Source organism: Myxocyprinus asiaticus, chromosome 29, assembly GCF_019703515.2.
Source record: "Myxocyprinus asiaticus isolate MX2 ecotype Aquarium Trade chromosome 29, UBuf_Myxa_2, whole genome shotgun sequence".
Taxonomy (NCBI): domain Eukaryota; kingdom Metazoa; phylum Chordata; class Actinopteri; order Cypriniformes; family Catostomidae; genus Myxocyprinus; species Myxocyprinus asiaticus.
The window spans coordinates 27623078-27684025 of NC_059372.1; the positions used below are offsets into that span (position 1 = coordinate 27623078).

General features: G+C 40.1%; 1 protein-coding gene and 1 long non-coding RNA gene across 7 annotated transcripts; one reads left to right on the forward strand and one right to left on the reverse strand.

Annotated features, from left to right (window-relative positions):
• Nucleotides 1-18433: 18433 nt before the first annotated feature.
• Nucleotides 18434-54279, forward strand: LOC127420578 (protein FAM110A-like). 6 transcript variants are annotated; one of them, XM_051662977.1, is made up of 3 exons: nucleotides 18434-18537; nucleotides 21333-21464; nucleotides 49905-54279. In XM_051662977.1, exon 3 carries the CDS (start codon nucleotides 50424-50426, stop codon nucleotides 51777-51779), a length of 1356 nt encoding a protein of 451 aa, XP_051518937.1. In that variant the 5' UTR covers nucleotides 18434-18537; nucleotides 21333-21464; nucleotides 49905-50423; the 3' UTR covers nucleotides 51780-54279. The 6 variants fall into 6 exon arrangements, 5 of the variants coding, with proteins under 5 accessions (XP_051518937.1, XP_051518934.1, XP_051518936.1 ...); XR_007893824.1 differs by lacking the exons at nucleotides 18434-18537; nucleotides 49905-54279 and adding exons at nucleotides 20775-20924; nucleotides 35781-36303; XM_051662974.1 differs by lacking the exon at nucleotides 18434-18537 and adding an exon at nucleotides 20775-20924.
• Nucleotides 54280-56741: 2462 nt separating this feature from the next.
• Nucleotides 56742-59296, reverse strand: LOC127420358 (uncharacterized). The gene is made up of 4 exons (XR_007893806.1): nucleotides 59273-59296; nucleotides 58372-58451; nucleotides 57584-57620; nucleotides 56742-57321 (listed from the first exon to the last, which is right to left on the reverse strand). It is a non-coding gene; the product is annotated as an uncharacterized LOC127420358 (long non-coding RNA).
• Nucleotides 59297-60948: the final 1652 nt, after the last annotated feature.

The following is a 60948-nucleotide window of genomic DNA, read 5'->3' on the forward strand; positions in this document are numbered from 1 at the left end:
TATTTTTTTATTGGAAAATTACTGGTGAAATTACTAATATACTGGTGAAGAAAATTGCTCTTAAATATAAATGCCTGCTACTGTCAGTCCTTATATTTGCTAGACAAAGAAACCTCTCAATGCTAACTCTTTTACTGCTTGTTTGGTTTGCCTTTTCTCCCATATATTTAAATTGCTTAAAAGACCACAGAACTCCCCCTGCTGAAAGACAGACTTGGCAATGAGATAGTTCTATTACTGACCTGAAATTACAAGAGATGTTTCATTACTTTCTGTCTGTGTGTGGTTCATTCAGCCTTGTACAGAAATGCCTTCTCATGCCAAAATCTGCAAGAGCACTACTTTAGTGATAATATATCATTCACGCCCTTAACAGCAACTCTTGTAAGGCCATTAAATATCAGGGCAAACATAACAAGTTCTGCCCTCAAAAAAAACGGCCATGGGCGGAAGTCATACGAACACTGCCAGATCCGACCTAGACCTTCTTCTGCCAGTGTCCTGGTTTGCTGTGCCACCTCTCTCTCTGTCTCTCTCTTTCAGTTCTCCTTCCATTCACAACCTGCTTTGCATACTGGCACCATAAGACATCCTTTTCCATTCACCCCCAGGGCATACTGGGTAAATGGGTCATTCTCCCAATGCCTTTCGTTGGAAGTGTGGTTGCTCTTTTTGTTTTTCATTTCATGTGTGGATACAGCTTTGTGTTTGATCTGGACATTCACATCCTCTGCTAACTTGTGTTCACTAAACTAATGCTTCCAAGCAGAAGCCATGTATGCTGGATCTCAGATAATGTGCTCAGTGCAGGCCCTGTTGGATAATTGGATGGGACACTTACCTGCATTACGCTTCAATTAGAGCTTTACTCTAATTGTTTTTCTCTATGCCGACTAGAACTGCTAAACATTTGTCTATAAATTCTGTCATCATTTACTGACACTCATGTTGTTCCAAACCTCTCCAAACCTAATCTCAAAAAATGAGATGTTTGGCAGATTTAAGCTTGAGTCACCATTCATCAAAAAAGGTGCAATGTAAGTGAATGGGGCCTAAATATCACCATCTCCTTTTATGTTTAAAATTTTTAAAACAAATGTAAAAATAAACAAATAAACAAAACAAATACATATAATATTCATCTCCCTCACTTTTATTGTGCATGTCAATGAGTATGCCTCTTTGCCTGATAATACAATTCAGCAGTATAACTGTGACAGCATTATCAGGCTGAGCTACCTTACTTGCAGTTTTCCATATTATCTGTAGGCAGAAGATGCAATGAGGCAAATAAGGTTAAGCATTTGGCTTAAGGGTATACCATCACTGCTTTGCCCTCCTAAACAAGCACTGTGACATGAACATGGACAACAAGTTCAGCATAATACCAGAGCTTTTACTCATGCACGTTTGTTCAAATTATTTCCACATCCACCCAGTTATACCTGGTATGGACATCTGTCTTTGGTGATCAGATCATAATTAGACAGTGCTAAATACAGGTCTAAACAGGGTCCAACAAAATATTTTATTATTTTATAGATGTTTTGCCAGTGCATAATTTTTTAGAGGTCTCCTAAAAGCTTGAAATGGACATATTTTTCTGTCTGCTGCCTTGATGTCACAGCTCAGTAGTCGTTATTGAAAAAATGCTTAAGACTTTGCACCTCCTTGTGCTGCCATCATTCTTTGTCCTGATGTAATTTTCCTGTGGCTCCAGAGTAATCAGACACATGCCATTTAAGACTCAAGTATGGAAGTATGCAACTCTGAACTCAGCATGACTCCCCATGAGCAAAGATAGGAGCATGGTTGAATACTCGCTAAATTTTGTTATTGCCAGATTTCTTAACGTGACTGCTAAACCACCAACCATCAACAATGAGTCATGGTCCAACATGCTCTAGTCTAGACCACATATTTATTACTCCACATCGACAGTGTCAAAATGTATTGGAAAATTTAACCGATGGAATTCTATGGAATCATGTTTTAAATTTGTTACTAAACCTGTTGATTTGAGAGTTAAATACATTGTTATTCTCTAAATTTTGTGAAGGAAGTGTTTGGTCCTCATTTGTTTTTATTTTGTGAGGAAGTTCTGTGGAATAGAATATCTGGAAAGTGTTGCTCAGTGCTTAAGGATTTTTTGGTTTTTATTTTTGGAAGAGAAGCAGTATAAGGAAATACATTTCCTTTTCATCAGAAGTGTATGAGACAGCTACTGAATACACATGAGTATATGTTTATGAGAGGTTTAACCTATAGAACAGATTTCACGGTGTCAAAGTGCAAATTTGCATGTCTAACCTGAATCTGTAAAGCAAACACTCGTAATGCATACACACATTTACACTGCTCAACAGAAACAACCTATCCAAATATGTTGACAAAAACAAACATGCTTATGTGCGCAACTGAAACAAACACGTGTTAAATGGGCCAAAGGGTAAAGGTGATGACTGTGGTTTCCAGCTGGACAGAGTGTGGAGGAGTAGGAGTAGAACCGAATAAAGGGCTGTTCACAAAGAAAGTGTTATTGCATTTAAAAAAGATTGGCGCAGAAGGAGTAAAAGCAAGCTAGTGCAATGAATGGAACAGAATGCAGATGTCTCTAGATGCATTTTTAAAAGTTCTTCTAAGGGGCCGTTCAGACAGAAAGAGTTCTTGTGCTACTAAAACTAGCAACAAATCCTAGCAACAAATGAAAAAAGAAAAAAAGACCTCCTCGTGGTCACTATAATGTGGTTCTTGCTCTCGGTGGGGCGCATGGTGAATTGTGCGTGGATCCCGCGGAGAACAGCGTGAGCCTCCATGCACGCTAGGTCTCCGCGGTAATGCGCTCAGCAAGCCACGTGATAAGATGCGCGGATTGACTCTCTCAGACACGGAGGCAACTGAGATTCGTTCTCCGCCACCCGGATTGAGGCAAGTCACTACGCCACCACGAGGACTTAGAGTGCATTGGGAACTGAGCATGCAAAACTGGGGAGAAAAGAGGAGAAAATCAAAAAAATAAAAATAAATAAATAAATAAATATTTAAGTCCTTTTTTAATGTAAATTATCTTCTTTGGCCAGTAGGTGGTGATATGCACAAAGAGTGTGAATACCCAAAAACAAAACAAAAAGAATTTGAAAGTGAAGGTGAAAGTGAAAGTGAAGATTTATAGTTAAAAAAGACCTATCATATTGCTTTTGAAGATATGGATTTAATCATTGGAGTCATATGGCTTAATTTTATCCAGCCTTTATGTGCTTTTTGGAAGTTCTAGCCACCATTCACTTGCATTGTGTGGACCTACAGAGCTGAGCTATGTTTCTAAAAATCTTCATTTAATTACAGCAAATGAAAGAAAGTCATACATATCTGGGTTGGTATGAGAGTGCATAAATGATGAAAGAATTCTCGTTTTTGGGTGAACTATTCCTTTAAAAATGGACAAGTCTCATTGGTCAAAGATGTCCATCTAGCGCATGTTCACATAGAAAAACAATTCCAAACCAGCACAGGCGGGTGCAAAAACATGTCCTTTCTTTACAGTCCCTAGTTGATGTCTAAAGTGTTGCTCCATTCCATATCTAACAGGAGGGATGAATTGAACTACCTCGTGACCTCTTCATCCATCACTGCTTCCATTTTCATGTAATGAAATCTGATATCTTTCATTCACTCCACACCACTGTACCTCTCTTCGATCCATTTCATTTGACCTGTTAAAGTCTACATTTTCTTTTTGAGGTAAACAGATTTGGACTCCCTGTCCTGTTAATGATCCAACAATTTAAAATCACCATATTGAACATGTAACAAAGAAAACAAGTAAATGAAAAGTTTAAATGAAGAAGCCTCTGAATAAGCAAATCAGAGCTCAAAACTTCTTCCCTAGTCCAAAAAGTCCAATTTAATGAAACTAAGCAGCAAAATCCACTGTTTCTGAACTTCTGCAATTTTCTTATGTCGATGACCATCCATGTTTACTTGTCAATGATCACAATTCACTATTGGGTGATCACAATTGGCCTACCCAGTCACGCTAAAGTAATACAGTAAGTACTTCAGTAAAAAGTAGGCTAATGAGTCATTAATCTCATGTGAATTTACATGATTTTAATAATATTTTCTAAAAGTACTATTCAATTTATCAAGGGCCAAAGCTTTTAATAAGGAAAAAATTACTGAGTGTACATTTAAGGATTTGTAAGCACTCCTTCTGCTTTCCCAATGTTAGTGCCCATGTTACACAGGTGGTTTACAAAAGTATACCTTACAGACAGGTATACAGGTATACTTTTATACTCTGCTGAGCATTTATTTATAAAGCATTTTAAACAGCAAATTATCTAAAGATTATCCTAAAGATACAAGCCAGCATTTATCACTAGCCAATGTACCAATGTAAAATCAAAACACTTGTCTTCCATCTGCAGTTCTCTGAATCTCATTCCTGTTTGCACAGCTTAAGCTCAAAAACATGATCATGGATTCATTATTTATTATGAAATTCATATTCATAATTCAACTGAGTGCCTCTTTGCATAGGGATGCAATCATTGAGTACGAACATGTGCCTCGTGTCATTTTGTTGATTAACAGCGGGAGAATTAGTGAAGTTTGGATGGATGTTTAGAAAGAGTGGGATGAGGGAAGGAAGTGTATATGGGATGAAAGAGTGCAGTATGCAAGTGTAGATGATAACACCTTCTTGTCAGGGACCCTGGCTTTGTTGATGAGGTCAGCTGCCCTGGAATTTGAGCTTTGACACAGCAACGAGTGAGGAAAAAGCACATGTGTGGGTGCTTTAGGGAATTATCTGGATTTTATATCTCCTTATTGTGTAATAAGTTACAGCGTTATATGAACAACTATGAGTCTAAAGGGTTTATGGCCAATTTCACAGTCAATTTGCCATGGCATTGACATAAGCATTATTCTTAACCTACAGAGTTTTTGGACATGTACACTATATTGCCAAAAGTATTCGCTCACCCATCCAAATAATTGAATTCAGGTGTTCCAATCACTTCCATGGCCACAGGTGTATAAAATGAAGCACCTAGGCATGCAGACTGCTTCTACAAACATTTGTGAAAGAATGGGCCACTCTCAGGAGCTCAGTGAATTCCAGCGTGGTACTGTGATAGGATGCCACCTGTGCAACAAGTCCAGCCGTTAAATTTCCTTGCTACTAAATATTCCACAGTCAACTGTCAGTGGTATTATAACAAAGTGGAAGCGATTGGGAATGACAGCAACTCAGCCACGAAGTGGTAGGCCACGTAAAATGACAGAGCGGGGTCAGCGGATGCTGAGGCGCATAGTGCGCAGAGGTCGCCAACTTTCTGCAGAGTCAATCGGTACAGACCTCCAAAGTTCATGTGGCCTTCAGATTAGCTCAAGAACAGTGCATAGAGAGCTTCATGGAATGGGTTTCCATGGCTGAGCAGCTGCATCCAAGCCATACATCACCAAGTGCAATGCAAAGCGTTGGATGCAGTGGTGTAAAGCACGCCGCCACTAGACTCTAGAGCAGTGGAGACGTGTTCTCTGGAGTGACGAATCACTCTTCTCCATCTGGCAATCTGATGGACGAGTCTGGGTTTGGCGGTTGCCAGGAGAACGGTACTTGTCTGACTGCATTGTGCCAACTGTGAAGTTTGGTGGAGGGGGGATTATGGTGTGGGGTTGTTTTTCAGGAGCTGGGCTTGGCCCCTTAGTTCCAGTGAAAGGAACTCTGAATGCTTCAGCATACCAAGAGATTTTGGACAATTCCATGCTCCCAACTTTGTGGGAACAGTTTGGGGATGGCCCCTTCCTGTTCCAACATGACTGCGCACCAGTGCACAAAGCAAGGTCCGTAAAGACATGGATGAGCGAGTTTGGTGTGGAAGAACTTGACTGGCCTGCACAGAGTCCTGACCTCAACCCGATAGAGCACGTTTGGGATGAATTAGAGCGAAGACTGCAAGCCAGGCCTTCTCGTCCAACATCAGTGTCTGACCTTACAAATGCGCTTCTAGAAGAATGGTCAAAAATTCCCATAAACACTCCTAAACCTTGTGGAAAGCCTTCCCAGAAGAGTTGAAGCTGTTATAGCTGCAAAGGTTGGGCCGACGTCATATTAAACCCGATGGATTAAGAATGGGATGTCACTTAAGTTCATATGCGTCTAAAGGCAGATGAGCGAATACTTTTGGCAATATAGTGTATATATGTGTATATTACAATAATGTCTCTCACATAGTGTGTATGTGCGGAAGTCGTCATCGTTGGCTGAACTTGAATGGCGGTGAATAGGGGACCATAGCAAATGTAATTTTTGCTTACCTGTTTGCTCCAACAGCAAAAGAAAAAAAAAATCAACGATTACGCTTTCACAGCTTTGCGAAAGAAGATAAAAAAACATAGAGTGCTGGATAACAGCAGTAAGAAGAGAGAAACAGGCCAAATTTTCTGTCACTCCCTCAGGAGCTGTGTTAGAAGCCTCATTGCAGCTATGGTAACTGATTTTTTAAAACTAATTCTAGGGTAATATAGACCTTATTCACGCTAGCACCATCTTTGATTTTAATGGGAATGACAATGATGTTGTGAGGGAGATACTTACAGTCTATTCAATGGGCTGTACTGCAGTTTCAAGTGTTTTTGGATCGTTCCAACAAAACATTGATAAAATATCTGTCCAAGAACATTCAGTGTACAAAGAACTCTAGACAACATGAGTTTTGAAAATCAGATGTGACCTAGGAGATTTATACCGTTTATGCCATTGATGTGATGGCAAGTCTATCCCTCACAGTCTCGTTTCCATTCCCATTAAAAATCAAAGATGGCACTAGCGTAAATAAGGTCTAAAATACAAAGTACAATGTTATAAATTTGTTAAGGCAGAAACGTGTCATAACAGGTCTGTGAAAAGGGTCCATTGTTTGGGGACAAACTTGTGCCCAGAAGTGAGCTAAATCTGACAAGACCTCTCTTACAGGGGATGTCCTCAATTACAAAAATCATTCATAAATTAAAAAAAAGTCAAGTCATCTTTGTTTCTAAGGCACATTTAAAAACAAACAGTTGAACCAAGTGCCGTAAATTTCACACCAAGGTGCAATAGTATACACAAATATATAAAAATCATAGTAAAATAACATAAAAGGAAACATCAGTAAGCACCTTATAAAAACCATCACTTACATTTATTCATTTGGCAGATGCTTTTATCCAAAGCGACTTTCAAAAGAGGAATACATTATAAGCTAATCGTTTTAAGGAGACAGTGATACAAAAAGTGCCACATTACAAAGTTTCACTAGCATCAGAATAGGATTCAAGACAGATTAAAGTGCAACAAAAAATTTTTTGTTAAGTGACTGGTTAAGTGCTCATGGAAGAGATGTGTTCTTAGCCATGTTTCTGAAGACAGAAAGTGAGTCAGCTTCACAGATGGAGTTGGGAAGGTCATTCCACCAACGTGGTATGATGAAACCGAAAGTCCGGGAAAGTATTTTGGTGCCTCTGTGTGTTGGTACAATAAGGCGCCGTTCCTTAGCCGACCTCAGGCTTCTGGTGGGAACATAGCTCTGCAGAAATGAGTTTAGGTATGCTGGAGCAGACCCAGTGACTGTTCTGTATGCCAGTATCAGAGCCTTGAATTTGATATGTGCATCAACCGGCAGCCAGTGAAGAGAGACAAGGAGTGGTGCAACATGCACTCTCTTTGGTTCATTAAAGACCAGATGTGCAGCTGCATTCTGGATCATTTGCAGGGGTCTAATTGCGCATGCAGGGAGGGCTGCAATGAGAGCGTTACAGTAGTCCAGTCTAGTTATGACAAGTGACTGAACAAGAAGTTGTGGCATGTTCAGAGAGGAAAGGTCTTATCTTCTTGATATTGTAGAGCGTAAATCTACATGATCTTGCTGTCTTTGTAATGTGGTCTATGAAATTTAGTTGGTTATCGATGGTTACCCCTAGATTTCTGACTGTTTTGGAAGGCATTACTGTAGTTGAACCCAACTGCACGGTGATGTTGCATTCAAGATCAGGGTTGGCTGGAAAGACAAGGAGTTCAGTCTTGGCTGGGTTAAGTTGCAGGTGATGTTCCTTCATCCAGGCCGAGATGTCTGCCAAACAGGCAGAGATTCGAGCAGTCACCGTGGTGTCATTGGGCTGGAAAGACAAGTAGAGCTGTGTGACATTGGCGTAGCAGTGGTAAGAGAAATCATGTGCCTGAATGATGGGTCCCAGTGATGTTGTGTATATAGAAAAGAGAAGTGGCCCAAGCACTGAGTCCTGAGGTACCCCAGTAAGTAGCTGATGTGACTTGGACACCTCTCCAGGCTACCTTGAAGGACCTACCTGAGAGATAGGAATTAGACCAGTCAAGCACAGTTCCTGTGATGCCCAGAGTTGAGAGGGTGGGGAGTAGGATCTGATGGTTGAAATGGTACTTAAAAATGGTATCAAAAGATAACGAGTATAGATACGTTTTAAGGGAAGATTTAAAACTTGATGGAGATGGGGCAGACCTCATGTGAGAAGGGACACTGTTCCAGATTTTGGGGACAACAACAGAAAAAGCTTGATCTCCTTTCGACTTACAACGACAGAGGGGAACCGATAGAAGAAGTTGTTTACAAGACCTCTGTGTTCTAGGAGGTGAGTATGGGGGCAAAAGGTCAGCAATATATTGTGGAGCATGATCAGACAGGGCCCTGTACACATAGATCAGAATTTTAAAGTTAATTCTAAACCTGACAGGAAGCCAATGAAGTGAAACCAGTAAAGGGGTAATGTGATCCTGTTTTTTTTTTTTTTTGTCCCTGTTAAAAATCTAGCTGTAGCAGCGGGGGCATGGTCAAGCGTCCGTCCAGAGAGAGAGGAAGCGGTAAGGGCGCTTGCACCTGAGCTAAATTATGTCTAACACCTGTCTCTAATTACAGTGAGCACGGGGAGAGCGGCATAAAAGAGCCACACCGCCAGCAGACAAGAGAGAGAGCCTGGGTCCCCAAAGTCATTATTGTGAAGCTGATTATTATTGTGAAGCTGAAGAGACTATTATTGTGAATCTAAGAATTTATTATTGTGAAGCTGAAGAGACTATTATTGTGAATCTAAGAATTTATTATTGTGAAGCTGAAGAGAGCAGTGTGGTCATTAAAAGCCTTACCTGTGAGTGGAGCAACCTGCCTCCTGTGTCCTCCTTATCGACTGTCCTTTACACTGGTGCCGAAACCCGGGAAAAAGTCTTGGTTGAAGATGGATGGAAGTCACCCCATAGAGTCCCCCTAGTTGGCTGAGATCCTCCAATCCCTCGCTGGCCTACATCAGAACCACCAGCAAACCCCGCTTGAGTTCCGGCAAGACCAAGATCGCCGGTTTGTGGAGCTCCTACGGGCTTAAGCAGAGGACCGGCATGCGATCCAGAGCCTCCTCAGCCAGGAGACGTCCCCAGCTGTGACCCCGGACACCCACACGCCGTTACCCCCACCTGCGTTACAGAAGATGGGGATGGCGGACGACCCTGAAGCGTTCCTGAATCTGTTCGAACGCACTGCCGAGATCTGGGGCTGGCCGCTCGGCCAGTGGGCAGCCCGACTTATTCTGCTGTTGTCTGAGGAAGCCCAGCTCATGGCCAAACAACTGCCAGCGACGAGCCTCCTGGCTAATGGTGACCTGAAAAAAGCCATCTTGCAACGGGCTGGTTGGAGTCCAGAAGAGAATCATCAACTCTTCTGGAGCCTGAAGCTGGAGAAGTCCGACCGCCCGTTTGCCTTCGCCCAACGGCTCCGCGACGCCTACCGGAGTTGGGTATTAGCGAGGGACCGCGGTGTCGACGGGATCATCGACCAGGTGGTACTGGAACAGTTAATACATCGACTGCCAAAAGGGACGGCGGAGTGGGTCCAGTGCCACCGCCCGGCGTCGCTGGAGGAAGCCGTCCGGCTTGTGGAGGACCACATGGCGGTGATCCCGAGGGCGGAAGAGCCCTCCTACTCTCTGTCAGCTCCCCCTGTGTTTTCCCCTGTCTCATCCCCCTCCCCTCTCTCCTCTCGCTCTACTCTCTCCCCAGGGCCCGCTCCTGCCCCACGCAGGCGAGGAGGACTTCAGCCACCGAGACCAGCTCCCCGGGCATGGGAGGCAACACCTTCCCCTGACCCGATGCCCCGCCACTCTCCCTCTCAGGTGGGGTCACCCGCCGATGCAAGTGCGGGCGTAGCGCCTGGGCCAGCATGCTGGAGGTGCGGAGACCCGGGCCACTTCCGGGATCAGTGCTCTCTGATGGAGCTGGGGACGGTGGTACGGGTCTCCGACCTCCTGCAGGCTGCCCCCAACCGGGCCGGAGTGTACCGGATACCGGTAAGTGTCAAGGGGGGTACTCACCAAGAACTGGTGGACACTGGTTGTAATCAAACCACTATCCACCAACGCTTGGTTCAACCCGAGGCTTTGGGCACAGCTAAAACGGTGAGGGTGAAGTGTGTGCACGAGGATATTCACAAGTATTCTGTGGTGACTCTTATGATTAAATTCCGGGGGAAAAGCATAGAGTGGAGGCCGCTGTTAGTTCCCGCCTCACCCATCCACTGATTTTGGGGATGGATTGGCCTGATTTTAGAAATTTATTGAAGGGAATTTGTGCGGATGGGTCCTGCACTAAATTAGGGAGATGTGAAATGTGCGATACTCTGGCAGGGGAGGCGGAGCCGGGGCCGCCCTCGACAGCTCCACATCATAATGACGAGAGAGGCAAAGAGGCTGTAGCCCCTCCCCTTAGGGAATTCCCTGAGGGAGATTTCCCTTTGGAGCAGTCACAAGACAAAACCCTCAAACACGCCTTCGACCAAATGAGAGTCATCGATGGTCAACGACTCCAGCCGGACATCGCCTTTTCATACCCCTATTTTGCAATTATAAATGAGCGGTTGTATAGAGTGACGCAGGACGCTCAGACAAAAGAAGATACAACCCAGCTTTTGATACCACGGAGCCGTCGGGAAGTGGTATTCCAGGCGGCTCATTATAATCCCATGGCGGGTCACTTAGGGAAAGGAAAACACTGAACCATCTAATAGCCCATTTCTGTTGGCCGGGCATTGGCGGCGATGTCCGCAGGTGGTGTGTGGCATGCCACGAATGTCAGCTGGTTAACCCACCGGCCACCCCAAAAGCGCCATTGCGCCTTCTGCTGTTGATCGAGGTACCCTTTAAAAGAATTGGAATGGACCTCATCGGACCATTAGAGTGGTCAGCACGCGGACATCGCTTTGTATTGGTCCTAGTGGACTATGCAACACTATACCTGGAAGCAGTGCCCCTTCGCAACATCTCAGCATGCAGTGTTGTGAAGGCACTCTTCAAAATAATCTCTCGGGTGGGGATTCCGAAAGAAATCCTCACCGATCAAGGCACAACGTTTATGTCACGGACACTACGCGAGCTGTACGAATTATTAGACATTAAATCAATTCACACGAGCGTGTACCATCCACAAACAGATGGCCTGGTGGAACGATTTAAAAAAAACATAAAAACATGATTTGTAAGTTCGTGCACGATGATGCTAGAAATTGGGATAAATGGCTCGACCCCCTGTTATTCGCAGTACGAGAGGTCCCGCAAGCCTCCACTGGCTTCTCCCCATTTGAGCTGCTGTATGGGCGACGCCCACGCGGTGTGCTTGATGTATTGCGAGAAGCCTGGGAGGAGGGACCTTCAAATAATAAGAATGAAATTCAATACGTTCTTGATCTTAGAGCAAAACTCCACACTTTGGGACAACTAACACAGGAGAATTTGCTCCAAGCTCAAGAACGACAGCGCCGACTGTATGACAGGGGAACTCAGCTAAGGGAATTTGCACCGGGAGATAAGGTGCTTGTATTGCTTCCCACATTGAGCTCTAAATTACTCGCCAAGTGGCAAGTACCCTTTGAGGTCACACGACGAGTGGGGGATCTCGATTATGAGGTTAAATGAACCGATAGAGGGGGCGCACGTCAAATATACCACCTCAACCTCCTGAAATTGTGGAGGGAGGCGGTCCCTGTGATGCTGGCTACGGTAGTTCTGGAGAGGGCGGAGCTCGGACCTGAGGTGAATTCAAAACATAAACAGTTCACCCTGGTCACTTGCACAGACCACCTCTCACCAAGTCAACTCGCGGAGGTTGCCAGGTTGCAACAGGATTTTGCAGATGTGTTCTCCCCTCTATCGGGTTGTACGAACCTCATTCAGCACCACATTGAGATCGAGCCGGGGGTCGTGGTACGTAGCCGCCCCTACTGATTACCCGAGCACAAAAAGAAAATCGTTCGGGAAAAATTGGATGCAATGCTCGATATGGTGTTAATAGAGGAATCCCACAGCGATTGGTCCAGCCCGGTTGTTCTAGTCCCTAAGAGCGACGGGTCTGTACGGTTCTGTGTGGATTATTGAAAAGTCAATGCAGTGTCTAAATTTGACGCGTATCCAATACCTCGCGTTGACGAGTTGCTCGATCAGTTGGGCACTGCGCGATTTTATTTTAAGGGTTATTCGCAGAGCCTCTTGAAACCAATTTCCCGTGAAAAAACCACCTTCTCCACACCATTTGGATTACACCAGTTTGTGACACTTCCGTTCAGTTTGTTTGGAGCCCCGGGTACGTTTCAGCGTCTCATGGACCGAATCCTCAGACCGCATTCAGCTTATGCCGCTGCCTATTTAGATGACATCATCATTTACGGCAATGCTTGGCAGCGGCACATGCAACGTCTGAGGGCGGTTCTGAGATCGCTGCGCCGAGCAGGACTCATAGCACACCCAAAGAAGTGTGCGATTGGGCGGGTGGAGGTACGGTATCTGGGGTTCCACTTGGGCCACGGGCAGGTGCGTCCCCAAATTGATAAGACAGCAGCGATTGCGACCTGTCCGAGGCCCAAGACCAAAAAGGGGGTGAGACAGTTCCTGGGGCTGGCTGGCTATTATAGAAGATTCGTACCTAACTATTCGGACGTCACCAGCCCGCTGACTGATCTCACTAAAAAGGGAGCCGGTAGGCAGGCCGGATGCCTCCCCGGCCTGAGTCGGCGGTGGGGATATGTGGCAGTGGGGGCGTGGTCAAGCGTCCGTCCGGAGAGAGAGGAAGCGGTAAGGGCACTTGCACCTGAGCTAAATTCTAACAGGTCTAACACCTGTCTCTAATTACAGTGAGCACGGGGAGAGCGGCATAAAAGAGCCACACCGCCAGCAGACGAGAAAGAGAGCCTGGGTCCCCAAAGTCATTATTGTGAAGCTGATTGTTATTGTGAAGCTGAAGAGACTATTATTGTGAATCTAAGAATTTATTATTGTGAAGCTGAAGAGACTATTATTGTGAATCTAAGAATTTATTATTGTGAAGCTGAAGAGAGCAGTGTGGTCATTAAAAGCCTTACCTGTGAGTGGAGCAACCTGCCTCCTGTGTCCTCCTTATCGACTGTCCTTTACACTAGCTGTGGCATTTTGGACCATCTGCAAATGAGAGAGCAGACTGAGGCAAACCAACATACAAAGAGTTACAGTAATCCAGCCGTGAAGTAATAAGTGCATAAATAAAAGTTTCAAAGTCTTTACTGGAAAGAAAACATTTTCAATTTAGCAATAGACCTTAAATGGAAGAAACTTCCCTTTGTCGCTCCATTAGGGGTAGAGTAAGATTATATTAGGCTTGGTCTAATTGGCCTTATATGAAAACAATTTTGTTTTGATATGTCCTCAATTGAAAATAAATAAATAAATAAAATAAACAAAAATAATTTTCTCTTTTATTTTCTTCTAAAAATTCTAAATGTTTTCTTTCAGAGGTTGAGTGTAGCTATTTGATTTAGTCTGGTAATTATAATCAGCCTTATATAAAAACAAAAGGTTTTTGGGATGTCCTGATACAGATAGCCAAGTAAATGTTTTTGTGCATTTATGTATGACTTGTAGGTGTGTGTACTTGCCTCACTGGTGTGCCATAAAGAAATCTGGCATATGCAAGTTCAACCATTGACCTGTAACGTCTAGTCGCACTCATCCTCTTGCCCCCTTCTCTCTTGGGACTCTCCATTCAGAGCGTGAAGGACAGCAGCTGCTTGTCTAGATAGAGAAAAGGAAAGAGGATTTGGATTTCGTGGGATGGGTGTGTAGGACAAAATGAAAGGAAAAAGACAGGAAGAAAAAAATGGCATGTTTATTGTAACCTGTATCACAGTCCTGCTATTATACTAGAGTTATATCATGTACACTGTACAGCACACTTGTCTTTAAGTGTTGATTGGCTGAGAAAACAAATTTAGTTAAAACAGCATTGCTTTGTCCTCTGTGAACATAATGTTTTGGTAGAAAATTTGTGTCACTAACAAATGTTTGATGTGTCCATCCGTCCATCAATCCTAAATCTGTCCTTTTAACTGATTGATCCTGACCCTCACACCACCAAAACCTGGGACTCTACATACCCATCAAGTCAAATAAAAGAAATAAAAAAATGAAACAAACAATACTGACAAAATGAGAAAGTGAAATTGAATACACTCTCTGGTAGCCACATTCTGAGAAATATGTAATTCAAGTATGCCCTTAACTTTCTAAACAATATGTCTTTAACAATAGTGGTTTGGATTTGTATACACACACGTGCCAGCTAGTGTAAAAATAGACACAAATATACCCAATACAAATGAGCACAAAGCAGCCTTGACTTTGGAAAAGCCATTGTTTACATTGTCTCTATTTCCTGATAAAGAGTGAGAGAGTAGGTGGTGCATGAGTGCGTGTCTGTTTAATTCATCTGCTGAACCCATGGTCCTGATGAGTGGACTCACTCCATTGGGACAGAGCAGGAGAACATGAGAAGTTAGAAGGAGGTGCATTGGGAGAGAATAGGAATCGGACACAGAAGTTACAGTAAGGGACTGTTCACCCAAAATTAAATTCTATCAACATTTACTCACCCTCATGCTGTTCCAAACCTGTATGACTTTCTTTCCTTTGTGGAACACAAAAGTAGATGTTAAAGGGATAGTTCATCCAAAAATGAATTACGTACCCTTATGTCATCCCAGATGTGAATGACTGTAACCAGCGTCAGCGAGACAAACAGACCCAAATGCAGAGGAACAGTTCAAAGGATTTATTTACAATAAATATGAGCAGTCACTGAGTTGTGGAATCCTCCGTGTAAGACCAGCTGACATGCAGCACACTGGAAAGCATCCACACACCTGACACGCGGCCAACCAACAGATACACGAGACAGGACCAACTAGGCAGAGAGAGTGAGGTCAGTTCCTTAACAATAAACAGCTTACTATAATGAAGCACATTCAGTCAACACTGAACTACATAACTACATTCAGTCAATAGTGAACTACATTTAACATTCAACAAACCAGCTAAGGACATGAGACACGAGGGGATTAAAACAGGCATGAACAAACAAGGGGCAGGTGCTGCTCGCAGCTGAAAATTGGCATGATCAGCGTTCTCATGGAAACAATCAGGGTTCCCATGGAAAAGCTGATTCCATGTCCCAGCGGCACCTGAAACACATGAGGGCAAAAACGTCAACACGCTTGGAACAAAACAAACAGAACATAGAGCATGAGTGTCCAGATCCCGACACAGACCAAAATCAAACCAGACAGGAAGTAAGGATCCAGACCCCATGCCCCAGACATGAAACTCAAGACAGACAGGGAACAATGATGCCACGGTCCTTGTCAGACAAAAAAAAAACAACCTGACAAGGTGACAGGACCGTGACATCACCTTAGAGCGCACGGCAGTAACTCGCACACAGTGGTCACTAACAATCGGACCTGTGCGCTCACACAAAGAATGTACATGAAACATGAGACAGACAGGGGACGATGATGCCATGGTCCCGTCAGACGGAAACCCAACCTTACAAGGTGACAGGACCATGACAATGACTTTCTTTCTTCTGCAGAAGATAACATTTTTTAGAAGATCACAGCTCGATAGGTACAATGCAAGTGAATGTTAAACAAAACTTTGAAGCTCCAAAAATCACATAAAGGCAGTAAGTATTTCATAAAAGTAACTCCAGTGGTTTAATCCATGTCTTTTGAAGTGATTCAATCAGCTTTGGGTGAGAACAGACCAAAAATAAAAATTAAAATTCATTATGAATCTTGACATCAGCAGTCTCCTTAGTGATCATGAGTTCAAGCTTGATTACACTTCCTAGCGCCATCTAGCGCTCTGTGTATGCGTCAAGCAATGACAAGATGTACAGTAAAAAATTAGTTACAGTTTGGTCTGTTCTGATCCTAAACCGATTGGATCGCTTCAAAAGACGGATTTAACCACTGGAGTTTTATGGATTGCTTTTATGCTGCCTTTATGTGCTTTTTTGAGCTTCAATGTTTTGGTCAACATTCACTTGCATTTTATGGACCTACAGAGCTGAAATATTCTTCTAATATTTCTCAGCAGAAGAAAGTCATACACATCTAGGAAAACATGAGGGTGAGTAAATGATGAAGAATTTTAATTTTTGGGTGAACTATCCCTTTAAGCAGAATGTTAGCCTCAGCCACCATTCACTTTCATTGTATAGAATAATAAGTAGATGTAAGAAAATTATGACAACATTTTCATTTTTGGGTCAACTATCCCTTTAAAGGTTGTAGGAAATTATTGGTGTGTATGTATGTGTATACTGTATGTTTGGAGATGGGGTGAGGTACTGATAAGACACAATCCATTGATCTTTCAACTCTTTCTCTTGTAAGCTTTAGGGGAAATCAGTATAGGCTGTGGCCTTATGCTCAGACAAAACATTTTCTGATGAACCTCAAAGCACCACATACTAGGCAGTTTAATTTGTATTCTTTTAAAATCTTTGAAACTGTTATGGTTCAAATATATTGGATCTTTTATCATCTCATTGAATGTTTTACTTATTATCTTTTCAGACTCTCTTTGTCTCTTGTTTCTGTTATCCAGATCTTGTAGTCTTATCTTCCCTGTTTTATCTTGCCGTTCCTTTCAATGTCACCTAGTTTTCTTTTAATCTCTGTTTTAACCAGTGAGATAATGGAAGGTAAGATATAAGAGAACCTTACCCATCTCCAGCAGCATGGATCCTTTCTCATGGGTCCATCATCCAATGAGAGTGAGTCAGGGTGCTATGAATAGCTGACAGGCAGGGAAGGGAAAAATGGTATTTGTTTATATGAGAATGAAAATGTCTGTGTGAGAGAGACTGTCATTGGTGATTGAATAGCAGTATCCTGAACTGGCTTTTTGCCAGTCTCTCGGCCTAAATGCAAGGAAACGATGCAGCACACACCTAAATTTAGATGTGGTTTGGTAAGATGATAGATGGACATTAAAATTATGTGTATACGTGTATGTGTGGTTTCCTATTATTTAAATCTTAAAAGCAGAACAGCCATGGCATTTTTGAATATCTTTAGCATCATATGACTAAATGATTAGAGGGCTGGTATGATGCCCATGAAGTCTCTAATTTAAACACTTAATCATGTTACAATCTGTCGGATCATATGAGATAATATGACCTGCCTAATACTGTCAAATTGGTGCAGACTACCAAAAGTCAGACTTAGCAAGAGGTTCCAAAAACATAAATAACCTGAGAACACAATTTCCAGAACAAGATCTGTGTGTGAGAAAGCTTTACACCTCAACAAGTTTCCAAGGGAGGAGATTAGAAAACAAAAGAGGATGCCTTGGAAGTGTGTCGGAGTTGTGCTTTTCCTCCCCTATAATTGTAGCCAATTTTGGACCTAGATTAAGCAGAGGATGAAGTCCTGGCTCAGTAAACTGGAAGTCATTGAAAGAAGACAATAACTTGGCTCTCGACAAAATAAAGTATTAGGTTCCAGAGTATTATGAGGCACACATTCTCAGAAGTGATGGAAACCAAATTATTCCTGTTAATACCAAGTATTTATTTTTGCCAGTGAAGTACTGCCACTGGTTGGTTACATAATTTTCACATGCTAATTTTGTGATGGCCTATTCCGAATTTGTATTCAACCTAATTCGAACCCATAGACCAGAACTTCAGACAAAATCAACCATGCACCACATGTTCATACCCCGAAAATCGCTCTTGCCTTTGACGTCAAATATCTCTAGCGAGATATTACATTTGCAAAGAAGTAAGTAAAAGACTCTTAGGGTTATGGTCAGGTTTTGGTTAGAGCTATATGTTTTGCTTAGATGTTTTAGTCGTATTATGTTTGCTCATGTCTTTCACTTTTGCAGTGCATCAACCAAAGGTTTGCACGTGTACAACTGTAGTTCCAGCTTCAGCCATTGGGGGTAACTTGAGAAATTTGGAAAAATTTGAATGATTTTAGCAGCCAAAACTCATATTCTCAGTAGTGAGAACTTGAGGACCTAGAGCGCATTGGGAATTGGGCATGCAAAATTGGGGAGAAAAGGGGAGAAAATCCACAAAAAAAATAAATATATAAATCTTAATTTGTGTTCAGCAGAAGAAAGAAAGTTATACACATCTGGGATGGCATGAGGGTGAGTAAATGATGAGAGCATTTTCATTTTTAGGTGGACTATCCCTTTAACAATAAAGATAAATGAGGTTATAGTATATAAAACATTGTGGCACAATTCACATTATAGTTGGATCTCTTGTTTGTATGGCTCTTTTGTTTTGTTTATGTTTCAACATGTAACCACATACTTCTGTTTCAAGAGGCAGCAATGAGTATAAAAGTGGAACTGATATACTTCCCTATTTCAATTGTTTATTTTCTTTGGAGAGACAGATAAGCAGTAGCCTGAAGTTTAATGAGATATGTTGGTAATTGGAGTGGATTGACGGTTGAGGTTCATGGCCCAGGGGACTGTGTTTTGTGTGTCTCAGAGTTCTCTGTTTTCCTCTGTCATGGCTAACTATTAAACTGAGCATCGAACAATGGATGCAAATGGCATTTGGCCCCTCAGAGCCTTGAGTGAGTAATGGGGGCTTAAACATTGTGCTACTGGCAATTTCAAAATGGCTTTCTTATTTCTTTGCTTCTCCTCAATAATTATGTCGAATCAACACAGACCTAATCTTCAATCAGCAGTAGTTTATGATAGAACTTTCTTTTTTTATTTGATTGATTAATGAAAAACAGAAAACCTTCATACACTACCGGTCAAAAGTTTCTAAACGCTTGACCGAAATGTTTCAGATGATCTTAAAAATCTTTTGATCTGAAGGCGTATGCTTAAATGTTTGAAATTAATTTTGTAGACAAAAACATAATTGTGCCACCATATTAATTTAATTCATTATAAAACTAAAATTTTATTAAAAAAAAAAAAAGTTTTTGAAATTGATGACTTGGACCAAATAATAAAGAAAAGCAGCCAATAAGTGCCCAACATAGATGGGAACTCCTTCAATACTGTTTAAAAAGCATCCCAGGGTGATACTTCAAGAAGTTGGTTGAGAAAATGTCAAGAGTACATGTCTGCAAATTCTAGGCAAAGGGTGACTACTTTGAAGATGCTAAAATATAACACAGTTTTGATTTATTTTGGATCTTGTTTAGTCACAACATAATTCCCATAGTTCCATTTATGTTATTCCATAGTTTTGATGACTTTACTATTATTCTAAAATGTGAAAAAAACCAATTATAATAAAGAATGAGTAAGTGTTTTAAAACTTTTGACCGGTAGTGTACATATACGCTTTATATATCATTTAATTGAATGATAGAGCTGAAAAAGAACTCAAATAAATAAGTATTCTGTTTAGCTGAGATGAAATAAATCATTGTTTTTTCTTTCTTCACAACTGCCGCTCATCTAAAAAGGATGAAAAAAAGAGAAAGGCCTTGTAGGTTAATCAAATCATTTTGAATTCAGCCTCCACTACTTTGGTTTATCAGTAGACCCATTGTATACGCACACAAGAACAAAAACACTGTTATAGTGAATCTGTGCCAGTTAATGAATTAACCCCATCCCCCCATTATAACCCTCTCTGACATGTTGGCTGGGCTTCAATACTTTATGTAGTCAATGTAGTGCAATTGCATTAATTAGACAAACACATGCAAAAATGCACGTTTCTCCACCTACTAAATGAATGTTGCTGTAGTGAATAACTACCATACAAGTGAAATTACTTGCCCTGAAGTGGATTACTGAGTAGCAAAATGGATATTTAGATTTATGAAGCACCTTCCTCTTTTTTTGTATTCAGTTTGTAGTGCTTCCTCTTTTTACACTTGCTAATTTGTGACACCACCCTCAAATTACTTCTTCCTTCAACAAGGTGAAGTTAACCAGATTTAGGGCTTGACACATTGGTATAAAATGTTTAGAAAATGTATTCAAGAGCATTGTCCTTATACATGAGAAAAATAAAATGTCTGCAATATTTTCCCCCAAATGTATACTCAATGAACAATTGAGGCACTAAAAGGCACAATTACGTAATAATACGTTGGAGTGCTGTTACCTTGGAAACTATCCTGCGTTTTCCAAACTTGGAAGCGACCAATGGCGGGATTCGGCTCATACTATATTTTCAATAGTAGGGGTGTTCAAGCTCCGTGTAGACGCTCTAACTCGCTTTCGTGTTTTAAACAGCCTGCTTTATTTTCTTATACGAACTCGTTAAATTAAATTAAGTTCATATCTGAGTGAAAAATTAAGACATACATTACCGTCGACGATGTCCTACTTATCTAACACAAACATATCGATCCTTCATATTTCATGATCGCACAATGGTTTGTTCCCCGCAGATATTCAATCTACTTTCAGCGGCCCGTCATGGGAAAGAAGCTACTCTCACTTTTTCACTCAAATACATTTAGCTAACAACTAAAATCACACGTTACAGTATATTAGTTTGAACTTTAAATATTTGAGGTCTACTCTGGAAACTTTCGCGGAAGGTAAATTCGTACATTCGCAAGTCAACCAAGTGACAGCTTGTGTTAACCAGCACAAATGAAATGTTATGGATAAAATGGAAAGATGCAGGAACACGTTTTAAGCTTTTAAACATGTCAAACTCCCCGAATTGATATTCTAAATGTCTAATCTCTGTATTTAATGGGTATTTTCACTCAGTGTTGACCAAGTTAGACATTACCGATCACGTTACAATCATCGCTCACAGCTTGCAGTTTTTAATTATTGTGTATACATTAAACTAGATCAAAGGTGATCGTTAAAACCTTATATCAGTGTGAGATATGATTAAGATGGCTTTTGTTCTGGGTGATGAGCACTTTTACTAGAGCATGGCGTGTTTGTAGCAGTACAGTTCTTTGAAAATGAATGTGTTGTCTTGTTAACAGTGGAGACCAATGGCGAGCCCTCGAGTGAAGGTCTACTGCAGATCACATTTCCTGTGAAGTGATGATGAGTCTTTGACTGCTGCTCCGCTCACTGAAGAAACAAAATAGCTGGACTGAAGTATGAACTGACAGGTGCCTCCTATCTATTTCACGTTTGTGTGTCTTTTGCACTATTTTTATGTACAAGTGACCACTGTGGATGGGAAGGGCAGATGTGGTTAAATGGATAGTTCATTCAAAAATGAAAATTCAGTCATTGTTTAGTCACTCCTTTGGTGATATAACCCCAAATGACTTTCTTTTTCATAACACAAAGGGAGAAATTGTGAAAAAAATTTTTGCTCAGTGATGTCATACAATGGCAGTTTATGGTGATCACCTCTTCAAGCTTTAAAAGGACACAAAAGTATATTTCAGAAGTCTAATTAATTATTGTATGCGACTCATGTCTTGTTCTGAAGGCATATGATAAGGTTTGGTGAGAAACTAAAATCTAATGTATTATTGACCGACCGTTTATCTCCTGTGCACGTTCATGAGTCTGCAAGTGAGCTTTACTGTACGTTTCCACTGGCGCATAGTGAGCGAAGGTGAGCAAGCGTTTTCAATGCATTCCTATGGAAGCTGCGCGCCATGCTCACGAGGTGGATTGTGGGATTGACAGTGGCGTAGAGCAAGCTGTTCCCTAGCGTTGTGAGTGACAATGAGCGGATTTCTATCGTGCCAGTGGAAACGTACGGTAAAGCTCACTTGCAGACTTATGAACCCGCACAGGAGATCAACGGTCGGTCAGTAATACATTAGATTTCGGTTTGTTTCTCACCAAACCTTATCACATTCCTTCAGAACAAGACATGAGTCGCATACGATAATTTATTAGACTTCTGAATTATACTTTTGCATCCTTTTGAAGCTTGAAGAAGTAGTCACCATAAACTGCCACTGTATGACATCACTGAGCACACTTTTTTCACAATTTCTCCCTTTGTGTTAAAGGTGCACTAAGTAACTTTTGTCTTTGTGTCATCTTGGACTTACAGTGACACCTAGCGGCTTGGATGCAGCATCATTTAAAATCATTAGTTTTCAGTTTCAGATGCTGTTGTAGAAATGTAGTATTCACAGTCAGCCATGATTACTTTAATCAATGAGTGAAAGTGTCAAATAACAAGATGGTTACTGAGATTAAGTGAGTAGTATTCGGCTGGTCATGTGATTCTAATATGGCTGCCCCCATGGACGGACCCTCTCCATGTAGAATAAATCAGCTTTTATAAGGTTACTGATATATCTGGAGTCTTCATTTTAATGTGAGTGGTCGTGATTTCCTATATATATATTGCAAAATTACCATTAATGTCTTTGGGATTTAAACTTTATTTAATGAGGAAAAAATTACTTAGTGCACCTTTAAGAAAAAGTTATAAGGGGTTATAACAACACAGGGGTGAGTACTCAATGACTGAATTTTCATTTTTGGATGAACTAATCCTTTAATAAGAAAAGTGGCCCCAAAGGCCACAGGAACTTCCTTTATTGCTATCAACATTTCAATCAATCAATCATTCAATCAATCAATCAATCAACATTTATTTATAAAGCACGTTTAAACACAACATAAGTTGTTCCAAAGAGCTATGTTAGGGGTGTCTTCCATTGACCTTTCACATACATTTGAGAGAGTTTCCCAAATGACTTTAAAATGTGTCAGTAAATCCAATGAGACATTATTAACTTTTTCTTTTCACACTTGTTAAACTACTGATTTGTGTATTATGTTAAGATAGTGAGCGTAGTTGGCCAGAAAGGGAGTGTCTGGACGCCTGCACATCAGGGGTGGACAGTATAACCAAAATTCTATATCACGGTATGAGTAATTGTATTTCACAGTAACGGTATGTATCATGATACAGTTTTTTTTTTTTTTTTCGGAAAACAAACAAAAAATGGTTTATATATTGAATATATAATAGTGATAGGGGTGGGTGATAAAAGCAATGTAAAAAAACAAAACAAAACAAACAAGCAGCGTTCTTAATTTTTGGTTGATAATGATATATAGTATATGACGATAAAGCCAAAACATTTTAAAGTGATTCAGAAACTTCTAAAAAAATTATTACAATACATTTTGTATTTTAAACAATGTACAAAGTAGCCTATTGGTATTTCCATTGCAATGAAAACACTTTAACAATAAATAAATAGTTATTAAAAATCATATACGGTCTACTTTGCATCGTTTTCAATCCAAGTAAAAAATTAGGCTTCTCACTAGTTGAATATAAGCCTTTGCTTCATTTAGGAAGCAATTGCTCTCCATCACGTATTTAATTTGGATTTAGCCTTCCAATGGATACTGGAAACCTTCTTGACAACTACTGTATACTAGATATAAATGTGCTTTTGGAGTTTTGGCAAAGGTGTTATTTAACAATTCCTGAGGTAATTTACTCAGTGTAATCACATCTCTCTCCGTGTTTGCGGAAGTACAGATGCCAGTAGGAAAGCTTGACGGCATTAGCAACAGTAACTAACGCTGCGGGGCTTAAAGGGAAAGTTCACCCAATAATGAAAATTCTCTCATCATTTACTCACCCTCATGCCATCCCAGATGTGTATGACTTTCTTTCTTCTACTGAACACAAACAGAGATTTTTAGATTATCTCAGCTCTGTGGGTCCTCACAATGCAAGTAAATGGTGGCCAGAACTGTGAAGCTCCAAAAAGCAAAAAAAAAAAAAATAATAATCCGTATGACTCCAGTGGTTAAATCCATATCTTCAGAAGCGATGTGATAGGCGTGGGTGAGAAACAGATAAATATTTTCAACTTTCACATTCACATTCTTCTTTTGTTTTTGGCGATTCACATTCTTTGTGCATATCACCACCTACTTGTCAGGGAGAAGAATTTATAGTAAAAAGGACTTAAGTATTGATCTGTTTCTTACCCACACTTATTGCTTCTGAAGACATTAATTTAACCACTGGAGTCTTATGGATTACTTTTATGTTGCCTTTATCTGCTTTTTGGAACTTCAAAGTTCTGGCCACCATTTACTTGCCTTTTAGTCTCATTACTTGCATATCAGTTTATTTCTATCAGTCTCACGTGCAGCCAGGTGGAGCGTCGTGCACACAGATATTTACATACTGCAATATAGATGGTATAGATAAGTGTCTTTATACTGTCGCCACGATATATATATCAGTTGTGCTCAAAAGTTTGCATAGCCTTGGAGAATTGGTAATATATATACCATTTTTAAAGAAAACATGAGTGAGCAGGCAAAACACATTTCTTTTATTTCTTATGGGATTCATATTCAACTGTAGGTTATAACAGAATGGCACAATCATAAAACAAAACATGGCAACAAAGAAAAAAATTAAATTACCCCTGTTCAAAAGTCTGCATACCCTTAGTTAGTAATACTGTTTATTGCCCCCTTTAGCATCAATGACAGCGTGCAGTCTTTTGTAATAGTTGTCTTTGAGGCCCCAAATTCTTGCAGGTGGTATAGCTGCCCATTCATCTTGGCAAAATGCCTCCAGGTCATGCAAATTCTTTGGTCATCTTGCATGAACCGCACGTTTGAGATCTCCCCAGAGTGGCTTGATGATATTAAGGTCAGGAGACTGTGATGGCCACTCCAGAACCTTCACCTTTTTCTGGTGTAACCACTGGAGGGTCAACCTGGCCTTGTGCTTAGGGTCATTGTCGTGCTGGAAAGTACAAAAGTGTCCCATGCGCAGCTTTCGTGCAGAAGAATGCAAATTGTCTGCCAGTATTTTCTGATAACATGCTGCATTCATCTTGCCATCAATATTCACAAGATTCCCTGTGCTTTTAGAGCTCACACACCCCCAATACATCAGTGAGCCACCACCATGCTTCACAGTGGGGATGGTATTGTTTTCACTATAGGCCTTGTTGACCCCTCTCCAAACATAGCGCTTATTGTTGTGACCATAAAGCTCTATTTTGGTCTCGTCACTCCAAATTACAGTGTGCCAGAAGCTGTGAGGCGTGTCAAGGTGTTGTCGGGCATATTGTAACCGGGCTTTTTTGTGGCATTGGCGTAGTAAAGGCTTCTTTCTGGCAGCTCGATCATGCAGCTCATTTTGTTCAAGTATCGTCGTATTGTGCTCCTTGAAACAACCACACCATCTTTTTCCAGAGCAGCCTGTATTTCTCCTGAGGTTACCCGTGGGTTTTTCTTTGTATCCCGAACAATTCTTCTGGCAGTTGTGGCTGAAATCTTTCTTGGTCTACCTGACCTTGGCTTGGTATCAAAAGATCCCTGAATTTTCCACTTCTTAATAAGTGATTGAACAGTACTGACTGGCATTTTCAAGGCTTTGGATATCTTTTTATATCCTTTTCCATCATTATAAAGTTCCATTACCTTGTTACGCAGGTCTTTTGACAGTTCTTTTCTGCTCCTCATGGCTCAGTATCTAGCCTGCTCAGTGGATCCACGTGAGAGCTAACAAACTCATTGACTGTTTATACACAGACACTAATTGCAATTTAAAAAGCCACATGTGTGGGAAATTAACCTTTAATTGCCATTTAAACCTGTGTGTGTCACCTTGTTTGTCTGTAACAAGGCCAAACATTCAAGGGTATGTAAAACTTTTGATCAGGGCCATTTAGGTGTTTTCTGTTATCATTATGATTTAAAAAGGAGCCAAACAACTATGTGATAATAAATGGCTTGATATGATCACTATCCTTAAATAAAAGACAGTTTTTTTTTTTTTTTTCAGTTTTGTTTTTAATTTCAAAATCAATGCCAAAATTTCACAGTTTCTGCCAGGATATGCATACTTTTGAGCACAACTGTATGTTTACCGTTCAGCCGGTTCCAGCCTCCTCCTCTGCCCATCCTTATACTGTTACAGTGACATAGAAAAACAACAGTGACAAAAAATAGCTGTTAATGTGTGTTTACATGCTGCATGGGCAATTCCCTTTTTGAATGATACTGCACGATAGCGCTCAGACTATCAACTCAGAGAGACTGAAACAAAAACATTCTCTGAGCCTAAACTAATCCTTTTCAGGCACAATCAGTTCAGGGTGACAGAGTAATATCTATGTTTAAGTGAGTGTGTGTACAGTATAGCTAAATAAAACACTCCAGATCAGTCTTGTTATTGGTGGTGGCAACTGTTTGCCTTTTTAGTAGATCTGTTTTCCATGTCTTGGTGACTAGAGATAACCTATATGTGCAGTAGGGCTGGATGGTGTGGTGATATAATGTGTGTTTCTCTGGATTTACAGTTTCTCTGGATTTACAGTTTATTGGTATGTGTTTGAGTAAAATGAAATGTATTTTTTATTCTATAAACTACTGACAACATTTCTCCCAAATTCCAAATAAAGATATTGTCATTTAGAGCATTTATTTGCAGAAAATGACAACTGATCAAAATAAAAAAATGCCATGTTTTCAGACCTCGAATAATGCAAAGAAAACAAGTTCATATTAAATTTTAAACAACACAAAACTAATGTTTTAACTTAGGAAGAGTTCAGAAATCAATATTTGGTGGAATAGCACTTATGTCAAATCACAGCTTTCATGCATCTTGGCATGCTTTCTGCCAGTCTTTCACATTGCTGTTGGGTGACTTTCTGCCACTCCTGGTGCAAAAATTCAAGCAGCTCGGCTTTGTTTGATGGCTTGTGGCCATCCATCTTCCTCTTGATCACATTCCAGAGGTTTTTAATGGGGTTCAGGTCTGGAGATTGGGCTGGCCATGACAGGGTCTTGATCCGGTAGACCTCCATCTACACCTTGATTAACCTGGCTGTGTGGCATGGAGCACTGTTCTGCTGGAAAAACCAATCCTCAGAGTTGGGGAACATTGTCATAGCAGAAGGAAGCAAGTTTTCTTCCAGGAAAAACTTGTACGTGGCTTGATTCATGCATCCTTCACAAAGACAAATCTGCCCGATTCCAGCCTTGCTGAAGCACCCCCAGATCATCACCTCCACCAAATTTCACAGTGGGTGCGAGACACTGTGGCTTGAAGGCTTCTCCAGGTCTCCATCTAACCATTAGATGACCAGGTGTTGGGCAAAGCTGAAAATTGGACTCATCGGAGAAGATGACCGTACTCCAGTCCTCTACGGCCCATCCTTATGGTCTTTTGCAAACCTCAGCATGGCTCTTCTTTGCTTCTCATTGATGAAGGGCTTTTTTCTAGCTTTGCATGACTTCAGCCCTGCCCCTAGGAGCCTGTTTCGAACCGTTCTTGCCATGCACTTCACCCCAGCTGTCGTTTTTACCATTCTTTTTGTAGGTCACTTGATGTAATCCTATGGTTGTTGAGTGACATTTGAATGAGTTGGCGGTCATCCCGGTCAGTGGAGAGTCGTTTTCGCCCTCTGCCGGTCTGTAGCTTTGTTGTCCCCAATGTCTGCTATTTGACCTTGTTCTTATGAACCACCGTATTTGAAATTTTAAGAATGGAAGCAACCTGACGCTCACTGTATCCCTAGTAAAGCCATAATTGAACCCTTCTTTTCCTCACTGAAAACTTTTCTTTTCAGCTCTTTTGGCATGGTCAATAGTTATTTTTTTATTCCAATTACTTTGAGGTACTACTAGCACAGTTTTTGCCATCCAGCTGGTCCTAATGCAAGAGGATAGTGATGACCATAGTTTTTATACTTTTCCTCATTAAATAAGATTTGGTTCAGGTGATCACATAATCAGTACCTCATTAAGTAGAATGAGGTGTGCTTGTGTTGAAATTCAACAGAAACTGGAATGGAATGGCTGCCATACATGCTGAGATGCTAATTTAAGAAAAATTTGGAGTGGTCTCTCCAGAGCTGTGTATGTATATACAGTTGTGCTCAAAAGTTTGCATACCCTGGCAGAAACTGTGAAATTTTGGCATTGATTTTGAAAATATGACTGATCATGGAAAAAAAAAAAACTGTCTTTTATTTAAGGATAGTGATCATATGAAGCCATTTATTATCACATAGTTGTTTGGCTCCTTTTTAAATCATAATGATAACAGAAAACACCCAAATGGCCCTGATCAAAAGTTTTTCATACCCTTGAATGTTTGGCCTTGTTACAGACAAACAAGGTGACACACACAGGTTTAAATGGCAATTAAAGGTTAATTTCCCACACATGTGGCTTTTTAAATTGCAATTAGTGTCTGTGTATAAACAGTCAATGAGTTTGTTAGCTCTCATGTGGATGCACTGAGCAGGCTAGATACTGAGCCATGGGGAGCAGAAAAGAGCTGTCAAAAGACCTGCGTAACAAGGTAATGGAACTTTATAATGATGGAAAAGGATATAAAAAGATATCCAAAGCCTTGAAAATGCCAGTCAGTACTGTTCAATCACTTAATAAGAAGTGGAAAATTCGGGGATCTCTTGATACCAAACCAAGGTCAGGTAGACCAAGAAAGATTTCAGCCACAACTGCCAGAAGAATTGTTTGGGATACAAAGAAAAACCCACAGGTAACCTCAGGAGAAATACAGGCTGCTCTGGAAAAAGATGGTGTGGTTGTTTCAAGGAGCACAATACGACGATACTTGAACAAAATGAGCTGCATGGTCGAGTTGCGAGAAAGAAGCCTTTACTGTGCCAATGCCACAATAAAGCCCAGTTACAATATGCCCGACAACACCTTGACACGCCTCACAGCTTCTGGCACACTGTAATTTGGAGTGACGAGACCAAAATAGAGCTTTATGGTCGCAACCATAAGCGCTATGTTTGGAGAGGGGTCGACAAGGGCTATAGTGAAAACAATACCATCCCCACTGTGAAGCATGGTGGTGGCTCACTGATGTATTGGGGGTGTGTGAGCTCTAAAGGCACAGGGAATCTTGTGAAAATTGATGGCAAGATGAATGCAGCATGTTATCAGAAAATACTGGCAGACAATTTGCATTCTTCTGCACAAAAGCTGTGCATGGGACACTTTTGTACTTTCCAGTACGACAATGACCCTAAGCACAAGGCCAGGTTGACCCTCCAGTGGTTACAGCAGAAAAAGGTGAAGGTTCTGGAGTGGCCATCACAGCCATCGAGCCACTCTGGGGAGATCTCAAACGTGCGGTTCATGCAAGACGACCAAAGACTTTGCATGACCTGGAGGCATTTTGCCAAGACAAATGGGCAGCTATACCACCTGCAAGAATTTGGGGCCTCATAGACAACTATTACAAAAGACTGCACGCTGTCATTGATGCTAAAGGGGGCAATACACATTATTAAGAACTATGGGTATGCAGACTTTTGAACAGGGGTCATTTGATTTTTTTCTTTGTTGCCATGTTTTGTTTTATGATTGTGCCATTCTGTTATAACCTACAGTTGAAAATGAATCCCATAAGAAATAAAAGAAATGTGTTTTGCCTGCTCACTCATGTTTTCTTTAAAAATGGTACATATATTACCAATTCTCCAAAGGTGTGTAAACTTTTGAGCACAACTGTAAAGTTTAATGTTAAAACTCAACTTAAAAAACATAAATCATAAGGACACACTTGCAGCATGGCAGCGTGTGTCTCTCTCTTTAACTGTTGTCTCCGGCTCCCCTTTATCTCGCTCTCCCGCTGATCACCTGATTCAGTGCCGGCCACACCCTCCTCCTCATCACACTCCTCCCCCACCCGATTCAGGCCAGGGTGCCACCGGACTGACCTACTCCCACCCCATTTCTGGAGGGGAGACGCTGCCCTTCTGGCTGTTCTGTCAGCCGGTGGTCCACCCCACCTCCTGGAAACCTTGAGACTTGGGGAGAGGGAAAGGGCGAGCGAGAGAGACAGAGAGAGGAGGGAGAGGAAAACTTGCTCGCCGGTTCCCGAACACGCTGTTGCCCGGTCCTCAACCGCTCCTCTGGCAGACAACAGCTCGCTCCTCCCCCGGCGGACAGCAGCAAGTCCTCTGGCCCCTGGTGGATGGAACCGCTCTTCCCCTTCTCTGGCGGACGGCAGCGGTTCCTCTGGCTCTTAGTGGCCGACAGCTACCCCTTTGTCCCCAGGCAGATGGCCGCTGCTGCTCTCCTGGTGGATGGCAGTGGTGAGGACTCTGTGACAGCGCATCCCTCCTCCCTCCCAGGTTTCGGCACCACTGTAACCAATCCTACTAGACCCGCTCTGAGCGGGATTCGAACCAGTGTTTCCGGCATGGGAGGCGGGCGCGCTAATAAGGAGGCTAAAGGTTACAGCCTCTAGCGTCAGTCGCTAGTGCACCTCTTGAGGGCAGGAGAGTGAAGGTTACACATACTGTACAGCTATCACGTTCCAGCTGGCTACCGTTACACTTACCTCCCTAAACCTCACTCCCATCCGGGTCACGGCACCACTGTAACAGTATAAGGACGGGCAAGGAGGAGGCAGGAACCGGCTGAACAAAGTTTAATGTCAAAACTCAACTTAAAACAACATAAAACATAAGGACACACATGCAGCGCGGCCGCGTGCATCTCTATCTCTCGAACTGCCGTCTCCGGCTCCCCTTTATCTCCCTCTCCCGCTGATCACCTGATTCAGCGCCGGCCGTGCGTCCTCACGGCCCGGCCATGCCCTCCTCCTCGTCACAGTCATTTTATGTATCAGTGCACTTGTGCCACTAGACATTATCCTACATACAAACATTAATTTGAAGAATCAAGTACATTTAATGAGGACTGCAATATTGTGGGCTTATCTCAAATTAAATAACCGCAATATTTAGATGAACATGCCCCCTGAATAAACCAGTACTGGCTGCAATGATTCCCAGTTAGCCTTTACATTTAAAGTAATTTTGCTTATTGTCCAGACCTAATTACATCATTTGTCTTGATCAGTTGAATTGCTGTCTGATTGGAAATGCACATTCCATATTTATGCTTGGTCACATAAATCTGTCTCTCCAAAACAGATGTATTGTAAATCCGATTTACTATGTATAAAGTAACCAAGTGTAAATATCCCCCTGATAGTCACCAATGACATGTTTTTTATTCCAATAACGTAAGTCTTGGGAAGGAGTTATGAAAGTTTCTAAAAGTATAGAAGACCTTTATGTGGTCAGTAAAACAGATAGTTTGGAAATCTCAAGGTTTTTGGATAGAGTCAGGGAAATTACCATTATTCACTCTAGACCCTTAGCACACCATAAGCGGCAATGGTATTGCTTGTCAAATCTGTAGTTGAGTATTACGGCTGACGTCAATGTTGTGGAAATCATTTTACTCCCACAATGTTGTGAAATGTGGGATATGTCTTGATGTCATAACAGTCTAAATCCATGACTTCAGTGGTCTCTCCTCTCCTCATCTGGCTGAACTTTGTGGTTTTTCAGGATGACAGTTTAACTGTGCTGCAGGTTAAATTAACATTTTCAGGCACCTAGACAGCAGCAAATAAAGGTCTACCAGCAGAGATAGAACTGGGGGACTGTAAGATTAATATGTAGTCTGTTGTATTCTCCTGCTCTTCATCTGAGAAGTCAGTATTTCTCAAACCAGACATGCATTGGGGGTACACACACCCTCACCCACAGACTAACCACTAGTCCCAAAGCCAGTTAGTTTGCAAACAAATGCACCATTTAAAGTACCATTGTCTCTCTCTCTCTCTCTCTCTCTCTCTCTCTCTCTCTCTCAGTGATTCTCTCTCATATTTTCTGCATAGTCAAGAAGATTAGAAAGAAAATCCAGACATTTTTTATTTCCAGAGTGACTTCATAAACTTGCCTAAAGCGAGTGCCATTCCCAAGCTTTGTGCAAACAAATGTTTCAGGCAGTTTCAAAGACAGGTGAAAAACAAACTTGTGATTAAATTTTTTTGGAGATGCCTCAGGGTTAAGGAACATTTTTGAATCAGCTAAATGTTTAATTATATCAACAGTCATTTGAATAGGTGTCTGTACAAACAAGTAGTGTAGTTCATTGTGATTATTCAATAGCTGATGGGTTGATAACAGGGGGCGTATACACACACACACATGCCACTGCAGAATATTATGTTGACAGACACTGCTCACTTCGACCCACTTAATGTTTCATCGTGCAGTTTGGTCAATCTGCTGCTGACTGAAATTGGCTATAATTCCTTCTTAAACTATAGAGTGCAACAGTCTGGTTCCGGAAGGTTAAATCCCATTAATTGATCCCATAGACAAATTGATTTTCAATGATAACTTATAAACCTTTAAAGACAGAGCTATCTTGAGCTACGAGGTTGTTCATCGATGGTATATGCTTCCGTTGAAGCCATCCGTCTGTGTTATTTCAACTTCATTGTTTAAAAATAGTGCTTGATAGCGGAATTCATGGTAAACAACTACATTACCCATGTTACATCAAAGAAAGCTCCACCAATCAAAGAACCACGGCCAATGAAACCCTCGAAACATGCCTTGGAGCCACCGTGCGCTCCCACGACACACTGTGAATGTCGTAATCGAGTTGGTCTGCCTTAACCCTTAAACTACATATATATTTAAGTAATATCACACGAGCAATCATGTGATATGGCCCTAGATCAGCACTGCTGTGATTCGGCCACAGGCCGAGTGCTGTAGGTAGTCACAGCATTGCTGATTTAGGGCCATATAGCATGATTGCGAGTGTGATATTGCTTATATACAACAGTTCAATGAAGAAGTACATTTTCAAAAATTAGGAAAAACTGAGTATGGTCATAAAAACGCATTTGTGCATGGAACTACTTTCTTAAGCGACGGATCAGAATCTGCCGTTGCTTTGTTAGTAATTCAAAAATGTCACTTCAGAAATAGTTTCACGGCTTGTGCTGTTTCTGCCAAGTTATTGGATAAACAAGGATGGATGGATGCGTGTGTGTGTGTGTGTGTGTGTGTGTGTGAGAGAGAGTGAGTGTGAGAGAGAGAGAGAGAGAGAGAGAGAGCGAGCGAGCGAGCACTATCACCTGTTGCCACTCCCAAGCAGAGATGCTGTCAGCTTTCTGAAGATCAGCTTTCTCAGTGGAAAAATAGCCGTCCACACAGGGGTATTTTGCCCTATTTCGTGGTAGCCGGTGTGCAAGAGTCATACACTATAGAAACTGCAATCTCCTCCGGCATTTTAAACAGTATGTCCTCTCCAATGTGGAAAGTCTGGTAAGATGTAAGCGCCTTGAGTTTGTGTAATTAATCAGTCTGTTGTGTCTCTCATCTGTGATGAGCCGTAATGCTGAAGTTGTTTGTTTAAAGCCGTTTAATGCTATTTCCTAGCTTAAGTAGTGTAGTAGTAATACAATTTTATTACCATATAAAGCAGATATGATCAGTTCTGTTGTCACTGTCAAAGATAATCATGACACACTTGCTACCTAGTATAAACTCACACACCCAAACAAACACACTCTTCAAATGGGTTTGTCACCCAACACTCGTTGACCTGTGGCAGTGACGAGCAGGTGTGGAACAGAGACTCAGAGCGCACATGTTTGAATGGGCGTGCACACCGTTTCTATCAACACACAGCACTGACCCAGCACTCATGTAACAAAGTAGCTTATAATCAGATTTATATTTGCGTCTTAGTATTTAATTCATTCTTTACATTCCTTTGTTGCAGGGGTGCGTACAGATGGGGCAGCAGGGGCGTGAGCCTTTTTTAAAACATAAATTACACACTTTCATACCTCAAATGTGAATTTTGAAGCTGTATTGAATTGCATACTTTAAAAAAACACACACGGCGGCTTCAAAATTCACATTTGAGGTACGGAAGTGTGTAATTATGTTGTAGAACAAAACGCCCACGTATCTTCAAGTAATGTTTACCACAGACCTTATTTTACACACAAGTTGAAAAACCCCATTATAAAAACCCATAGGAAAATCCAGAGGGAACCCATGGCGAATTAGCCTTTCAGGTTCGCCTACAAATTGATGTCAAGGCTGAACAGCTCTATAACTCACAAGACGATATCTGACGAAACCGCATTATGAATTCATACAAAGCGTTTCCAACTATCACCATTTTTAGATTTCCCTACTGTCGCGACTAATTTAAAATTATTGTCGCAATTATTTCTTTTGTTGCATTTGCAACCATTTTAGTCACAATCTAGAGCCCTGATGAGTATTGTAATTTCAGAATTACGAATTATTCCACTGCACTCTAGTAATCAAGTCACCAAATTTTAAAACCGTCTATATTTTTAACTCTGGATAATGCCACATCAACCACCCGCATGCAGTTATATATCTAAATTTAGCTTCTTCAAGCAGAACTTCAGAACATGACCAACCTTTTCCCTTTTCCTTCACACACTCACTTTGTGCTCTTTTAAATCACTATTATTATTATTATTTTTTCTCGAGGAATGTGTGTTGGCTGTTTCATGCCTCTCCCTAGAAACTGCCCACCCAAGATAAACAGCACTAGTCCAGCCAGCCCTCCACCCTTCCCAGAGGGCCAAGTTTTCCTCCAGCACATGAGAGAGTGGGTCTGGCCTCTTCCCCTGTAAGACAGGCCTACAGTTGCTCTGCTGTGACTGAGCAGACACTAACCCCTGATCTCCCTCTCTCTCTACACACATTGATTGGCTCAGGTGCTCTTGTTTGTGTGTAATCTGTCCAATTCTGGTGTGTTAACTCTCTTTAGTGGACTGTTGAACCTTTTTCCTGTGTGTGGTGTGTGTGTGTGGTGTGTGTGTGCAGGCACTATTTCAGACAATTCACTTACAGCAGCCTTTTTATAACTCCACCCTTGAATTCAGCAGGAATTTGACTGGTATCTGTCTCTTTTAATTCTTCTGATAAGCAGTATAATCCATATTCAAATTTTAACCATTTATTCAAACACCAATGTTAAGTATGTATGTAAACAACTTCCATTTTGATAGGTGACCCCACTAGTATCCAAGAGATAACGTGCAGTCAGCTGGTCATTATCGCAACATAAACCCCTTCGTGATGATGCAAGATCTGATCACCCTGTCAGTGTTTAGATAGCAATAATGACAATGACTATACGTCATTCTGCTTTTATTATACAGTTACTTAACCAAATTTGTAAACAAATAGACATGAAATATTGATTTTAGTTGAATTTTTTTTATTATTTGAAACATGTTGGACATTGGTTGCCAGGGACAATGGTCAAATAAACAGTTTAGCGGTCATTATAAATGCAGCAAATGACCAATCAGAATCAAATAGTCCAGAGAGCTGTTTAATAAGGTTTAATATGAAATGTTGTCTCTTTTGTGACTTTTGACTGGTCTAATTACGAATGTTTATGGGGCACATGTGTGCATTCAAAGAGGGGTGTGTTTGTGATGATTTAGTGTTTTTAAAGACTGTTTGGGCATGTCTGCATGTAATGTGAGTTGTAAATGGAGATGTCCGTATGTAAGTTTGACTGTGTGTGTGTGTGTGTGTGTGTGTGTGTGTGTGTGTGTGTGTGTGTGTGCATGTGTGTATCTCTCTCAGAGCCTGCAGCATGGTGTGATCTTCAAAATGAAAGATGGGCAGCAGTAGTAATCCTGCACTCCTACATAATCCTCTTTTCAAAGACACTGCCATTCTTCAGCAGCTCAGATGAGCAGCCAGACAGATCAGTGCTGACAGCTTTACCAATGTGGCACACAGGGAAGTCAGGCTCTTTAACATTAGCGTTGATACTGCAGCTTTAGCAGCGCCACCAAAAACTTACCAAGAACTTTTGCAGGGATGAAGGTACAACAGAAGGTTAAAGATCAGAGGTCTGTGAGAAGATCCAGCTTCATGTCTGCAGAGAGTTTGCAGTGATTGCAGTAAATATACTGTAGTAAAGAGAACACGTTGACAGACAAGAGAATATCTCAGTGGCCACAACATTTTATATAAAGTCTTTATAGTTGATGGTTATCAAAGTACCGCATTCAGACAACATTGTACAGAAGTTAGTTCCGTTCTTCTAATCTGACTGGACAATAGGTGTTCAAAGAGTGCTGATATTTAGCATAACAACACTGGGGCGCATCACTGTTTGTGTCCCTCTGTGTGTTTTGTGTTTGCGGCATTGCAGACAGGCTGTCGGTCTCTGTGTTGTTACATCATGCAAGGATTGATCCTGCTTTAGTTTGTTTTGGAACTATTTTTGTTAGTCAAGTAGAAATAGACAAAATAAAAAGTCAATGTTAACTAAAGTTTTAGGCCCGCTGCCTCATGCCAGTGGCCAAATCACAGCTGATATGATATTCAGTACAACAGCACTCTTGCTTGTGTCATATTGCTTAATTATATAACATGCTACACTGTAGCCTCAGTGTCATCAATTCCAGAGTTTTTCAGACCTTTGGTCCGTTCAGTCTTCTCAAAACAGACAGAGCTAAACTCCATTCCCATTGAGATCTGTTACCATAGCCACAGGTGCTAATTCTGTGGGTATTGTGATTACAAGGTGACTCGGGTACAGTAGGCCCCCTTGGCATGAGGGTGTAGGTTTCAAAGGCAGCCAAGTGGAGAGGAATTGGTAAGAATCTACACCTGGATCTGACAGAATTAATATGCCCATAGCTGTGGAGTGGAGGAGGTGTTTGGGTAGACTTGTTTATTTGTTGTGCATCTGCTTGGCAGATGTTATTTTTTTTTAAGGAGAACCCTCACTGTCTCCTCTTTGCCTTTGCACCACACCAGGGTGGTTTGCCCTACCACACTTTAGCTAATCACCCCTTAAATAATCCTATTAATCCTATCTAAGATGAAGAGGCTGAGTCCTTAAAGGTGAAGTGTGTGGGTTTTTCAATGTTAAAATATTTTCTCATATGCCAACTAATTAAAACCTTTATAACAAGTTACAAGTTGATAAGTTGATTCTGCTAAATGATGTTAACGCTTGCCACACTGTGGCTCTTTGTCGCTATCAAAACATAGCTGTTTGTTTGAGCATCCTGACCAGCCTGACACAGCAACATTGACTCAACCAATGCCATGAGTTTGGGGCGGGATTACTTGTTTGACCAATGGCGGTAATTACTGCAATGATATTTTTTTTAAATTTTTTATTTATTTGTGCAAGTCCGACACTAGTACTGACACAAAAAATACACAATATACAAGTGGTGCGCACTGGGTTTGAGTTGTCCAGCCCTGGTGTGTAAGTAAAAATATAATAGTTTCATAGCTTTGTTTTCTTTCTGTCCCTCTGAGCTGGATCCAATCCTCTCCCTGGCTTTATGGGATTTTACGGGATGCACTTCTTCTGTAATTGGAGTTCCATACAACCCTGTCTTATATTATGAGAGTCGAGAAACCACACATGCATTCTGGGCAACTTCCAAGAACAGGAACATCCATACTAGACGATTCTTTCCAGTCTTTCACAGGTAATTCCATGGAGGTCTCCCTGAAATTGTCTGACCTAATGACGGGATATCCTTATGGCCACCACTGCTTGTCTTTTTATTTTCTGCAACATCCCTTGTACTTTGATGAAGCCGACAGACACTCTTATATCACTTCCTCTCCAGTAATACAGAGTTTAGGTGGTACATGGGAAAAGACTATTATAGTCTATAAGACTATATAGTGTTTTGGGAAATGACTGTGCCACAAATAGCGAGGAGGTGAATCTAGAACTCATCAATCAGAAGTAAACTCCAATCAGAAATCACTCAAGGCCAAGAATAGGCAAAGGACTAGAGGAATTGTGGTGCAAGTAAGACATAAACACACACTCTGGCACATAAATTTGTTTATTTGGTCACATTTCCATTAGGAAGTGTTGTTCTTCCTGCTTGTATTTCTCTAGACCAGAACTTCCAGAAAGGGCGGGCTGGGAGGAGCTATGTAGGGAAGAGGGAGGTGGTGAAGTATTTGAGTTGCTGTCTCAGTTGCACACACATACACATTCACTGGAGCACTGACTCTTAGCTGAGTTCTGTTCTTCAAAAGTCTTCAGCTTGAGAGCTTCTTTCTGCTTCTTTTAGAAAACACGTATTCCTGCTTACATCTCAAAGCTCTGGTAAGTTAAACAAGCTGTAACAGAGATGGCTTCATTTAATTTATTTATAGAGGATTAGTTTCATGTCCACTTCAGTTAGTTTGTTTTGTGTATATGAGAAATTGCTCAAGGCATGTGAGCCTCTATTTGTTTTCTTGATATCTTTTTACCTTCTTAAGATACTTAGGTAACTACAATCATGATAGAAATGACATTGTGGCCCTTGTATCACTCCTCTCATTTTAACATTCATTATTAAGGATGTGAGTCTTATTTGAGCATGTTGGGACTGGACTGATTAACTAGTAGAACATAATAATTGTTTATATGGGATCAGTAAGAACTGTGTGAGTGTAATGTGATTTGGTAAGGGTTGGGTCAATTAAATACAGATAAACTCCTGGTGTTTTCCCATGTCATTAAGGCTTTTATGATGCATTAAAACAATGGATAAATGTCACTTTGCATTTAAGATCACAGTTGTTCTCAGTTGTTTGATTATGTTGTTAGACTGGTTTTTGCATTTGGGCTGATAATGTTGGTTTGTGTCATTACCATATGGGTCTTGACAAAGATGAAAAAAATGTTTTACAGGGTGTAAAACAATAATCACTAGGAAAAGAGGAACTGACTCAGCTTGTGAGATGTGTGAGGGTAATAACAACCGTGCAGTAATTTTTGTGTCATTGGCAGGTCCCTCCCTATACAATACAACTTAATTAATCCACAAGTGATGATTGAATTTTGAGCATATAGAGTGCAAGAGATAAACAAATGCAGACACTTTTGTACAGATACTGTTTGTAAAAATATACAATGTATAAAGATGATGATAAATATACAATGTGCAAAACTTACAGAAATGAAGAAAAATATATCTTAACTCTATAATGTATATTAAGTTGAATAATATCAAGAACAAGCATTACTATAATTATACGGGAAGATAATTCTCTCTCTCTGCTCTCTCTCTCTCTCTCTCTCAGATCCATTAACTCAAATATTCCAGGCTTAGCTGTTGGTCAAACTGGCTTAGTAGGTGACCTCTGCTTCTGTGTGTTTGGAGGTGATGTCTGTGTAGTCCTCTTGTTTTTTAATTGAGCTCACTTGTTTGTTGTCTTGTGTTTTGGTGAGTGTGTGGCTGTGGGAAAGCAGAATTGGTAGCTGCAGTGGAAGAAGGTATAAACAACACGTTATATCATCTCTGTGATTATACACTGTGTCTATGCATATATGGTTTTGTGTGTGTGTGTGTGTGTGTGTGTTTGAGCAAGCTTGTTTGTGTGGCAGGTACTTTATAGGCAGGCGTGTATCTGCGAGTGTGCATTGTGTCTTTTGTTTCTCCAGGCATCGTGTATAGAATGCGAGTGACATTCCTCATCGTTGCTTTGGCAGGCCTGAGGCAGGCCACAGGGTCATGGTCCATTTAAAGGGCCCATGGGTCATGGATTCCTGAGAGAAGTCTGACATAGACAAGGTTGCTGTGGTTGTAATGATGGGATGATCAGGCCATTTATCTACCATTTTACTTGATCAATACATCAGTGAGGAGCATCTCCCTTTTGTGTGACTGAAAGGTACTGGATTGAGAGTGAGTGTGCTTTCAAGTTTAGATTGACCTCTAGCACCACAGTTACATTTTTCAAATGTGCAGCTGGTACTGCAAAGCTTTATGCAGGGGAAATGGATAAATCACTGATAGTCGTGTAAGTGACAGATTACTCAGACCTCTGGGGTCAGATACGTCTGTCTGAACAGCATTGTGCTGTATGAGCATCCTGATCTGTTATGTCGTTCAGCCCTGATCTGAAAACTCTAAGGATCTGATTTGGTCTAATTTGGATGCTCTGATTGAAGTTTTAGAGTGCTAGAGGAGAGCACTGTGGAGAATTTGTGGTCATACTGTAGTTTGGCTGGCCTGTGAAAGACAGCTGGACTTCTTCCTCTCAATTTCATATCATTTTTGAGTAAATATTGGGAGTGTCCATTTAACTTGGCAATGAGTGCGTTTACATGCATGTTCTTACACTAATTATGCTTAATACGCCGACGTGTCAGGTATACCTTTTATCGGGGCATGGTCATAATTTAAGCAAAAACCGATCAACACACGTATATTTTTGCCCATTACCCTGATTTCGCTTGCATTTTTACACCTTTACTGGCATTCTTACCAACTTATGCAATGTACACAAGTGTTGGGCGCATGCCAATTTACGTGTTGATGTAAAAATCAGAGAATAACACAATGATTTCAAATCTTATATAAATGCCGGTTTCTTGCATTGTCTGGTTTTTTGGAATTACATTTTTAAAAAGTTAAGTTTAAAAGCATATTGCTGTGCATTTTAACATTCAGTTTCATGAATTTCTCATTTGTTATCATTCGGCCATCTGCCACAGTGCTTTCTAGATAATGGCAATGTATCGACTGTTGATAAACTTCTATTGGTTGAACAATAATTTCTACATTTTGTCCTCTGATGTGTTGGGAGATAATCTTTACTTTTCAAAGACTCCATCTCATAATGTGATCGCCAAACTTCTCAAATTTTTCCTACGTGTTCTAGTTCACTCAAACACAACCATATTACATTTTGACTACCCATAGAGGTGGCAAACTTATTGAGAGTTGAGAACAGTCAGGTGGTTTTGTGTGTATGGAACTGTGTGATGAATGGCACTGAGGGCAACTGTAGTTACACCTCTTTAGGTCACACTCTAATGATATTGTGTTGAGAGCTGTTCTGTGCTTTGCCACACATTGAGAAGAAAAGGCTGTATACCCCTTTATAACTGGCTATCCCCCACTGATAGAGCTTTGCAGCAGTTATGGATGGAGTCAGTGTGAAAGGTTATCAGGCTAAAGGCTTGAACCCTCTGGGGTGTATTTATTGCAGTGGCTGATGTGGGTTGAGTGAGTGGTGTGACACTGTCAATGCAGTAAAAACCGACATGGAAAGCCCTTGGGAATGATGTTTGTTAGCTAGTACTTATGCGAACACCTTCCAAAGTGTAGAGAGAGAGGTCAAATCTTTCAGTGTGCGGTCACACAAATGTGATTCACCCGTAGGGCACAGCCACTCAGATTCACTCTAAATACAGCTGAAACAACCCATTATCAATGTATCAATTGAGAACTGTCACATAAAAGCACTGGCCCAGTGGTGAGGGTTGTTTTCTGCTGGCCTGGTCAGGCTAGTAGTTCAGATTTTTACTTGCCTTGCCAACATTTTCACTGGGCCCATGGTAAAAATAATGATACATTTTATTTTTTAGCATCCACAGCTTTAAAAAATACCATTATATTTTTCACTAAACATTACGTTTTCTTTATAAAAATAATCCTTATTGCTATTGGTGAGACCTGGTGAAATCTTCTCAGACAATCCTTATCAGTTTTCCTACTTTGGCGGCATACTAAATTCAAAACTATCAGTACAGACAAGGATGGACAAAAGAGAAAGTCCTTGCAAAGGTAATATTTTCCTCAATGTCTCTGTACTTCACGGGTGGGCATAGTCTCAAACTTAGTTTGTTTTACACATTTTTTTCTCTCTTTCTCACCTCCTTGCATAACTTCAGCTTTTCTCAGCAGGATGGCTCATGTTTCCAATTGGGAGAGATTCCTGTATTTCCTCTTTACTCATCATGACATCAATCAGGTCTTCTTCACTCAGTCCTTACTCAACACCTGAGAAGATTTACACAAGCTTCCTGGATATTGACATGTCAAAGGCTGTAAAGCATTTAGCCTGAGGGAAAGAACCATAACTGTAACTTTGCACAGGTGACTCACTCTCAGAATGAATCTTTCCGGCCTGAATGGAGCTGGAATTGTTTGTATTTGATCAATGGATAAGGAGAGGAGCTATCAGTCTCCAGTTGCATAAAGTCTAAAATGCCTTCACATAGACAATCTGACTTCCTGGAGCTCTCATCTGCACTCCAAGCCTGGGAACGTTTTACCAGCTAAAGCAAGCATCACTATTACTAATACTCATACTTGGGGTTAGGGTTTTTTCAAAAGTATTTCACTATGGTGTATTTTGTCCTGCACTGTTTGTGCTATGGACATGACCTCAAATAGTGCTTTTGTTTTTTTTTTGTTTTTTTTTGTTTGTTTTTTTTAACAATTGGTTAGTCAATAAAACTTGTGAAAAAATCCCATTGACTTACATTAAAGGTGGAAATCAAAACATTTCTAAGTGCCAGAATATCACTTGAGGATGGGCTCCTTTGTTTTGGTTTAGTAAATTTCCAAAGAATTTTTTGGTTTTCCACATGCAGCCTAATTTTTCTAGATGCGTGAACAGTCTGCGTCATCTGTACACCCACCTCCTTTTAACTCTACTAAAAGACTATCACAAAGCAGTCGTAGTTTGCGTGTGTTGAACCTGTCTATATGGGCTTGCGTTTAAAAGGAATATACTTTGAAAAGCTGAGCACTCGACCGTGCACAAGATGGAATGGGATATGGAAAAACAAAGAATAGCATAGACTTGTGTAATCGCCTAGCAGCCACCCAGATCAACCTAGCAACCCAGAGCAACCTCCAAGAACACCCTAAAAACCACCTAGCAACACACTAAGGACCACTCCAAATACAGTACCTTAGCAACCACATAAGCAACCTCTGATAACACCCTAACATCAGGAATTTTTCCCAGGCAAGAATCTTGTTTTTATTCTTTGCCATTTTGGCAACTTTATCTCAAAATTCCTCTATAAATTACAACAATAACCATCTTCCTCAATCTTTCTCTCTGTTTTGCACCTAGCTCTCCCAAACCATATCTCCCTGTCCCTCAGCCTCCCCCATTCATTTTCCCTTGCTTGTTAGGGCCTAAGCACTGAAAGTGCGGAGGCCCTGTTATTCTTCTAAGGATTATTATTATTATTATTATTATTAGGGCCCAAGCACTAAAAGTGCGGAGGCCCTGTTGTTCTTCTAAGGATTATTATTATTAGGGCCCAAGCACTGAAAGTGCGGAGGCGTTATTGTTGTTCTAAGGATTATTAGGGCCCAAGCACTGAAAGTGCAGAGGCCCTATTGTTCTTCTAAGGATTATTATTATTATTATTATTATTATTATTAGGGCCCAAGCACTGAAAGTGCGGAGGCCCTGTTGTTCTTCTAAGGATTCTTCTTCTTTTCAAGGTTTTTGGTACTTTTGGTGTACTTAACCCTCTGGGGTCTAAGGGTGTTTTGGACCATGGAGAAGTTTTGACATGCCTTGACATTTGTGTTTTTTTTCAGTTGCTTAACATATTAATGGCTAAAGTCTTAACACTGTATTCAGCACAAACTGGGCTACAATAATATGAGAAGAACATTTATGTACATGTTTGTATTTTTGAGAAAATAATGTTTATGTGTGGTTTTTGAAAAAACAAAAATTTTAAGTCTGAAATAAGGCCATATATCACATACTAAACATTTGTTCACAAGACTTTTGAGAACTGGATCTTGTAGCCTAGAGTTTTTGCTACAAAAATTATGTGAAAACCATCCTGATCACTCATTCATACAAAACAATATAGTCATTTAACTTTTGTAAGACACTTTTAGTGTTAGGCCATTTGCCAGTATCAATATTCATGAATATTGATGTGATTCACACCTGAGGAGAAAAAGACCCCTCCCCTGAGAGAGAATGAATGTGAGGAGACTTAATGATTGAATGTATTGTTTGTAGCTTATTCACAAAATCATGTTTAAGTTAAAAGTAATCATCTGACTATAAATTTTCTTTACATAAAGACTTAAAAACTTTAGACCTACACTACCATTTAAAAGTTTTAGATCTGTAAGATTTTTTAATGTTTTTAAAAGAAGTCTCTTCTGCTCAACAAGGCTGCATTTATTTGATCCAAAACACAGCAAAAACAGTGACATTGTGAAATATTTTTACAATTTAAAATAACTGTTTTCTATTTGAATATGTTGTCAAATGCAATTTATTCCTGTGATCAAAGCTGAATTTTCAGCATCATTACTGCAGTCTTCAGTGTCACATGATCCTTCGGAAATCATTCTAATATGCTGATTTTCTAATATGGGCATATTTACAGCACATTTTACACATTTACACCCGAACAGATACTTGCAAGCACAAGCTTCTTTGATGATAATGAAGCAGCATAAACACTAGTTAAAATATAATCTAAACATTCATATTATTTTTATATCATATTACTTATCATATTTATATCATACAGCATACAATTTAAATACCTGCTTTAGCCAAAACAACATTTAAATGTAACTAAAACTTGCCTATTAGGACATATTTCAAATTTCAAGTCTGGAAATAGTCCAACTAGTAAAATATGTACATGTTTATATAAAATAGCATGTCAACTAATATGTAAGTAGAACTAAATGAGTTACTCATCCGAAATTGTATCCTCGGCTGGATCAAGTCGCTCTTCAAAATGCAAATGTTCCTCGTCAGATTCCCGCTCTTCTTCTGAGGAAAATGTGAACTCTTCGTCACTATCCAGGACCATCTGTAGAGCTTCCTCACCTGTGTAGCGTGCCATCTTCCAAATGTGCAGAAAAGTGAATGAACTTGATGCTTTTTAAGGCATTGTTGGGGACATATACCATTTACCATTTGCCATGGTGAAGCAATACATTTATTGTGAAAAATTGGAAACAGGAAGTGCCTTATCTTCTGTGTGCATTGTGTGATTTTGATGAAAATCTGGTAATGGGGCAGTGCCCCCTCAGATAGACCACTGTGCCCCCTCTGTCAAAATGTTGTATTTGAAACAATTTTTATAATTTAGTTATCTTTTAAATGTGTTTTACTTTTTTTGCAAGCCTAAATATTCAACTAAATTGTCAAATAAATAAAATAAATGAAGCAAATTAATCCTTAAACTATTTGTAGTGAGTAACTGAACATTTCATGTGGGGACAGGAGTTATGCTGTCTGGCCAATTGACTGCTCTCTTAATTAGAAAAATGTTTCTGCCATGTAATTCAGTCAGAGCTCAGAGGCTCAAAGGCTAAAAGAAGGAAATGGATTTAAGAAATTTTAACTAGTATAAGGATGAATGAATGATGTAAATGATGTAACTAAACAGTACAAGCATAAGTGGAGAGATGTGGTCCTCGCAAGAGTTTTAACACCAGCACTCGGTGCATTCAGTTGATCTAATTGTGAGTACAGCGGTTTACTACCTTTTGCTGTGTTTTGTTAATGAATATAAGTGAAGTTGTCTTAAACATTATTTAGGTTGCTAAATGGATAGAATTTCATTCACTCCAACAAACAAAATTAATTACAAAATTCCATCAAATTGAATTGAGTTTTATAAAAATTTATAATTAATCAAATTTAAATATACTGCGCTTTTATTAATTTAATTTAGTTTAAGATTACTCAATTAACTTTCATGGAATTTTGTTATGAAATTGAAATGTGTAAATCTGAAATATAGGCAAGTTTTTGGAGTGTGCTCTCCAGAGGATCATTTGATTAGACATTTATTAAACACATTTTTTTTTCGATTTCGCTTTTTGTAAATTTTGTATATTTTTGCCATATTTTAAAGTGCTGACATGCCACAATTTCAGACACATGTACAGGCAAGCGATAAAGAAGCGTCTTCTGGCTGCAGCCTATGCTTCCCAACTGTTACCAGGAAGTGAACATATATCATGCACTATGCTTTAGGAGGTGTTTTGGTTTGTGTGGTTTGCAAGCCTAACCCTATCCCTGAGTGGATGTGTGATTGATTGTTAATTTTATTAGCGCACAGCGTGCTGTAAGATGTACATGATTTCTACACCTGCTGGATATTCATTGCTCTAAAATAGATATGACCAAACTCTGATTATTACGATTTACACTGGCTGCATTTTAAACTTATTCAAGTCTCAGGTTTAAAGGAATACCCAAAAAAGAAAATTTTCTCATCATTTATTTACCCTCATGTCATTCTAAACCTGTATGACTTTCTATCTTCTGTGAAGGAGTGCAAAAGGAGAAAAAGAAAGCATACAGTGGCCACAAGATGTTAAGCTCCAAAAATAACAAAACGTTATACCCATACACCATAAAAGTAGTCCATATAACTCACACAGAGTAAGTGAGTAACAGACCAAAATTTAAGTCATTATAATTGAAAATCTTCCACTCTGCAGTATCTCTCAAATTTCATTCGTGAATGCACGTTCTTGGCGGGTCAAGACACGTCACATCATGTTTGACGTTAGTGACACTTAACGCAAGGGCTACACAATCACATTTTGCGATTATTTAAAAAAATATTATGATTGTGATTTGAACTGCGATATGATAAACAAAAAACTAGTAAGTGATTCCTTTTGACCAAAATTCTACTGTCAATAACAAAACTTAGGCTACATTTTGAGGGTTCACACTCGAGTCCTCTTAAAAAGAGCTAAACTCTGACTTTTTTCACTTCAGCCTAAAAAAAAACAAAAAACAAAAAAGAGAGAAACAAAGAGAAAAAAAACACTGTCTTCATCGTATTCACATTGTACCTGTCCACTGTGTACCTGTTTTTGAGCAATGCACATAAACTTAGAGGTGATCAGCGCAAGTAGACCATTTATTTATTTAATTAATTCAATCACAGCCCTTTGCGGTTTAATAATCGCACAAGGTTATATCACAATTTCAGTTTTATTTTGATTAATTGTGCAGCCCTACTTGATGCCTTTGGTTCTTGTGTATCTCATCACCATTTGCAACATGCCAAAAGGTTGAGTGCAGTTTACGATACAAACTTTTTTTGCCCCATTTTACCAGCTACTTGGATTTTTACAGCCACCTTTATCTGATTCATTTATACAGTATATACAGGCGATTCACAATTTATGTACAGTAAGATGCAAACTGCTGAATTTAAAGTGATTTAAACTCAGATAGCATCTCCTGAGATGGCCTGAGATAATTTGCAGCAATCAAAAAAAGAACAAAACTTTTTACAGGCCATTGACAGAGAAGAAAGAAAACTCTTCGTTCTGTGAAAAGCACTTGCACTGCACTCATGAACGGCTGAGCGCCATTGAACATCTCAACCAACAGCAATCAGACGTGCAACGGCTGCTTTTCTTTCCTCTGTTCTTCAAAATATAATCAAATTATTTTTCTTCAAGTGCACATCTTAGTGTCTAAGCAACGACATCTCTTTTCAAATGTCAGTCTTGCCCTGTTCAAATCTGGTATTAACATCCTTTCGGGAGATCCAGTCACAAGTGGACAATGCTAAATACAGGTGCAAAAGGGATTAGAAACGTACAGGTCTGCAGGAAGATGAACTAAATTACCTCCCACTGTTCAAAAAGTATCAAAGGATCAATAATGATGATGAAGGATTATATAATTTCATACCTTGGTAGCAGTCGTCATGGTGGCGGAACATTTTTACTCTATGACCATGCGCTACACAGTTTCGCTATTGCGCACCACCTCTGTGCTTATATCACTGTCTCCCGCTGAACTCGTTTACATGCGCGTAAACGTCGACAGGGACGAACAGGGTGGCGGATGTGAAAGGCTACACTCAAATTTCAAACAGCTGCATTGATACAAGCATCGGCAAGGAGAACATGACGATGTATCATCATATCAATATTTTGAACACAGCTACTGTATGTGTGTTTATCTTGCTGATGCCTGAGGCAGTTAAACTGATCTGAGTGAGGAGTGTACCACTTTTGTTGGACCATTATGGCTCGACAGCCTAGAATGTCTGCTATCTTTGTTGCTTCGTAAGCCCTAACACTCGTGATCTCTAGTTTGAATCCTCAGCATTGGTGCCTGCTAAAGACCAGCAGAGCACAGGGAATACATGTGATTCGATGTGGAGGGGAAGGAATGATGATCCATTTTGGATCTTGGACACCAGAGCTTCCTCACCCCTAACAGCATGGCAGGGTCCTGAGCAACTGTGACTTATTAAAAGCCTGGCCGTGGAGAGACAGCTGTGTGTGTGTGTGTGTGTGTGTGTGTTTGTTTGTCTGTGTGTGCATCATCTAAATGCACCACAGAATTTGACCTGGATATGCATTTATTGCATTACTCCATCCATAAGCCTCTTATGAGACACAGTAACATACAGAGGCATGACGAGCATGTTAAAATAGTTCTCTTTGCACAGTAATGGCTCACTAACACCACGAGTAAGACATTTGTCAATGCCAGTGCTAACCTACTTTCAACTTGTTTGCCACTGGAGTCTGAGTCACGTATTCATAGTGATATGTGTTGAGAAAAATAGAAAAAACAGAAAGCAATCACTGTCGACAGCAATAATGGTTGTTTATCTTGTAGTCAGAGCAAATATCCTCTTCAGAATCGATAAAACAAAACATGCCACACAGGCTTTATGTCAGATTTTTAGCAGTAATTAGCATATTATTCAGTTATTGCAGGGCAAGGACCTCATTTAAGCATGTATTTATGTTTCAGTCTTTTAGACTAATGTCAAAAAGGACATGAGCGAGTTTCGCTTAAGGCAGTTTTATTACATTCTGTAATGAGAATTTAAAGCTTTAATTAGGTTTTCACATGTACTGTTGCTCCGTTAGAGAATACCTCTCGTTCTTTGAGTCTCTTCTATCGTATTAGAGGGAGAAGAGGAGGGGGAACTGTAACAGGAACACAGGGCCAGACACACAGGCAAGCTATAAAAAGATTAATTAAAAATGGGTATTTGAATATGATGATGATGGTGAACAGCAATGAAGAAGCCTCGCAGCACTCCTGATGATGTAATCCAAACCTTAAATACGGTAACAAAAAGGAGAATAGGGAGGGGAAAAGAAAGGCAAATTGCCCTCACTCCATTGGCAAAGGGGATCAAGGGAATATGAAAGCATTTAAAGTTAAGATAGAAAGAAAGAAAGAAAGAAAGAAAGAAAGAGTGAGATAAGAGTCTAAATTAGAGCTAGCAAAGATTTGTCAGTCTGTTTATAGTCTGCTGAAATCGGTTTTGCTGCATTATATATAACCAGCTTGTCTTAGTCTAGCTAAATGGATGCTATTGAGTGTTACAGTAGGATTTAAATGAGCCGGGGCTTGGATCTAGTCTAAGACCAGAATGTAAAACATGATAATCTGCCTATAATGTACACTGTAAAGACACAGCACAAAGCTATTTTGTGTGCTAACAAACACTGAACAAGTGGAACAGCAGAGGGCATTTAAATATTTTCATGAAGCGCTGTTTGATGCAACTGAATGTAAAAGATTGCAGCTGTTCTTTTGCTCTGCCTTTTTTCCTGTTTCTTTTCAAAGAATCACATTTGAATGAAAATTCAGGAGGAGTGTTTGTTGTGAGTGAGGCTCTATTGGTTAGAGTCTCAGCCATCGACCAATAGTAGCTCGGCTGTCATCTTACTCCCTTCTCTCCTCCTCCTTGTGCTGGGAACTCTGGTCTCTTTCCTGATTGGCTGTTCACACATGCAGCATCTAGCTCTAAGAGTGTAGTGGGAGGGGCCAGACTGCATTAAAACCAAATGTTTGCCCCCATTCGCTCTAGAGTGCTCCGGTGTATTTTATATGTGGAGCAGAGGGAGTGAGAGGAGGTCCTCTATTTGCTTACCTATGTCTGACAGCATCTTTTTCTCTCTCTCCTTCCTACAGGAAAAGATTCCAGGATTACAAGAAAAAGAGGCTTGGCTTTTAAAGGAGTGTTTTATAAGTCTTAGACATCTGGAGTGTGAAAAAAAAAAAAAAAAAGAACCGAGTTGCCTTGTTTCTCCGGCAGTATTCTACTAACCTTTCAGCTTCAAGGACTAAGCATCAACACTCACTTCAGGATCTGCCCAGTCCTGGTGGGTCACTTAGCTGAACTGATGTGGAACGCAACCCTTTATGATCCCAGCCCACAAGCCTCTATTCAGTGAGCCGGACTCAGGAGAGAGCAGATAATAGAGGCAGGAGGTCTGCACACACAAAAAAGTGAAGCAACAGCAGCAGTAGTGTTCAGACTGGTTAAAGAGGCCCTTGAAGTTGGGAAAAAGAGCTGAAAATAGAAAGAAGAAAGAAAAGTGTGAATATATAAAGACCTTCTTGGGACTGCTAGACATTCTTGAACGCAAAGAAAACTTTGACCCTTAACCTTCATTTCACCTCTTAAATTAATTTTAGTGTTACCCCATCATGCCTGTGGAGACCCTTCGTCCCACACATGGGCGTCATACTGGGGGTCCTTTTACCTCTGCCATGCCTTTCCGCATACTCATCAAGGGCCCAGAATACTTCCGCAGGGCACCTGAGACAGGAACGCGAAAGTTAAGTGCAGTAGAGCGTCTGGAAGCAGACAAGGCCAAGTATGTGAAGAGCCAGCAAGTAGCACTCACTAGACAAGAGCCTGTCAAACCCCCAATCATCCGCAAACCACTGCTATCACCAAGCATGAAGATGCAATGTAGGATAAACACTCCACCAGCGAGGACGATTACTCAACGGCTAACTGATGCAGAGAACAGAGGACCAGTACAAGGAATATGCAGGGGACCTCAACTCAACCTGGATATCCTTAATAATCTAATCAATGTCTGCGATGGGTCACTTGCATCCTCACCTACCCCTTCCACTCAATCTCCCTCAGCCTCCTCACCTTCATCCGGAGGTCAGAGTGTTGGTAGTGGACAGTCTGCAGAGCCTCAGCAATGTGTCAACTTCAGATTACACCATGCTTCGACACCTAACTCCTCTTGCACCTCTTCGTCTCTTAACAATCAGCCCTCACTTGCAGAACCCAGCCGAAGGCCGCCACCGGTTCCAGCCAGAGCTCCCCGACTGATGCCACAAGGTAGTTACGGACCTCCCAACTCTGTAACTGTGCGACGGGTGGATGTGCGACCGCAGGTGGAGATAAGGAAGCCTCAGAGGTTGCCTCTACAACCCAAACCCAGACAGACCCAAACAGCTCAACCACAGATAGCTCAGCCACAGGCACCCCCACCACCCACAAATTCAGCTAAGCACCAGCCTATGTCTGCTCAGCCTCCATCCCCCTGCTTGCCCCCCAGCCCCCTACTTTTGCGCTCTGGTGTTTTACCCCCAGCCTCCCCCGCCTTCACCCGCCTCTCCTCGGCCAGCTCACGAGGTTCACATCCTGGCTCAACACGGAAACACCCCACCCTTCACCGCTCCAAGTCTGACTTGAGTGACAGATACTCTCGGGCCACAGCCGACCTGGAACGTTTCTTCAACTACTGTGGACTGGATCCTGAGGAAGTGGAAGGTATGGGTGGCGTGGAACATTTTGCCCGTGCCAGTTCGGACATTGTTTCGGTCTCCAAGCTCCGTAGTGTTAGTACGCCAAGCTCAGACTGTGGTGGGGATGGACGGAGAGGAGAAGATGAGGATGACGAAGAAGATGATGGGCCCATCAAGCCCAATGAGCGTGTTCCTTATGGCATCTCTGTCATCGAGAGGAACGCACGTGTCATTAAGTGGCTCTACGGAATCCGACAAGCACGGGACACCTCGCAAAACATCAACGTCTAGAAGTTTCTCTCTGGCTTTCTACTGACAAGGGAGTACCAGACAAAGACAATATAAATGGGACAGAAACTTGCAGCATTCTGTTGATTATTCTGTTGATCACACACAATATTTATTAAGTTCTTGTTGAAGATGTTTGAACTTGGCTCTGACAAATATTTGTTTTTGCCTTACTATAAGGATATTGTTCATCAAGTCTGTTACATAGAATTTCAGAGAGCAAATGTGGCATACTACAGAATCTCAGCACTGTGACTTAAAAAAAAATTGTATTTGAGCAATAACACTAATGCTAAAGGCATTAAAAGAGTGACTGAATGGATAATGATTGATGATGATGAAGGCAGCAGTCGATCTGCTGTGCTGATACTGTTCAGGTACAAAGTCTTTATTAAACAGCAGTGCTGTGGGACTCATGGCCTAAGCTCATTTCAGTAGGAACCATAGGAATGGAAATCAAGCAGGTACTTTCTAGCTTTAGAAATCTTTGTATTGGTTGAAGAATTGCAGAATGATTGACAGCTATTTAGGATGCGTGTGTTATGATGTCATAATCATGGTAGGAAGGTCTCAGGGATGCGCTCAATAAGACACAGCTAGAACAAAGAGAGAGACTGCAAAATACACACACACACTTAAAACCCCTACGCTGCACACACTTTTGCTCCATATGTGTCGAATTCACAAGTGTGTCAGATGTTTAAGTTTAGACGTTTTTGAAGGTGAGACTAAAATACTGTGAAGAATTCCGAGCTTCCTTGGAGGCACTGTTCCTCTGCAAAAATGGCTGGTAGACTGTTATTGTTGAATTTAAGTTTTGAAGTTAAAAATATAAGCATGTGAAACCCTATTGTCAGCATGCACACATGTACATCTGTATCACTTGGCAAACACAGTTGCACGATGTGCAGTCCCAAAACATGCATTCCAAAACAAATAGACGTACATTCCATTCAACGTGTTTATATATGATATATGTGGCTTTTGTTGTTTGTGACTGTTCCTTCTGCCTGTCTCTGTGGGTTTATACATTCTGAGGAGGAGTTTGTCTTGTTTTAGATGGATAAAGCAGGTAGGGAATGAGAAAACAGAATGAACTGGAAGTGTGATTCAATGCTCTCAGTGGAATCAAAGCTGTTAAATCTATATACTGCACAGTTTTGCACGAAGTGGAAAAGAAAAGCTTTTCAAAGCGATAGAAAACTGAAGTTGATGCAATCTGTGCACAATGAAAAGTCATGAGGACATACAAATGTTCCCTTTTGGTGAGAATGTTTTGCTTTGTTAAAGGCACAATAATATAATTTTTTTTTTTTTTCCTCGGCTGTGCAATCAAACGATACATAAATAGATAAGCACAAAACATTTAAGATTTAAAGACATTGCTCTGCCAGCACATTCAGAAAGAATACACACAAAGGTACAAACCCTCAAACGGTTCAGTTCAGTAGTCATTGAAGTAATATTGTGGCTCTGCTTGTGTTCTGGAGTTTATTGTTGACTCATTGAAAAAGTCTAAAGCAAAATTGGTGATCTGAAGATGTCAATAAAGAGAGAATCGTTTTGAAAAAATAAAGTTGTGATTTCTTCATTCCTATTAGACGAGTATTTTGGGGTTATTTTCAGTTCTTTTCAATAAATTGCTCAAACCCGTTCACAATATGATCTGAATGATTAATTTATGAATCAGTTTGAATCAAAATGGTTTTCAAAAATCCTTATCCAGTACTTAAGACTGACCTAAAAGGTCATGGAAATTCATTGGTCAAAAAGACTTGAAAGTTATGTCTCTGCTGTGAGAGGTAATCAAGTAAATATTGTGCCCTCAGGACAGGCCCATAGCTTTGTCACAGCAGGCTGCTACACCAGTGAATTATGACTAACCTTCAGCAGACAGACACAGAATTATAGCCAGAGGGAAAGAGAGGGGGATGTGACTGTGATGATGAGGAGAGAACTGAAGAAGTGATGCTGAGAGGAAGTGAATAGTGAACATCAGAAGAAGGAAAGGATGAAAAGGGCAGCAGTGTGATGCACAGCATTTTCTGCAGGCCAATTAGATTTATTAAAGAATCTCTTACTATAATCAAGAAAATTAAACTGATGGAAGGATGATCAAGGAAGCGAAAGAGAAAGATTACTAGGTTATATGGTAATGCTGTTCCCTAGAGATCTCTAGTAAGGTGGTTTAGGGTAAATGTGTTTATACTTTATAGTGATCTCTTGTGTGCACTGACCTCACAAAGACATATGAGAGAGAAGGGACTAAGAGACGCTAAGGGAGACATATGCTCATATTTGTGTATCATCAGCTGGGATCTGCTTCATACATTCAGGAACAACACACACAGACTGTACAGTAAACACTTCTGCACATATGAGCCTCCGACAATACATTTTAATATTCATTCTTGAATAATGACAAGAAATTGTTTCGTTTTAGATTAATCAGCACTCTCTTGGTGTAACTGACTGCATAATGCACTGAACTGTAATAAAATTATTTTCGTAATCAGCATTTGTCTTGTTTTCTACACAAAAAATAATTTTAAGATTTGTGCATTTCAGTTTCATAACAAAATTCCTTGAAATTGAATTGAGTAATCTTTAATAAAATACAAATTGTATTTATTAATTAATTTTGTTTAACATTACACATTTCAAATTGATGGAATTTTGTTATGAAATCAAAATGTGTAAATCCTAAAAATAGGCTAAGATATTGTTTGAGTGCAGTAAAATTGTTTAAACATCCTTAAAAAAATGATACTTTTACTTGTAAGCAAAAACCCTGCCTTAAAGGAATAGTTCACCCAAAAATGAAAATTTGCTGATAATTTATTCACCCTCAGGCCATCAAAGATGTATCTGAGTTTCTTCATCAAAACAGAATTTAAGAGTTTTAGGATTTCATTTCAGGCCGCCTCCTTTAAACAATGCAAGTGAATGTACTCCATTTTTTTGACTGTCCAAAATGCATATTTAGGGTGCATCAAAATAATCCACATGACTCCAGTCGACAAATAAAGTTCTTCTGAACCCAAACGATTGATTTATTTTGAGAAACAAAACAATACTTATATACTTTTTATCTACAAATGTTTGCTTCCGTACATCTCTGTGACGTAAGCTTGTTGGTAAGGTCACGTGTCACGTGGAGGAGGGGTCAGGAAGTGCATCATTGTTAACATGAGAAACTTGCACAGAGCACAGACCAAGCACCGTTCACAAACCAAACAATTTCAAAACAATATAAAACAAAATAAAAAATTTTTTTCCAAATAATAATAATAATAAACAATGTAAACAATAACACGCTTCCTGACTCCTAAACACGAAGCAATAGCCAGCAATTTATGTCACTGCCTGACCCATTGGTTCTCTCACAGGCGGTCGGGGGGATATGTGTTAGTAAGCTGATTAGATGCACAGGGCAGATGCATTGCATATCAAATTGGATGTGATATTTTATTACATTGTCTACACTGACCAGCTTCATTTTCAAAAGGGCTGAAGCCACATAAACCTTCTCATCTGGATTGAGCACATACAGCAACTGTCAGCAACTGAATTCAGGGAGATAACCTATACAGATCCATGTCAGTTATGACCTATCCTAAACAAAATCTATTGGAGGTGGGGTGAACTTTGGCAGAAATTAAACTGATGTTGTGAGTTATAGACTTACAGTCAGCTGAATGGATGGTGCTCTTGTGTGATTGATCAACTGACAAAGCCTTGAAAATACATCTTTCCAAAAACTTTGCCATGGACAAAAAGCTCCAGAACACAAGTTTCACAATCAAAAGCATTTGTAGCATAATCTTGATTACCTCAAAAAAAATTATTTTGACTCATCCCTCCTTTTCTCTAAAAGAAAGAGACAAAAATCAAGTGTAATGATGCACTTACAATGGAAGTAAATGGGTTGAATGTGAAGAAATTTGAAACTTATAATTTTATGAAAGAGCTTACATTAATTATTCTCAGTGGAGATTTTAGGGGGTGGCCTGTGGTGGCCTGGGCCACCCCTGAAATCTCATTGGCCACCCTGTGGCTACCCCAGAACTGATTGGTAGTTCATCATGTTCATCAACACAAGAACGAAGAACCAATAGAAACACCTGTCAATCAAAGATGACATCTCAGGTCATTTGTTGATTTAGAGCCATACTGACCCAGGGTCAGTTTTATATTTCTGACCATTATAGTAGTGGTGGGACTGAAGCTGTGTGAGCTGATCTTTGATCAGTGGGGGGAGGGGCAGGTCGTGGGCAGCGGGCGCCAGGTCTGGAGTATAATGGTCTGTCAGAAGCACGAAGCTGACATGAGCTAGCGTCTACCTCCAACTTCCAATGAGTTGACGACGTCGATTTGTGGTCAAAAAGAAAGCTGTTATTTGAGAGGTATGTTCATCTAATCTAACGTTTAATTTATCCTGAATTTCCATGTGAATGTGAAAACATTTTTTCATTGTTACAGTAGCTAGGTTAAAGAGTAAGCTAGACCCTACACCACATTCAGCATGTTATCTTTATATTGACATGAAATATGAAATGCCATGTTTTCTGATTTAATGACGGAGGTGTGTAAAGCGTTTTACAGATGTATATGTTCAATAGCTAAAGTTACATATATGGCTAACCTGTGTGTGAAATGGAAGGGTTTGTGCTGTGACTGTACTTTAAATCTTTACATGAGTTATTTATGAGCTCTTTATGTGTATTATTGGTCAGTCAGACCAATAAAATCTTCAAAGTTTTTATTATTTGATATTTTAAATATGCAGAGGCAGGGCAAATTGCACTTAAATACCGCAAATGATTTGACTAACTATTTTATTTGGTAATATTCAAAGTAATTGATGCTATCAGAACATGTGGAAAATAAACCTGAGTAGACACTGTAAGTTTAGTTTTTTTACTGTATTCAGAGCTCAATCTGCAATTTTGGGGTTTGCAGACAGACACCTATAAGCCCTCGTAGCCAATTTCACACACTGATTTGTACCCAATTTAACAATATTTCTGCTGGACAGTGCAGTTATAGCTAATAAATGAATGAATAATTGATTGAATGATTGATTGAATTGCGCCTCAATCAGTTATCACCTGTACTTGTATCTTTTTATGATTTTACACTATACCTGATGTTATACGCAGATTAATTCTCTACAATGAGAATAGCTCTTTAAAATGTGTAACTGACTTTTCCAAAACAATTACTGATTTAAAAATGGATGTTATGTTAAAATAACCAGAGATTCCCAGAAACTGTAATAGGTTGAAATAGAACAGGAATAGAAAACTGTCAAATGTCAAAACAACAGTCTGATATTGAATACAAACAATTCAGTGAATGCTAACATGAGTTTAAGAATTCATTTATTCTACATGTGTAGATGTTGAAGCAAAGCAATGTGATATTTACACATTTTGATCATGTGCCATTCATAAAGGTTCTCCCGGTATCGCCACCCCACACTATGTCTGTGCCCCATCTTGGCCACCCCAGTAAAAATGTCCTGGATACACCACTGATTATTCTGTTAAAAGTCATGTATTATTTGAGCTGTAAAATTGTGAAAATCATTGATTACAGGGTTTACAGTTTTACTTTGTCATTGCAATCAAGTTGTAAAATTGGCTAAAAGTTTACACAGAAACAGTTAGTTAGCGATTTTTTTTTTAAACTAAAATCATGTTAACACACATATTGTTTATGTCTTGTGGCTATACATTTGAAACTGTGAGTATTTTAAAAGGAAAGTTCACCCAAAAATGAAAAATCTCTCATCATTTACTCACCTTCATGTCATCCCAGATGTGTATGACTTTCTTTCTTCTGCAGAACACAAATGAAGATTTATAGGAGAATATTTTAGCTTTGTAGGTCCATACAATGCAAGTGAATAGTAGCCAAATCTTTGAAGCACCAACACATAAAGGCGGCATAAAAGTAATCCATATGACTCCAGTGGTTAAATCTATATCTTCTGAAGCGAAATGATTGGTGTGGGTGAGAAACAGATCAATATTTAAGTACTTTTTTACTACAAATTCTCCTCCCTGCCCAGTAGGTGGCGATATGCACAAAGAATGCAAATCGACAAAAACAAAAGAAGAATGTGAAAGTGAAAGTGGAGATTTATATTAAAAAGGACTTAAATACTGATCTGTTTCTCACCCATTTAAATTTAAGCAACTTCTTACAAAGTCAATGTCTGGCCATTTTGCTCTAGAATGTGCATATCCAGGAACAACCTAAAAAATGCAGTGTTTTGAAATAAAGAAGCAATATTTCTGACCATTTTGTCAGATTTGACATATGTTATTGAGATATAAACTTAGCAAGTAGTTTTAGAGACTTTAGTCTTCCCCATTTAAGTACATCAGAACTGAACTAGCATGGTTAGAAAATAGCTGCCAATTTAGATGACATTACCATGATGATGGCTGAGTGAACAAGTCCTGTATATGTAATTTGATCAGATAGGTCCAGACTTAACAGATGATCACTAATTAAATGTGAACTATAAACTAAAAATTGGTTATAGGACACACAGTAAGAGGGAATAGTAGTAAGTATAGCTCACTTGTGCCACCCAGGAAGGCTTGAATAGCGGCTGAACTCTTGTCAGATCTCTAAGACACCCGCTGTAATAGAACACTATTCCTGTTAATGGAGAAGATGCACACATCAAGACCTGCTCAATATTTCATCACCCTGAGAGATCTGTGATAGGAATAAAGAGCAGGAAAGATTCACTATTCATCAGGAATGAATTCCACCTTATGGACATTGATTTGATTTTTCAGTCAACAGAAACATCTTTAAGACCTTAGAGACGCTGGTCAGTTAAAGACAAAAATTGCGGCATTCTTGGATCAGGGTAGCTTGTGAATGCGAGCAGTAAAATATGTTTCTTTAGCTTTTTTGGCCTCTGTTCTTTGAGTCATGTTGTGGGAGAGTGCCATTGCTCCTGGCTTGGGAAAGTACTTCAGGAAATGTAGTGCATTCTTATGTCTGTCTGGTTGGGCTTAAACTCATGAGATAAAGTGGGTTTAGCCAATGAGATGAAAGTCCTGTTTATCTGGACTTTGACTTAATTGCTATGCTATTCGCAATAAGTTGTTAAAATGGGCTTCCGAAATATACAGCTGCAAGTTAAATATGCATGTTCATTCATTGAACTACAAGAAAGCCCCTATGGTCATTTCTTGAACAAGTGAGTAGAGTGAGCTCATGCAGTCTATGTGAGATAAACCAATGGCTTCTCAGAAAAACAGCTGCCCTAAAAATATTTAGAAGCTTAAAAACACTTTAAAATGTATAAATGTCATTGCATTAGAATAGGTAACAAAAGATTACATCAAGTGGCATTTATTTAAAAGGAAAGTAGCACAAGTACACTTTTTATGCAAAACATTTCACAAAAAGAAATTTGTGAGATTTTAAATGTAATGTTCAAAATGCAAAAATCATTCTGTGCTTACCAAAATGTGAAACACTACTGCCAGTGGCCAAAGCGGTAAGTGTTGTTGGGCGTATGGGCATGTGTGACCTCTATTTTCTGGGTGAAATGTCCATGGAGCTGTGCCAAAACTGAGTTGTTTTCTGCTGTACAGGATGTAATACAGTGAAGAGGAATGCATATTTGATAAATTGTACCCCCAAACCTAAACCTAACCAGCAGAGGAGTAAAAATGTAATGTTGAAAGGAAAAAATACGACCTCTGAATTGCATTTGTCACTGATTATGCAAAAGTGATTCCAATCTGGTTTCAACACGTGTTTAGAACCAGAGTCTCCCAAGCTGCTGACGCAAAACACTTCCTGTCGCGACACAAGGGAAGGTAAACACACTTGAACAGATGCAATAATGTCTGATCGGAGATGGCGCTTGTCAGTGAGTCAGCATCATAGACCCTTTCCCAATGCAGGAACTATAGCCCATTTTAGGTACTTTTACTCGGAACTACTACTTTTTGTTGTTTTCAACATGAGGAACTATAGTTCCTCTTAGCCGTTAAGAGAGACTTCATGTGTCCGATCCAAACGTGATCTTCGTTTGAATGATCTTGATGTCGATTCTTAAACCCCAAGATCGATCTTTTCTCTGTGCGCAAACTCTCTTCAACAATGAGGAAATCACTTGCATTAGCAACCAAATTTTGGGCTATGTAACTAAAATGTATGTTGGCAACTGGCTAGTAAATGTTCAGATTTCACTCACCGGTGATTGTTTAGTGTATTGTTGAAGTATTCAGCAGTAAGATCCTTTCACTGCATGTTGAGAGTAAAAGTTGTTCCACATTATGTGTTCAAAGGCGAGATCCAAGTGACCCATTTGTTATTGAATAATGTCCCTTTTAATACCTTTTCTGTTCTTTACAGTCAGTTGTTGATAAAAACCAACAAAAAATAAAACATTTTCTCTCTCATTAACGTGCTCATTTACAGATACAGAAATGCCAGCTCTCTTAAAGAGACAGTACCGGTGTTCAACAATACCTGTAAATAGTAACAATTATGTAATTAAATAATAAACATGTAACAAAAAATTATATATGGAATATATTAGCATAATACCTAGTTAGAGGATCCCCTGTATAATTAACAGCATTAGAGAATTTCTTGTGTATCGGAATCGAATCTGGAAATCTGTATCAATACCCATCCCTATTTGGAACTGCAACTGTGGTTACTATGCAAGGACACCTCTGTGAAATATTGAGGGACTGATTTCATACATCAACTAAAAATTACCTTGGAACCAGTTGCTTAAAAGTCATTGCAAAATTGGCTCATTTATGTGCAGAAGATGTGTAGTTTCTAATGCAGTGCCATTCATACTTTTTAAGTGTGGGTTAAGTGTCCAAATACTGTTTGGGGCCACTGTATGTATCGCGTACAACACCTTAATTGTTATTCTATAAACAAGGCGGTGTTTTATAGTTTAGCAGAAATAACACTTTAACTAGTTTACCAGAAAAAACTAAGTCCTGTATATAATCATGTGTGATTTATTGAAGCAATTATGCCAATACTTAAAATAAGTTCGTTAGGTCCGTTTTTTTTGTTTTTATCTGTATGAAGGTAAAATGTGTGTCAGTGGGTCCCTCAGTCCTCTCTTCTATGACCAGACTCAACAGATCAATGCCTGATTGCC

Coding starts and splice junctions, on each gene's coding strand:
- LOC127420578 (XM_051662977.1), top strand. CDS start 50,424: ATGCCTGTGGAGACCCTTCGTCCCACACATGGGCGTCATACTGGGGGT.